This window comes from Rutidosis leptorrhynchoides, chromosome 5 (genome assembly GCF_046630445.1).
Source record: "Rutidosis leptorrhynchoides isolate AG116_Rl617_1_P2 chromosome 5, CSIRO_AGI_Rlap_v1, whole genome shotgun sequence".
In the NCBI taxonomy this organism is placed as follows: Eukaryota; Viridiplantae; Streptophyta; class Magnoliopsida; order Asterales; family Asteraceae; genus Rutidosis; species Rutidosis leptorrhynchoides.
Window position 1 is genome coordinate 73,712,334 of NC_092337.1, and position 72,089 is coordinate 73,784,422.

General features: G+C 34.8%; 3 protein-coding genes across 3 annotated transcripts; 2 read left to right on the forward strand and 1 right to left on the reverse strand.

Annotated features, from left to right (window-relative positions):
* Positions 1-19,120: 19,120 nt before the first annotated feature.
* On the forward strand, positions 19,121-22,082 carry LOC139848757 (uncharacterized). The gene is made up of 6 exons (XM_071838457.1): positions 19,121-19,174; positions 19,557-20,081; positions 20,171-20,222; positions 20,357-20,778; positions 20,857-21,180; positions 21,609-22,082. Exons 1-6 carry the CDS (start codon positions 19,121-19,123, stop codon positions 22,080-22,082), a joined length of 1,851 nt encoding a protein of 616 aa, XP_071694558.1.
* A 26-nt stretch (positions 22,083-22,108) lies between these two features.
* On the reverse strand, positions 22,109-37,568 carry LOC139848759 (uncharacterized). Its single transcript, XM_071838458.1, has 3 exons — positions 37,165-37,568; positions 36,472-36,989; positions 22,109-22,346 (listed from the first exon to the last, which is right to left on the reverse strand). The coding sequence occupies exons 1-3, from the start codon at positions 37,531-37,533 to the stop codon at positions 22,109-22,111; spliced, it is 1,125 nt and encodes a 374-aa protein (XP_071694559.1). The 5' UTR covers positions 37,534-37,568.
* A 25,254-nt stretch (positions 37,569-62,822) lies between these two features.
* On the forward strand, positions 62,823-64,080 carry LOC139848760 (uncharacterized). The gene is made up of 6 exons (XM_071838459.1): positions 62,823-62,840; positions 62,882-62,980; positions 63,357-63,393; positions 63,477-63,649; positions 63,741-63,807; positions 63,950-64,080. Exons 1-6 carry the CDS (start codon positions 62,823-62,825, stop codon positions 64,078-64,080), a joined length of 525 nt encoding a protein of 174 aa, XP_071694560.1.
* Positions 64,081-72,089: the final 8,009 nt, after the last annotated feature.

A 72,089-nucleotide genomic window follows, 5' to 3' on the forward strand; every position in this document is an offset into this window, starting at 1 on the left:
TATTATTATTAATTGTTGTTAACATGTTAATAGAAATAATAGGATTAGTATTATTATTGAAATTAACATTTTTATTAAAAATTATCATTTTTATTAATAATTATCATTATTATTATTATTATTAGAATTATCATGATATTTATCATAATTATTATCAGTTTTATTATTATTACTATTAGTATTATTAATATATCAAATATAGAATTTTATATAAAAAATATATATATTTATGACATAAAACATAACTACATTAATATCAATATTACATATTATATTAAATAATGTTTTAATGAGTAATTACTACATTAACATTTAATATGATAAGTATTAGTTATATAGAATATATAGATTAAATGGAAATTTATTTATATAACATATAATATAACTGGCATATTATTAATAACAATATATATGAACTTGTTCGATTACTATTTGGTGTTAATATATATATAAATGATATAGGTTCGTGAATTCGAAGCCAACCCTGCATTGTTCAGTTGTTCAATGTCGTCATATGTATTTTTACTACAAAATACAATATAGTGAGTTCATTTGATTCCCTTTTACTCTTTACATTTTTGGGACTGAGAATACATGCGCTGTTTTTATAACTTTTTCCTAAATGCTTTTGAGTTATATTTTTGAACTGAGAATACATGAACTGCTTTTATAAATGATTGACGAAATAGACACAAATATTCAAAACTACATTCTATGATAGAATTATTTGGAATCAGAGGTTCGATTTAGTAGTTAACGGAGAGATGATTTTGCATTGCGTACGCATTAGCTCCCGTTTTAACTACCATCGGCGGGATGATTTTGCATTGCACGCACGCACTAGCCCCCGATGTATTGTATTGTATTATAGTCGACTTTGTAGTTGGTAACAGATGGATGATTTTGCATTGCGTACGCATTAGCCCCCGTTTCAGCTACCCTCGGGAGATGATTTTGCATTGCTTATGCATTAGCTCTCGTTGTATAAATTATATTGTATTAACTAACACGGTGAGATGATTTTGTCATTGCACTACGCATTAGCTACCGTTGATGAGTTGTTTGAAAGGTTCCGGTGTTCTTCATATGAATGATTTTACAGCAGGAATAGACCTGCACAGATTGTTTTCTAATTATGAGTATCTTGTGGTCTATTATATTATTGAAAATGATTGATTATGAAAAACTAATGAACTCACCAGCCTTTTGGTTAACACTTGAAAGCATGTTTATTCTCAGGTATTAAAGAAATCTTCCACTGTGCATTTGCTCATTTTAGAGATATTACTTGGAATCATACATGACATATTTCAAAAGACGTTGCATTCAAGTCATTGAGTTCATCAGGATTATTATTGAGTCAATTATAGTTGGATATATTATGAAGTGGTATGCATGCTGTCAACTTTCGATGTAATGAAACTTGGTATTTTAAAAACGAATGCAATGTTTGTAAAATGTATCATATAGAGGTCAAGTACCTCGTGATGTAACCAAATGTAATGTATTCGTCCAGATGGATTAGGACGGGTCTCTACAAACGAAGGATGTACATCATAGCATATTAGTGATATGAATTAACCAAGTAGTACATATTAGTTAAGATTCACACGTAATAGCTTAGTACGAAAAGATTTATTATTGTTCCAAAGCATATATATATATATATATATATATATATATATATATATATATATATATATATATATATATATATATATATATATATATATATATATAAGGTATCCATACATAATTCTTCAGGAAGAATGAGTCAATACATCTTAACTCATTATTAATAATATTCTTTGGTGGCTGTGGTGTTGCTGTTGCTGATACTGGTGGTGCTGTCGGTGCTCGTTATGCTGCTGATGCTCTTAGATTTTGCACCATATTCTCTAGAGCCACCACTCGAGCGCGGAGCTTGTTGACTTCTGTTATTATTCCGGGATGATTGGCAGTTCGGACAAGCGGATGAATAAGATCTAGAATTCTAGATATTATATACTCGTGGCGGGATATCCTGGAAATAAGAGAGAAAATGGTGTTCCGAACGGGTTCGCTGGTAAGTGCTTCAGGTTCTTCGCCAATAGGGCAATGTGGTGGGTGAAAAGGATCACCTTCTTCACTTCTGCATTGATTGAGTCGGCTACGAACCCATCCCCAATTCATCCAGAATAGATGATGGCTGATTGGTTCGTTCGTTCCGGTTACACTGCCGTTGAAGCTCGAGGAGTTCTAGGAATCCATATTGTGTGTTTGGAATAGGGTTTGATATGAAATGGATGTTGGATAATGAATGCTATATTCGTCTCCTTGAATACGTATATATAGCAAAAAGATTTCCGTAATTTACGGAGGAAATTTAGGAAAAGTGTTAGACAAAGTCTATTGGGATAAAAATGATAAGTATATAATCAGATAAACTTTTGATTAAAGACTTTTAATTCGTAATGGCCTATTCAGGTCTAGGGGCTTGAGCTATAGGATCCTTTAAATTGGTAATCCAAACCCTTCCATTCTAGAGTTTCGTAGACGCCATCCGTCAAGAAAATTCAATGATCAAAAATAACGAGAAAGCAAAGATTTTGAAAGTAATGAATATGAATAGTAGAGATTTCAAGAATCATGGATAACATTTCATGTAATACATATGTAATACATATGTAATACACAAAACTATGATAGATGACAAAGGAATTGTCGAGAACGGTGTCGCATTTAAATGTGGTGGCGGAATTGAATAGTACTTAGGAGAGAGAATAGAATTCTTAGATTGGCTTGGCATTCTAAGGAAGATTAAAAAATTTAATAAGCATAGTTTCTAAGGTATAGTGTAGCATTTATCAATTAAATGCAACAATTAAAGGCACTATGGTCAAGGAAAGTTGTAATCCTACATTGCTAAGGTACCTAATCGTATAGGGCACACATAAAATGCAATCCTGGTTCTCTACAACAACACTGCTCTGATACCAATCTGTCACACCCCCAAATAGGGCCTGGGGTATTTGTGACTAATTATATCAAATCACAGTTGTATAAATGAGAACGACTCTATATGAGACATTTTATTGAGTTTTACAGCGAAAGATAAATAGATTACATTGTATTTAGAGCATTAAATGTTTTTAAATGAATTGGTAAGTAATGCATGAAGACTCCAAGCATGGCAAGCAATCATCATCAAAGCAGCAGATATAAGCAATATTTAAATACCTGAGAATAAACATGCTTAAAAAGTCAACACGAGGTTGAGTGAGTTCATAGGTTTATCATAAATCAATAGTTCAATATAGCATTAGACCACAAGATTTCAGTTTAAAGTTGATTAATACCAAATATATCAATCGAAAGAGTTGATGTTTGTAATATCACGACTAAACAAAATTATCCAGTGACACTTGTTATTCATGTCGTTGAATCATTATTATGTAACCAAAGACCAGAGGTCAAATGATTAGAGGCGTTACTCTCAATAGATCTATTCACAATAATTAAGTTTGCATCTTATACCTCATCAATTAACGATATTACGGCAGGGATTTAGCATGACAAAGCACGTATATAGCATAAAAGTTTGAGTACTTGTGTCTAACGTGTAAAACAGTTATAAAAGTTGCGCATGTATTCTCAGCCCAAAAATATAGATAAAAAGGGAACTATGAAAACTCACGATACGATACGATAGTTTATAGTAAATATGCATAGGATGGCACTGAACAAGTACATAGTTGACCTCGGATTCACGAACCTATATCAAGTATATATATTAACACATATACTCATAATCAAATAAGTTTGTATATATTATTTCGATTTTTATATATTTCTATATTTATACTTTTATATATATTCTATATATAAGTATTTATTTGATAAAATGACATTAATAATGATAATGAATAAAGAGTTGTATTATTTTGTAATAATAATAATAATATTCATAATGATAATGATACTAGTAATAAAAATGTTAATAGTAATAATGATATAGTTTTAATGATAGTAAAAATGATAATTTTTGTAAAAATGATAATAATATTTAAAATGATAAAATTTGTAATACTTTTAATAATACTAATGATAATATTAATAATAATAATAATACTTACTAATAATACTAGTAATAATAATAATTTTTGTAGTAACAATAATAATAATAATAGTAATTATAATTTTAATTTTAATTATGTTAATAATACTTGGTAACTTTTATTAGTAATAATAATAGTTAAAATCATAATAATAATAATGATAATAATTATAATGCTAATAATAATAATAATAATAATAATAATAATTAAAATAAAAACTTTGATAAAGAAAACTACCTTGAAAAGCTTTTCTAAAAAAATGCCCAGAACCTGTCTCGAACCCGAGACCTCTCGATAACACAAACACTCCTACCACTGCTTATCTTTTCTATTTTAATTAACTCCAAAAATCCTTTTTTCTTATTATGTATCTGTCTTCTTCATAGCCCAACAGAAAAACTGAAGCTGGGTCACGGCCCATTAACACGGCCCAAGTTTTCACAGCATATTCTATTTAAAAAGAAAATAATTGTATTAGCCTAGTTTTGAACCCACGACCTCTCGGTTAAACGCAAACACCCTAACCATTAAACCGCTGCTTCTTTTCTGATTTAATTATCAACTTAAATTTATTTAACTAATATTTCTGATTCATCTTCTTCATCATAACCATCATCATCATCAACTTAAACATCATCATCATTATATACCCCGTATACATAAACATTAACTTTTTCGATCATCACCATACATCATAGCGTCATAGTCCATCATTATCGAGCATCGTCACCATCATTAACATCATCATTGTCTTTTACTGACCCATCATTCTTGTGACAACCCGGAAATTTTTGACCAAATTTAAACTTTATCTTTAAATGATTTAACGTTTCCGACACGATAAGCAAAGTCTGTAAAACCGAATCTCAAAATTTTTGACCTATTCAAGTACCCTTCGGTTGTTCTCAACGATTCGCGAACCATTATATGTAAATAGATACATATATATGCTATAACTTGAAAACGTAACAAAGTTTTAATTGCATGATACCGTACATTAAACTTATTGGTTTATATATCTATTTGAATATATATGATTTCAAGTTATTTAGTAAACGATAGTAACATTCGATTATTGATTCGATTGATATTTAGATAAGTTAACTAAAACATTTAAAATGAACCAGTAAAACACTAATTTGCTACAGTATTTTCGAATTACTACAGTACCCGAAAAGCTACAGTGTTTTCGAAAATCACTATTTGTTACAGTAAAAAAAATGTATATATGTATATGTATATACTACGAGACGATGATTTATAAAAGTAAATGACCAAAACACTCGAAAGTTTAAGATACACTTTGAGTGATATAGTTTATTGATAATTTAAGACTATATTTTAACAAAGGTACGAGTCACGAAACGTAAAATGCAAGTTTTCTAAATGTACGAAAGAATGTTCGAAAAACCAGAATCGGGACATAAGTCGAGTGATGATGTACGACTTATCGGAACAAAAATTACAAGTCAACTATGCACGTGAATTTAATATAATATATAATTAATTATATAAATTATATATTATAAATATAATTAATAAATATGTCGACAAGCGTAGGACAAAAACATTTGTGAGCTGTCATACCTTCCCATGCGATCGCATGGGAAATGGCTTGGGAAGCCATGCGATCGCATGGCACCCTTTTGCTGGCCACATCTATAAATTCGCGATTTCTGTTTCTGATTCATTCATATATCTATCTCTCGACTCTCTCTAAATATATATATATATATATATATTATCATTATTATTATTATTATTATTATTATTATTAATATTAAGATTATTATTATTAATCTTATTATTAATAGTATTAGTATTATTATTTTTAAGATACAAAAATAATAATATACATAAAATATTACGACGGAGTGATGTCCAAATGATTTCAAAACGAGTTTTCGAGCAAGCTAGAGCTAAGAAAATTATGGGCTATTGCCATGGAGGTTATGGGTAATGTTCATGGGTAATATTCGCAAGTCAAATCTAGTGTTTATCATCTCCGTTACGTCTACGTACTTTCCTGCAATATTGAATCACAATATTGATACGTGAGCATTCATATCTTATCTTTTATATATTAATTGTGTATCCATGTCTAGTGCTCGAGTATATATATTTATGCATGCATGTATGCTAAATTTCGTCGTTAAACAGTTTATAATGAATCACGAATTAAATACATATATTACTGGTAAAAGGTATATGATATACATATTTTTGGAAAGCTGGCGAAAAATCAATGACTTTTCATTTAGATATCGAATAGTTTCGATGAACGGATTAAGAGATATGATCAACTGAATTATGATTGATGTTAAGTGAAATTGCTTTTGAATATGCAATTAAGATTTAAACAACTTATTTACGAGATTGATAAAATGGATTTTTGAATATTACCAACCGAGTAAATGACTCCTTATATAAGGTATGTCTCGTTTTGTTGAACTATTGTCAAAATTGACTTTTTGAAACGACTTTGGATAACTTTTGTATGTCGATCTCGAGCATTAGGATTGTGATACACTATGATCTGACCTAGCTTGATAGACAATTATTGACCAACATATGTTCTCTAGGTTGAGATCTACGGTTATTTGGTATTCCAAGTTTCGGTCACATTTCGGTGAACGACTTTATGTACTGCTAAGGTGAGTTTCATTTGCTCCCTTTTTAATTGCTTTTACAATCTATATTTTTGGGCTGAGAATACATGCACTTTATTTTAAACACAATGGATACAAGTACATACAAAATTCTATACTGAGTTTGAACTGAAAATCCCTCAGCTTTGGTAACTAGTAACTGCCAGTTATAAGAACTGGTAGGCGCGAGTAGTTGTATATGGATCCATAGGGCTTGACATCCCCGTCTGTTCCAGGTATAGAAACCCTAGCCTGAACTATAAAACAGACGTATGCTATTTGAGTTAATATACGTTGGATTGCGTGTATTGTACATGTTGGTTGCATGTATGTTAAAACATGGGTACTTATTATAACGTTAAAGCTTAGTTACCAGGGTGCTCAATCTTGTAGAATCTTTTGATAAACGTTTTGGATAAAACAACTGAAAAATCTTGTGATCCACCTTTATATACAGATTATGCGAAACATTAAAACTATGAACTCACCAATCTTTGTGTTGACACTTGTTAGCATGTTTATTCTCAGGTTCCCTAGAAGTCTTCCGCTGTTTGCTTATATGTTAGACAAGCTATGTGCATGGAGTCTTACATGGCATATTTTTCAAGAAAACGTTGCATTCACCAAATCATCACCATGTATCTTATTTTGACTGCATTGTCAACGAAAGTACTGTTATAAACTATTATTTATGATGATTGTCTATATGTAGAAATCATCAGATGTCTAAAACCTTTGATTTAAATATTCATTTATGGTGTGCCTTTTCAAAAGAATGCAATGTTTAAAAAAGGTATCATATAGAGGTCAAATACCTCGCAATGAAATCGATGAATGACGTGTTCGTCCATATGGATTTGGAGCGATCGTCACAATTCTCATCTTTTTATCATCATCTTTATTTCGTTTATAACCCGAACAGTGAACAGAAAATAATAATTAGCAGCAGCATTTTGATCAGGTTTTGTAGCAGGTGGTGATTGCATGATGGTGGCCGGTGATTTCTATAAAGATGGAGGCCTGAAGTGGCAGTGGGGCGGTGATGGGTGTGGTGATTAAGGTTGACGGAGTGGAATTAGGGTGATGGTGTATGTGGTGATGGTGTATGTGGTTTTGTTGTGGTCTTGAGGGTTGAAGTGGGTTTAATTGATTGAAGAGACAGAGAACAATAAAACACAAGTGGTTCACATAATGCAGTTTACTTTATTTATAATATAGATAGATGATTCGTTTTTAAAGCATGTATTAATATTTATATATATGATTAAAAGTTGGCAAGTGTTGGTGATTGGTTGAATAAGATGGAAAACATAAAAGTGTTTTATTATTGCAAATGGAAGAAAAGAATCTTACAAGTTGTGGTGGTGGTTGATCTAAACCTGTATCACATGTATCTATAGATATATATTTGATGATCTCAATTAATGACAATTAACTTCTATTGATCATATGTTAAAGTTGTGACGACCTGGAAAATTTCGACTAAATTTTAAACCAAACTCACGAGACGATTTCATAATTCTGACATATTAAGCAAAATCTGTAGGTTGAGTCTCAAATTTTTTTTGAACTGTTTTCATATATGCAATTGACCTTCGACTGTTCTTGACGATTCACGAACAACTATTTGTAAATAGATACATATATATTTAAATATATATATATATATATATATATATATATATATATATATATATATATATATATATATATATATATATATATATATATATATATATATATATATATATATATTAATTCGAAATATAATTTGAAATATTATATTATTTAGTTATTAGAATTAATTTTATAAAATAAAATAAAATAAGATATAATAATGTTGTATCTTAAAATGAATCTATATCTATAAAGTATATTAAAAAAAAATATTAAAGGATTATAATACTCGTTTGATATTCCGATTAATATTAAGCACGTTAAATTCAAACTCATGTGATTTTAAAATATACGGTGATTTGAAAATGAGATTTTTATTGAGATATTTAACCAATACTGATTATCAACGGAGCACGAAATTTAGTCCATGTCATAAGAATATAAAAACGTCGGTAGGATATAGACAAATATTGCACGTTGTAAAAGAAATTGTATTATATATTTTACTGTTTTCTTTTTGACAAACTTTTGAAACTTATATATATCACTTTTGTTGTTATGCTTTCTTGAGTACCAATCACACCAAACCTATATCCCCACCACCTTTTCTTTTCTATTGCTAATCGTTTCATCTTTGCACTGGTAAATGTTATTATGGTAATAAATTAATATGTAATATGTGGCAGACAACACAAACACATGTATATATATCACCCGTATGTTTTCATTTGATTCCACATCAAAAACCTTTGGTTTTCCCTTGTAGCCAAGAACACCACCACCTTTGTTCTCTTTTCCATCGACTACCAACTTAACCCACTTGTTGCTCGGTTTCGATCACCACCCAAGAACATCCTTTCGATTGCTGTTGATAAGTTATGAACCCAACCTAATACCACCATGAAAGACAACCATCGTGAACAAACTTCAACCCAACTTGAAACCCATTTAAACAACCCAACATAACTCACCATCGAACCATAGTCATCAAACACAACCATCAACTTCACACCTTCGGTTTACCACCTTCATCAACCATCATCATCATACGAACAACTACTAAAAAGCATAACTCCATTTGAACGAAGGTCTGCTACAACTCAAACCCAAACACCTTTGTGGTTGTATTGCTTTCGGTTACTGTAACACCCGAGAAGTCACACCACTTCACCATCACCCAATTTATACGTTGATAAAACCTGCTACTCGAATGTTTGTGCTACTTCTGTTACTCGATTTTTCTGTTTCTATACAGCTGCAACTGCAGCTGCTATACATCGTTTATGTTAACGTTCCTGAACACCACCCCAAATGCCACCAACCACAGCCATAGTGAACCACTTACAAACCATCACCTTTCTTAGTTGTTTCCAACTCGACAAACCACAAACAACACCATCGAGACTCATCTCCAACAAATATTCGATTTCCTTCTGTTTCTATTACTACCAACACCGAACCTTTTTGCTGTTATAAAGGTTGTTACAGCTCACTATTTGAGTTACAAATTGAATGATTGATAGTTGTTATTTTACGAATTAAAAAATAAATAGAGGGGTCACGATGGGGACTACTACAACTTGCCTTTCTTTTTCTGTTTATCTTTTTATTTTTCTCCCTACTACAGCCGGTTCCCAGTTGTGTTATAGATCGAGATTTATACAAGACAAGGTGTGGGATTTAATTAAGTTATTTCTTTGGGCCTTCTATTTATATTGGACTGCTTTTGGGCCATAGCAAACCCAGCTGTTATTTGCTTTTAATCGAAGCCCAAGACCCTACTACAATAAACGACTTTCTACTGCTGCATGTTATTCATACTCGCTGAAATTCATTTTTTTGTCTTGGCTCTGTTAATCGAAGGGAGTTGGTGAATCACGATAATAGGGATGATTGATGATGTTGTTTGATGATAAGATGATGATATTAAGATAATGATAACGATGAGATGAGATGATAAAAGACTACGAATATGATGATGATGTTAAATGAATAGCGAATAATGACGATGAGGAACCATGATAACAATAATGGTGAAAGAGAGGGAAATTATGAGTTAAGATTATGATTATGATAACGATTAGAATAGTTTAATGATGGTGATGTTGCTGTGAAGAATCATGATGATAATAAGGTGATATAGAGATGGTGATTGGATGTTAATATCTCGGTTATAATGATTTTGATGATGATGATTTAGCAAACGAATGATGATTATGATTATGATCAGGTTTGATTTGTAGAAGATGAAGTAGACACAGATAGAGATATATATATATATATATATATATATATTTGTATTAGATCAGAAAAGCACAATTGGAGCCATGGTTTGGAGTGGGTGCTATTATCCGAGAGGTCCTAGGTTCGAAACAGGCCACGGTGGTTTGTTTTTAACAACAGAAACTGTTGGGCCGGAATACTTGTTGGGCTGAGTTATATTAAGTAATTATTCTTGGGCCGAATTATTGTTGGGTCGAGATATGAGTTATATGAATTTGTTGCGGTATTAAAACAGAAAGACATAAGCAGAGTAGATGGTTTGAGGGTGTTAGCGGGTTAGTGAGAGCTCGTGGGTTCGAGCCTAGTCTAAGGCATTTTATTTTTAGAAAAAGCTTGAAGGTAGTTTACTCATTTTAATTATTTTTATTATTATTAAAATTACAATTATTATTATTATTATTATTATTATTATTTATTATTATTATTATTATTATTATTATTATTATTTTTATCATTATTAAAATTCTCATTTTATTAAGATTATCATTATTATTAAAACTATCATACTTATTAAAATCATTATTATTACTATCATTATTTTTACTACAACAAATATTATTTATATAAATATATTTATTACACATCTATACTAATATTACATACTTATATAATCTTAAAGAAAATGTTACTCTTATATAACAAAAATTAAGTGTTACACAAAATATAAAAATACTATACATTACAGAATATTCTAAACATTAATATGTAAGAATTATAATAAATAATATATGAATTATTAATATAAAAAGTATATTAATATTAATACATAAACTTGTTTGAATATTATTACATGTTTTAATATATGTAACTGATATAGGTTCGTGAATCCGAGGCACCCTGCATTGTTCAGTTTCGTCGTATGCATATTTTTACTACAAAATATCGTATCGTGAGTTCATTTGATTCCCTTTTACTCTTTACGTTTTTGGGACTGAGAATACATGCGCTGTTTTTACAACTGCTTTATTAAATGCTTTTGAAATATATTTTTGAACTGTGAATACATGAAATGCTTTTATAAATGTTTGACGAGATAGACACAAGCAAAATATTTCTCGAATGAATTATTATGCAGACAGAAGTTCTGTGGAATATTATTGAATTATGTGGACATGATAATTGCCACCAATTGATGAATATATTTTCCCCTGATTATTATTGCTTGGTAACCTAAGAATTAGAATCGGGTATGACCCTAATTCACGCGAATCCTAAAGGTAGTTACCGGGTTTAACACCTCCACCCAAAATGTTCACTAGACGGAAGGGCTAGTGGGCGTGGTGTTTAGTACATCGAAGTTTATATATTTTACAGACGAGATGTTCTGTTTTGGGGATATTATTTATGCGCATTATATGTTAAGGTCGGTTACCAAGCCAAGCAATGAAAGCAAAGTGAATGTTATGTATCGAGAGAATGATTTTATACACAGGTTATGTGTATGTTATTTTTGTGCACGAGATATGTGTACGGTTATTTAAAAATTATGAGGCAACCTACGGGGGAGAAAAGGATACGAACCTACTCTGCCAAGCATTATGAAAAATGGTTTAGTACACGAGATAGTGTACTGTATTTAAATCTTGTGGTCTATCAAAATGATGAATTTTATTGTTTATAAACTTATGAACTCGCCAACCTTTTGGTTGACACTTGAAAGCATGTTTATTCTCAGGTATGAAAGAAATCTTCCGCTGTGCATTTGCACATTTTAGAGATATTACATGGAGTCATTCATGACATATAGATGTCAGTACCTCGCAATGGGACCAGCTGTTGAAGACTTCGTCCAGGTGGATTAGGACGGGTATCTACAAAAGTCAACAAAGTAGTACACTAACACAATTAAATATTGTATGATAAAGTTTACATATTCTCAATCATATGCAGTGGAAGACTAATAATACAAGTTGAGTGTTTGTTTATTTTTTATTTTTTATGTATATATATTTTATATAAAAAGAAAAAGAGACAAGTTGCATATCACTTCTCAATTATGCCAACTTTAAATTTGTCTACTACTCAAATTATGAGTCATACCAACGTGGGTTGGATTGGAACAAAAAAAAAAGAAACAGTAAGTTGGTTTATGTACTGTACTAGAAATTCAAATTTGAATATGGAAACAAACTTAGATGGTGTTGATGCATGTATATAAAGTTAAATTAATAGTAATTAAATATAATATAGTTTGTAAGTGGTTTGAGTTAGAAAAATAATAATATCCCATGAAATTTGCATCTTATATGATTTGATTTTGTTTTTGGCCGAGCATGATATTGGTGTGGCCACAATTTGTGGAATTTGTTCACAAGAAGTTAAATATCATAGTGAAACAATTAAATTAATATAAATATATTAATATTTATATATTATTAAATAATATAACACACATATTATAATTATAATTTCTCTCTCTATATATAAATTCATGTTAAGAATAAGTTTTATTATATCGTAAAATATTTTACATAATTAGTTTAACAACTAAATCATATAATATTTTATTAATGTATTTCAAGTTATAATATCCCTACATATCTATTTACAAATAGTTGTTCGTGAATCCTTGAGAATAGTCAAAGGTTAACTGAATCCATAAAAACAGTTCAAAAAATTTGTGACTCAGGATAACAGACTTTGTTTACCGTGTCTGAATTATGAAATCATTTATAGATTTAAGCAAAAAAACAAGTCGAAATTTTCCGGGTTATCACATGCTGACCAAAAAACAGGTTAGGATTTCTGCAATGGAAGTTAAAAAAACACAAACATGATCACCAAAAAAAGGATCAATAGGAGTTAAGTACAACAAACTATTTCACACACCATAATATAATGGTGTTATTTTTAATTGATGTTGTTCAGGATTTCTACAATGGAAGTTAAAAAAAACACAAACATGCTGACCAAAAACAGGTTACGATTTCTGCGATGGAAGTTAAAAAAATACAAACATGATTACCAAAAAAAGGATCAATGGGAGTTAAGCACAACAAACTATTTCACACACCATAATTCTAAAGGTTCAAAAAAATTAACATAAGCGTAGCAAGTTGAAGAGGTTGTAAATCATGTGATGGAAGTTAAAAAAACACAAACATGATCACCAAAAAGAGGATCAATGGGAGTTAAGTACATCAAACTATTTCACACACCATAATTCAAAAGGTTCAAAACAATTAACATAAACATAGCAAGTTGAAGAGGTTGTAAATCATGTGCATTCGAATCATACAAATTGAACCTATTATCAACATGAAATAGAATACCAAATACCTGTGCTGGTAAACCGAAGAGAGAAAATAGAGCTTGCCTTGCGATAGGAAAACTGGAATCAGAGTTCAAATTGGAGAAGAAAATAGAGTTGTAAACAAAGAAGCATGCTACTCATTAATGCCGGGGTGTCCAAGGTATGGAGAGTATGGGGCAACAATACCTATTTGTACAGATGATGAAGCAACCCCTCGTTTTCTCTTTTTTAAATAATATTTTCGGCTTGGACCGTTCAGCACTACCCTCCCGGTTCGCATATTTGGCCGGTCGAAAAATGGTGCAAATCGTGAGCAGTAACAATCTGCACACGTGGACGAATGGGAAGGCGTAGATTTCGGCTGTTATTAGTATGTGGGTAATTTCTCGATTAGTTTACATAATAAATAAATAATACGGTATTAAGAACACATAAGCAATCTTGGTTCAGTGGCTAGATGCACCTTTAATAACCTATAGGTCTGCAGTTCGAATCCCGGCCCAGACATCTTTACTTTTTTTAATTAAAGATTATGACGTTGCCTAAAAATTACTAATTTTAAAAATAAAATGAGTTTTTTTATTTGAATTCACATTTTATTGCTTTGATGTTTATCCGATTTATTTTAATCATAAATTTAGTCATATTTAGAACACAATAACATTAATGGATGGATGGTTAGGCGTCTCACATGGTTACCGGATGGTCATGGATTTGAGTCACGAGAGTTTTTTTTTCAAATTCTTTTCTTTTTTTTCTTTATAAAAATAGCCGAACTCTTATATGGTTAACCGCACTTCGACTGCAGCGAAGCGCGGTTGACCTTAAAACTTGTTAACAATATCTGATATTTGATTCTAATTTTTTATTGTTTCTTCTCGATAAATCAGGTATGTACAAGTCGGATAACACATTACATTTCTTCATTTGATAAATTTTCCACTACAGCCTACAGGTATGTAATTGCTTACACAAAAAAGGCAGTAAAATTTTGGTAAATAAATTATTATATAAATAAGGATGGAATAGAATTACATAAACCTATACTGTGTAATGACAACAAGATAAAAATTCAATATCAATAATGGTTTATGTTCAATAAGATTTGATAATGATTGTTGGTTTTTTGAAGTTTTATTGGATATTGGATTTTGAAGTATTATATAAATCTAAACTAATTAGATATGGTCTACTTTCAGTTTGTGTTTTTTTCCTAATATGCTTACTTTGACACCGTTATGACGTATAGAAGTTTATTTTTCATATGTGACTCATAATATATAATTAAAACAAGTTATTATACTCCTTTTATTTTCATCTTAGCTCGATGACATAGCAACATGATTGCAACTTGGAACTCAGGAAGCACTTGGATTGTTGGAAGGTGCCGGCCAAAAGGTTATACCAATAAATCATCAACGGGCATCTTTAGATGTCTAGCTTATGGTTTCCTAGATTAGATCAATTATCAAGTTATTGAATAATATGAATCTATGTTATTCCATTATTTTGAGAGAAGGATCGATGAACATTTATCATTATTCTGCAGTAATATTCATGTATTATTCGCTTATTTTGCCATTTGCTAATGTTGCTATTTAGTGAATAATATTGTTGCAAGGTCGCCGTGTAATGTCATTGGTTTATCATATCTAGGAACAATACATACAATTTACTTTCATATAGCACTAACAATACATATTCAATTGGATACTGTCGTCATTCATATGTTTATTGTTACCGAATTCAAAGGTCCTTATAAAATCCCAAAACTATATTGAATCCAACTTTTATGCATTTCGTAATCGTGGTATACTTACCATAAATATTGCTTTAGAAAATATACGAGAAGACTCTTTTTCACCATCTCATTGACACGTAGTTGTTTTATTTAAAATCTATTCATTTTTTTTAGTATCACGGAGCTTACGGTTCAGGAAACTTGGTGACAATGATTATAAACAATTGATTTTGTATTCATTATTAGCGCTTTTGATACTAATATTTTCAAAATATTTACTTTCAATACGAATACTATCAATAATCAAGAGTTTCGTTATTGTTTTCGTATCATATAGGCACAGCTAATCGATATCAATATTAACATTTTCGAATACTATTTTGTACAACTGTCATGCAATGCACGAGCACATAAAAATCTAGTATGATGTTTACAACGGATTGTTGATGTAATCAATACCAAGATTAGATTGATTCCAGAACTTTCTTGAACTTGGGAAATGAGGATTGACCACAAAAACACGTATGTCACTTCTATGAGTCTAGAGTTTGGCAAACGACTAACTTTTGTTTATAGGGAAGTTCTTGATATTTATACCTCATACAAGCCTGTTTACATTTTGGGCTTAAATAATAATTTACATAAACTAATGACACTACTCGATCTCTTAAATCAATACGATTTCATTCTATCAATGGTAAAATGTAAAGAATATACTTATAGGGTGTTTGGCTTAGCGATTTGGTGTTGATTTTTTAATTATTACGTTTACAAGTTGCAATTAATCTACTTAATAGTGTTTGGCAAATAAACGTCAAAACTTGATTTTTTGCGGTATGTGAACTCCAAAACGCGGTATCCCAACAGTAAGGGGAGGGTTACTGCACAGCAAACGCAATTCCCGATAATATTTCCCACCAAGTTACTTTACCTTTATGCCCCTATAAATAGTTATATGGTGTAATTGTTTTTTTACTAAAAAGTAAAAACCAAAAGAACCTGACATACTTTCTTCAAAGTGAAGCTATTATTTCACTTTTGTCAATCGTCACACAAAAGAGTTTTGGTTTTTCCATTAAGTTACTCTTACATGTATAGTGATTGATGGTGACAAGTCTTTTTGTATGGAAGCTTGAACCTTGTTAATGGAATAACAAATAATACTCTATAATGCATAAGAAATTAAGAATGCACACAATTATTTTAGGATTTTTGTGTGTGTTTATATATAAATTAGATTAGATGAATAACGAATGAAAATCTATATGTTGATACTTTGCCTATATTTGATTATGGATTTTATAACTTATTAAAATATATATATATATATATATATATATATATATATATATATATATATATATATATATATATATATATATATATATATATATATATATATATATATATATATATATTATTACATATATAATTTATTTCTTAACAAAGAATGTCCATTTTAGTAATTTTACATGTTAAGTTATTAAATAATTTGATTTTCCCTAACACTTATAAAATTGATTATTTATTTATTACGATATCAAACAACATAATCAAATCCAAACACTATTAAATTAAATCGCGTTTTGATACAGGAGATTATTTGATTTTGATTATTTAAAACGCATAATCAATATTCAAATCGGTAATCCAAAGGGCCAATCACCAAAATACCCATTTTTTTGGTCTTTTCTGAGCTGGTACCCAAAAAAAAAAAAACCATGACAAAATGCCCGCGCAAGGCGCAAGAGACCTTGCGACCTTGCGACTTGCGTCCTTGCGCCTTGCGTCCTTGCGCCTTGCGTCCTTGTGTTAAAAAATTAGGTCAAATATAGAAATCAGACACCACATACACACACACACCCCGACACTCAGCTCTTGCGACCACTTTGCGACCGACGGGGATTACAAAGAACCTTGCACTTGCGACCCCCTTGCGACCCGTCTACCCTTGCGACCTTTCTTCTGAGACTCACCACATCACCACCACCACCACCACCATCGCCAGCACTACCGCCATCAGTACATCTCACCACCATTACCATCACCGCCTCCATTAGCATCACCATCACCACCACGATTGAGAAAAAGGAAGAGAAAAAAACCGACAAAAAACGTGATCAATATGTCACAAGAACAGGTAAGTGTTTCCTTTCAACTATCTCCGTTCGATTACTCCATTTCTATGTCGAAAATGATATATAATTTTTGTTGCACACCAAGTGTTCGATGAAATGCTTCAACGAGCTTGGTGATGCAAAACTCACTTATAGTGTTGCTAGATTTGTTAAAGTTACAGTATTTGGAAGCTAACATTTTATAAAAACTGGAACACGATTGTTTTAGGGCTTAAAACTAGAATCTGGTATAGGCGCAAGGAAAGTCTTGCGTCCTTGCGTTTTGTCCCTAGTATCTGGCGCAAGGCACGTCTTGCGTCCTTGCGCCTGTGTGATACACGAGACGCAAGGTGCGACTTGCGTCCTTGCGCCTGTATTTTTCTTCTGAAAAACTGTCTGTTTCAGGGATATGTTGAGGCGAAGTTGACGATGAAGAATATGCTTAATGTTATACCTCAACTAAAGGCATCAATGACTGAGAATCAACAAAATTTTTTTAGGGGAACTTGTTTTGGTCTTTGGCTAGATCTTTCTTACACCGGCAATGATCCGGGCCTTGTACATGCAATGCTCCAAAGAAAGAGTGAGCGACCGATAGGAATAGATGAAAAGTACCCTGCTGATGATGAGGAAATATGGTTTAGTTTCCGTCCGAATTTCAAAATTAGATTTAGTAGGCGGGAATTTTGTCTCATCACGGGGTTTAAGTTTAGTCGTCGCACGGACATGGCACATTACATTCCCAGAAGTTATGATGTAGAAATACCACCGATTAGACGACGTTGTTTCCCAAATCGTAAAGTTAATTCAAACATTACAATTACCGATATCCAAAAGCTTTTATATGATGGTGCTGATTTTGTGGTTAGTGATGATGATGTCGTGCGACTAGCCATTATTTTGATTGTGGAGAGAGCGTTTATGGGTAAGCAAGGGATTCATGTGGTGAGCAAAAAATACCTATGGCTAGTCGAAGACTTTGCTAAATTGAATGACTACCCGTGGGGTAATCGTATTTGGGATGCCACTTACCCCGTAGTTAAAGATGGATTTCAAGCTCGGGAAAGTCAGTTAGAGGTGGGAAAGGGTTATACTTTGGTCGGTTTTATGTGGTCATTTAAGGTAAAAATAAACAAGTTTGGTAGATTTGGTTAATACCTCTACATTTGAATCGTATATTATTTTTTTATGCGTCCTTATTTATTTAACTAATTTTGTAGATTTGGATTCTCGAGGCATATCGACGAACAATTAAAAGTTTTGCCCACAAGACAGACAAAAATGGAGTACCGAGGGCCTTATTTTGGAAACGTTCATCGGCTGAGACTTTTTCAGTCACTGATTACCTGCATATACTAAACGTTATGGTAAGTGTTGTTTTTAACATAAAAGTTTTGTTGGTGCTGGAAGAATACAGAGTAAGGATTTAGGATAAAATGGGTTCTGTGATGGGCGCAAGATATATCTTGCGTCCTTGCGTGACCAAGGCGCAAGGTTCGTTCTTGCGACCTTGCGCCTGCACCTTACGTCATATCGCCAACGCAAGAGTAGTCTTGCGTCATCAGTAATTAGGCGCAAGGACGCAAGACCAACCTTGCGCTTGGTTACTGATGACGTAACACGCAAGGTTCACGGCTTGCGTGTTTGTTTCCGGGACGCAAGGTTTGTCCTTGGGTCCTTGCGCCTTCAGCTAACGTCTTATGGTCAACGCAAGAGTAGTCTTGCGTCATCATTTACGAGGCGCAAGGTTGGTCTTGCGTCCTTGCGCCTTTGGATTTAACTTTTGCTGCTGTTGTACAGGATGATTGTCCGAAGAATAAACGACCTTTTCGTACTCTGCATCCCACTGATGTTGAGAGTGGATGTCAATGGTGGTTAAAAAGTTGCCAATACTTTGATGGGACGGAAGTGGATGAGGAAGTTGAAGAACCTGTTGAAGATGAACCTGTCAATGAGGAACATGGTGGTGGAGAACAGTCTCAATCTCAATCTCAATCTCAGTCTCAATCTCAGACTCAATCAAACTTATCTACTGATGCAAAGGAATTATACATGTCTTTGGTGAAACGGATGGATAGGCAAGAGAAGGAGCTGCAAGAGTGTAGAACGCAAATAAATGATCACGAGAGACATATATCTGAACAAGAGAAACGAATATCAGAACAAGAGCAAAATCAAGATGAGGAGTTACTTGGTCGATCCTTCTCAGACAATGAAAACGACAAATCAGCTCAACGGATTAGACGTGGAATGAGAGATCGACGACCAACGCGTGTACTAAGCTCCCCTTTCACAACACCGGGATACAGAAAACCAATCGAGAAGGTATATCTTTAATTACATTTTTTTTACCTTAAACTTGCAGTTTTGTCATTAATTATCGAGAATAAACAGGCTGTGTTTGTTAAAAGTAGGCGCAAGGTCATGTCTTGCGTCCTTGCGCTTGTTTTGACAAACAGGCGCAAGGTATGGTCTTGCGACCTTGCGCCTATGTTACATAAATGGCGCAAGGTCATACCTTGCGTCCTTGCGTGTGTCGCAAGGGTTATCTTGCTCCCTTGCGCCTTTTTTCCTGACTTTCTATAATTCACAACTGTCAGATGATGTTGCTCGCAAAGTGAAAAGGCTGAGGGTGTCTGAGGCTGAGGAGGTTGTTAATCTCGATACTGAAGAACAGGGTGTTGTTGAAGAAGAACCCCACCCTATTGTTGAAGAAGATGTTGTTGCTCCGATTGTGAAAAAGCGTAAACGGTCGCAAAAGGATTGGGTTAATGACGAGGAAATTTGGTCGATGGTAGACAGGCTAGTGAATGATCAAGGAACTCTACTACCACCACCACCCAATGCTTGGAGAGACGGTAGAAAGCACGTTGGGCCTGCAAAAGATCCGAAGAGTATGGTGGATAGTAAGCAAGAAACGCGGTGCATGTTCATTTTTCAGAACGAAAATTTTATATACCTCACACCTGAGTTTTGGATCAGGTTACTTGGTCTTGGATATTCCGGATACTTGGAAAACTTAGTAAGTTGCTCGATTATTTGTTTCCATTCTTGGAAAACTAAGTAAGTTTCATGCTTATTTGTTTTATCACAATTGTAGCATATTGATGGATGGGCTACACTTATGTTGAGATATCGTCAGAGGGTTCTCCCCCGAGCAAGCCAGTATTCCACTCCTATTATCCCGACCGACTCGTTTGCGTGTAGTTCTCGATGGACTGTCATGCCATTGGGTTTCCTTTCTAGCCTTGCAGCGTTTCAGTCCTATTATGATGATACACAAAGGGAGGAAGAGAAACGGAAAGAAGCGGAGAAAAGAGGAGAAGTAGCAATCACAGGGGAGAATCCACCTGATTATATGTATTTGATTGGATTAGGGGATGGTAGTGATGAGCTATATCCATCCTGGGCCTATTGTGATAAGGTATGTTTTAGTTCCCAATACAAATTTTAGGTTTTGAAGTGTTCTGGAACAGGCGCAAGGTTAAGTCTTGCGTTCTTGCGCCTGGTGTTTTAGGTTGGACGCAAGGTTGTCCTTGCGTCTTTGCGTCTGGTGTTTTGAGGTGTTCTGGCACAGGCGCAAGGTTCAGTCTTGCGTCTTTGCGCCTGGTCTTTTTAGGTGTTCTGGCACAGGCGCAAGGTGTGACTTGCGTCTTTGCGCCTGGTGTTTTAGGTTTGACGCAAGGTTGTCCCTGCGTCCTTGCGCCTGTTGTTTTTGGTTGACGCAAGGTTGTCCTTGCGTCCTTGCGCCCTTTAGTCTTGCGTCCTTGCTTCCATTCTGCAGGCGCAAGGTATGGTCTTGCGTCCTTGCGCCTATTACAGTTTAGCTAATATTGTGTATGTTTTTTGCAGATTTTGATCCCCGTTCACTTTTACGATGCTCAACACTTTATTCTGATTGTGTTGAACTTGGAGGAACAGAAGATATTGGTGTACGATAGTTTGCCCGGTCATGTTGATCAAGAAATTGTCAAGCTCACCAAAGATCTGGGAGATCAATTGCCTGTATACTTAAGAGCAATTGATTACTTTAACCAAAAGCAAGACTCCCAGATTGTTGACTACTTGGAAAACAAGGAGAGCATCGAGTTCATGACCGTGGCAGCACCAGTCGTGCCGGTGCAAGGTGGAAGTAATGGGGACTGTGGTGTTTGGGTCTGCATCCATATGGAGAGGGTGATCTTTGGGTGGGATGAAATCCCAAACATTGGAGATCCTAAAAAGGCCGCAGAAGACTACAGAGTGAGAATGGCCAAGACCTTCTTTCGTGCACGCTTTGATACCCAAGAACCCCCACCAAAAGAGAAAGCAAAAGTTGGTAACTGAGGTTTTATTTTGAAAACTGTAGTTAATTATGTAATTTGTGTATAAAACTGTAAATGTTGTAAACTGTGAACAGGTCCGTAACTGTATTTTTGAAGGCGCAAAGGTGTGTAATCTGACCTTGCGACCTTGCGTCCCGTAATAGCCGTAGACGCAAGGTCCTTCTTGCGGCCTTGCGCCTCGTATTTAGAAGCAGGCGCAAGGTGATTCTTGCGTCTTTGCGCCTTTTTATTAAGCAGGCGCAAGGTTCTTCTTGCGTCCTTGCGCCTATTTTTGAAACATACGCAAGGTTCATCTTGCGACCTTGCGCCACAAAATTTTTATTATTCTTGTAACACTAGCTTGTGCATTCAATATTATAACATATGAAGTAACACACGAAACCACATCATAAAATACTAATTAAAAAATATTACAACAATGGAAGACATCACACCTTAATTTGTTCCTGAAAATAAACGTATTCTAGGAACTAATTACTACCTAAATTGTACGTTGGATAAAACTGAGATTGATAAGCTTGAGATGGTTCGACTGTCTCTTTCGCCTTCGAGGTTGTGTTTCTTGCCCGTTGAGAAGTTGATTCACCTGTTCGGTCATAAGCAGCTGGGCATGTTGATCGAGAATGACCTGGTTCTTTGCAACGACTACAAGTTCTTACTTTTTTTGAAGTTTCTTCACCTTTTGAAGGAATGCGTTTTTTACCTTTAGGACGTCCAGGTTGTCTTTTCTTTAGAACTGGGGGGTGTACTGTAGTGACCCGAACTTTTCCATGTTTATATATATTAATTGAGATTGATATTTACATGATTAAATGTTTCCAACATATTAAGCAATCAAACTTGTTAAGACTTGATTAATTAAAATATGTTTCATATAGACAATTGACCACCCAAGTTGACCGGTGATTCACGAACGTTAAAACTTGTAAAAACTATATGATGACATATATATATGGATATATATATAGTTAACATGATACTATGATAAGTAAACATATCATTAAGTATATTAACAATGAACTACATATGTAAAAACAAGACTACTAACTTAATGATTTTTAAACGAGACATATATGTAACGATTATCGTTGTAAAGACATTTAATGTATATATATCATATTAAGAGATATTCATACATAATAATATCATGATAATATAATAATTTAAAATCTCATTTGATATTATAAACATTGGGTTAACAACATTTAACAAGATCGTTAACCTAAAGGTTTCAAAACAACACTTACATGTAACGACTAACGATGACTTAACGACTCAGTTAAAATGTATATACATGTAGTGTTTTAATATGTATTTATACACTTTTGAAAGACTTCAATACACTCATCAAAATACTTCTACTTAACAAAAATGCTTACAATTACATCCTCGTTCAGTTTCATCAACAATTCTACTCGTATGCACCCGTATTCGTACTCGTACAATACACAGCTTTTAGATGTATGTACTATTGGTATATACACTCCAATGATCAGCTCTTAGCAGCCCATGTGAGTCACCTAACACATGTGGGAACCATCATTTGGCAACTAGCATGAAATATCTCATAAAATTACAAAAATATGAGTAATCATTCATGACTTATTTACATGAAAACAAAATTACATATCCTTTATATCTAATCCATACACCAACGACCAAAAACACCTACAAACACTTTCATTCTTCAATTTTCTTCATCTAATTGATCTCTCTCAAGTTCTATCTTCAAGTTCTAAGTGTTCTTCATAAATTCCAAAAGTTCTAGTTTCATAAAATCAAGAATACTTTCAAGTTTGCTAGCTCACTTCCAATCTTGTAAGGTGATCATCCAACCTCAAGAAATCTTTGTTTCTTACAGTAGGTTATCATTCTAATACAAGGTAATAATCATATTCAAACTTTGGTTCAATTTCTATAACTATAGCAATCTTATTTCAAGTGATGATCTTACTTGAACTTGTTTTCGTGTCATGATTCTGCTTCAAGAACTTCGAGCCATCCAAGGATCCGTTGAAGCTAGATCCATTTTTCTCTTTTCCAGTAGGTTTATCCAAGGAACTTAAGGTAGTAATGATGTTCATAACATCATTCAATTCATACATATAAAGCTATCTTATTCGAAGGTTTAAACTTGTAATCACTAGAACATAGTTTAGTTAATTCTAAACTTGTTCGCAAACAAAAGTTAATCCTTCTAACTTGACTTTTAAAATCAACTAAACACATATTATATATCTATATGATATGCTAACTTAATGATTTAAAACCTGGAAACACGAAAAACACCGTAAAACCGGATTTACGCCGTCGTAGTAACACCGCGGGCTGTTTTGGGTTAGTTAATTAAAAAGTATGATAAACTTTGATTTTAAAGTTGTTATTCTGAGAAAATGATTTTTATTATGAACATGAAACTATATCCAAAAATTATGATTAAACTCAAAGTGGAAGTATGTTTTCTAAAATGGTCATCTAGACGTCGTTCTTTCGACTGAAATGACTACCTTTACAAAAACGACTTGTAACTTATTTTTCCGACTATAAACCTATAATTTTCTGTTTAGATTCATAAAATAGAGTTCAATATGAAACCATAGCAATTTGATTCACTCAAAACGGATTTAAAATGAAGAAGTTATGGGTAAAACAAGATTGGATAATTTTTCTCATTTTAGCTACGTGAAAATTGGTAACAAATCTATTCCAACCATAACTTAATCAACTTGTATTGTATATTATGTAATCTTGAGATACCATAGACACGTATACAATGTTTCGACCTATCATGTCGACACATCTATATATATTTCGGAACAACCATAGACACTCTATATGTGAATGTTGGAGTTAGCTATACAGGGTTGAGGTTGATTCCAAAATATATATAGTTTGAGTTGTGATCAATACTGAGATACGTATACACTGGGTCGTGGATTGATTCAAGATAATATTTATCGATTTATTTCTGTACATCTAACTGTGGACAACTAGTTGTAGGTTACTAACGAGGACAGCTGACTTAATAAACTTAAAACATCAAAATATATTAAAAGTGTTGTAAATATATTTTGAACATACTTTGATATATATGTATATATTGTTATAGGTTCGTGAATCAACCAGTGGCCAAGTCTTACTTCCCGACGAAGTAAAAATCTGTGAAAGTGAGTTATAGTCCCACTTTTAAAATCTAATATTTTTGGGATGAGAATACATGCAGGTTTTATAAATGATTTACAAAATAGACACAAGTACGTGAAACTACATTCTATGGTTGAATTATCGAAATCAAATATGCCCCTTTTTATTAAGTCTGGTAATCTAAGAATTAGGGAACAGACACCCTAATTGACGCGAATCCTAAAGATAGATCTATTGGGCCTAACAAACCCCATCCAAAGTACCGGATGCTTTAGTACTTCGAAATTTATATCATATCCGAAGGGTGTCCCGGAATGATGGGGATATTCTTATATATGCATCTTGTTAATGTCGGTTACCAGGTGTTCACCATATGAATGATTTTTATCTCTATGTATGGGATGTGTATTGAAATATGAAATCTTGTGGTCTATTATTATGATTTGATATATATAGGTTAAACCTATAACTCACCAACATTTTTGTTGACGTTTTAAGCATGTTTATTCTCAGGTGATTATTAAGAGCTTCCGCTGTCGCATACTTAAATAAGGACGAGATTTGGAGTCCATGCTTGTATGATATTGTGTAAAAACTGCATTCAAGAAACTTATTTTGTTGTAATATATTTGTATTGTAAACCATTATGTAATGGTCGTGTGTAAACAGGATATTTTAGATTATCATTATTTGATAATCTACGTAAAGCTTTTTAAAACCTTTATCTATGAAATAAAGGTTATGGTTTGTTTTAAAAATGAATGCAGTCTTTGAAAAACGTCTCATATAGAGGTCAAAACCTCGCAACGAAATCAATTAATATGGAACGTTTTTAGTCAATAAGAACGGGACATTTCAGTTGGTATCCGAGCGTTGGTCTTAGAGAACCAGAAAATTTGCATTAGTGTGTCTTATCGAGTTTGTTAGGATGCATTAGTGAGTCTGGACTTCGACCGTGTTTTCTTTAAAAATGATTGCTTAACATTTTAGTTGGAAACTATATATTTTTAACATATGAATATTATGTGATATATTAATCTCTTAACGTGTTTGATATTATGTGATAGATGTCTACCTCTAGAACAAGTCCCATTGACTCACCTAATAATAATGAAGAGTCAAATGTAAATTGGAATGATTTGTGGACTGATTCACAAGTTCCCGAGTCGGAACCGGAAGAAGAGTCGGAACCGGAAGAAGAGTCGGAACCGGAAGAAGAATCGGAATCGGAAAAAGAATCGGAACCGAATAAAGAAATAGAACCGGTGGGGGAAATAATAAAACGGTTAAGTAAAAGAAAATCCTCAACCAACCGACCAAGGTTAATTATGGTCAATGGTGTTTCCGCTAAGGAAGCAAAATATTGGGAGGATTACCAATTCTCCGATGAATCGGATTCCGACGAGAATTCCGATGATGTTATAGAAATTACCCCAACTGAATTTAAAAAGGCAAAAGAAAATAATAAGGGAAAGGGCATAAAAATAGAGAAATCTAATTCCAACCCCGATGAACTTTATATGTATCGTCAACCCCCGAAGTCCTTAAGTTGTAACAATGACCCGGGAACCTCTAAACCACCAGGTTTTTCTAAACCAATGTGGACAACGATGGCTCGTATTAGGGGAACATCATATATCCCTAGAAACTTGGCAAAACGAACCAAAACCGAAGAAGAAGAAACGAGCGAGTCGGAATAAGATAGTTGTATTCGTGTGGTGTAATATATGTAATATAGTGTTCTTATGCTTTATGTTATATGTAAAAATTGCTTGTATTAATAAGTATTTTTTTATGAATCTAACTCTTGTCTATTTTACAGTATAAAAACACAAAATGGATAGACAACCCAATATTTTAAGAGACCTACCCGGAGACATGATTGATGAAATCTTGTCTAGAGTCGGTCAGAATTCTTCGGCACAACTATTTAAGGCGAGATCAGTTTGTAAGACATTCGAAGAACGTTCCAAGAATGTCTTGGTTTATAAGAGACTTTCGTTTGAAAGATGGGGGATATCACATTGGGAAACTCATAAGTTACGATGTGTTTACTTTGACGCATATATTGCGGGGAACCCAAATTCTATTTTACGCAACGGGTTAAGAAATTATTTTGACTCAATATATCCGAATATTGGACTTCGTGATTTAGAAAAAGCGGCTAACATGCAACATAAAGAAGCATGTTATGCTTACGGATTAGTAATGTTCGCTTCTCACCAAAGTGAGAACAAGAACATCGGGCTACAACTATTAAACAAAACGTTTCCACAAGTGACGGAGTCGGTAGTTGGGGTAAGAAATGAGGTTTTTAGATTATTACGGGACTGTTGGACATTACGTAACCCTCGTCCCTTTGATGACGTTACAACACGCTGTCTTATCAACGGCCATAACGGTTATGTTGCACAAGACCAAGGATGGGAAGTAGTCTTAGTAAAACCAGAATGCATGACTTGTTTCTGGACGTATGAATTACGTGTCTTTATTGCCTTTGCCGAACGACTTGTGTACTAGCTAGAATTGTCTTCACAACTATCTTGTATCAAAGTTATTGTGTGCTATATTTCATGCTTTATGTAAAATAAGCGGTATTGTAAGTTTGTAAAATATTGTATAAAAGTTTGAACGCGAAATATTATTACAATCAGTTTTTCATATAGAATTGTAGTAGTTGAATTGTATATTAGCTACTAAGTATGAACTTAACGGGTAGGTACTACCCGAATTTAAACTTATAAAACGCTAATATGAAGAAAAAGCTTTTATAAATGAGTTCATATTATGCTACGAAATACTATTAACTACTCTTAATATTCTGTATGATTAACTTGTTCCATTTAACTATTTTGAAGGAAATGGCACCGACTACTCGACACACCGTGAATATGAATGAAGAGGAATTCCGTACTTTTCTAGCTTCAAACATAGCCGCAGTACAGGCTGCGCTACATACCAACAATAACCTTGGATCTAGCAGTACAGGAAATCGTGTAGGATGCACCTACAAAGAATTCACTGCCTGCAAACCATTGGAATTTGATGGAACCGAAGGACCGATCGGATTGAAACGGTGGACCGAGAAGGTTGAATCGGTGTTTGCCATAAGTAAGTGTACTGAAGAGGACAAAGTGAAGTACGCTACGCATACCTTCACAGGTTCTGCGTTAACATGGTGGAATACCTATCTAGAGCAAGTGGGACAAGATGATGCGTACGCACTACCGTGGTCAGCATTCAAGCACTTGATGAACGAGAAGTACCGTCCCAGAACCGAGGTCAATAAGCTCAAGACAGAACTTAGAGGGTTACGAACCCAAGGATTTGATATTACCACGTACGAAAGACGATTCACAGAATTGTGCCTATTGTGTCCGGGAGCATTCGAAGATGAGGAAGAGAAGATCGACGCGTTTATGAAAGGATTACCGGAAATAATCCAAGAAGATATAAGTTCACACGAGCCCGCCTCCATACAACAGGCATGTAGAATGGCTCACAAACTAGTGAACCAGATTGAAGAAAGAATTAAAGAACAGACTGCTGAAGAGGCCAATGTGAAGCAAGTCAAAAGAAAGTGGGAGGAAAACGGTGATAAGAATCACCAATACAACAACAACAGCAATTACAACAATAATCGCAACAATTATCCCAACAATCGCAACATCAATCGCAACTACAACAAACGGCCCAACAACAACAACAACAACAACAACAACAACAACAACAACAACAGCAACTACAACAATCATCCCAACAACAATAATAACCGCAACAACAACAACAATCAGAAGCAGCTATGCCAAAGGTGTGAAAAGAATCACTCGGGGTTCTGCACCAAATTTTGCAACAAGTGTAAAAGAAATGGTCATAGCACGGCGAAGTGTGAGGTCTACGGACCAGGGGTTAATAGAACGAAAGGAACAAATGGTGTCGGAACGAGTAATGGTGGAGCAAGTAGTGTCGGAGCAAGTTATGCCAATGTAGTTTGTTATAAATGTGGAAAACCAGGCCACATTATTAGAAATTGCCCGAACCAGGAGAACATGAATGGACAAGGCCGTGGAAGAGTTTTCAATATTAATGCGGTAGAGGCACAGGAAGACCCGGAGCTTGTTACGGGTACGTTTCTTATTGACAATAAATCTGCTTACGTTTTATTTGATTCGGGTGCGGATAGAAGCTATATGAGTAGAGATTTTTGTGCTAAATTAAGTTGTCCATTGACGCCTTTAGATAGTAAATTTTTACTCGAATTAGCAAATGGTAAATTAATTTCAGCAGATAATATATGTCGGAATCGAGAAATTAAACTGGTTAGCGAAACATTTAAGATTGATTTGATACCAGTAGAGTTAGGGAGTTTTGATGTGATAATCGGTATGGACTGGTTGAAAGAAGTGAAAGCGGAGATCGTTTGTTACAAAAATGCAATTCGCATTATACGAGAAAAAGGAAAACCCTTAATGGTGTACGGAGAAAAGGGCAACACGAAGCTACATCTTATTAGTAATTTGAAGGCACAAAAACTAATAAGAAAAGGTTGCTATGCTGTTCTAGCACACGTCGAGAAAGTACAAACTGAAGAAAAGAGCATCAATGATGTTCCCATTGCAAAAGAATTTCCCGATGTATTTCCGAAAGAATTACCGGGATTACCCCCACATCGATCCGTTGAATTTCAAATAGATCTTGTACCAGGAGCTGCACCAATAGCTCGTGCTCCTTACAGACTCGCACCCAGCGAGATGAAAGAACTACAAAGCCAATTACAAGAACTTTTAGAGCGTGGTTTCATTCGACCAAGCACATCACCGTGGGGAGCTCCTGTTTTGTTTGTCAAGAAGAAAGATGGTACATTCAGGTTGTGTATCGACTACCGAGAGTTGAACAAACTTACCATCAAGAACCGCTACCCACTACCGAGAATCGACGACTTATTTGATCAACTACAAGGCTCGTCTGTTTATTCAAAGATTGACTTACGTTCCGGGTACCATCAAATGCGGGTGAAAGAAGATGATATTCCAAAGACTGCTTTCAGAACACGTTACGGTCATTACGAGTTTATGGTCATGCTGTTTGGTTTAACTAATGCACCAGCTGTGTTCATGGACCTTATGAACCGAGTGTGTGGACCATACCTTGACAAGTTTGTCATTGTTTTCATTGATGACATACTTATTTACTCAAAGAATGACCAAGAACACGGTGAACATTTGAGAAAGGTGTTAGAAGTATTGAGGAAGGAAGAATTGTACGCTAAGTTTTCAAAGTGTGCATTTTGGTTGGAAGAAGTTCAATTCCTCGGTCACATAGTGAACAAAGAAGGTATTAAGGTGGATCCGGCAAAGATAGAAACTGTTGAAAAGTGGGAAACCCCGAAAACTCCGAAACACATACGCCAGTTTTTAGGACTAGCTGGTTACTACAGAAGGTTCATCCAAGACTTTTCCAGAATAGCAAAACCCTTAACTGCATTAACGCATAAAGGGAAGAAATTTGAATGGAATGATGAACAAGAGAAAGCGTTTCAGTTATTGAAGAAAAAGCTAACTACGGCACCTATATTGTCATTGCCTGAAGGGAATGATGATTTTGTGATTTATTGTGACGCATCAAAGCAAGGTCTCGGTTGTGTATTAATGCAACGAACGAAGGTGATTGCTTATGCGTCTAGACAATTGAAGATTCACGAACAAAATTATACGACGCATGATTTGGAATTAGGCGCGGTTGTTTTTGCATTAAAGACTTGGAGGCACTACTTATATGGGGTCAAAAGTATTATATATACTGACCACAAAAGTCTTCAACACATATTTAATCAGAAACAACTGAATATGAGGCAGCGTAGGTGGATTGAATTATTGAATGATTACGACTTTGAGATTCGTTACCACCCGGGGAAGGCAAATGTGGTAGCCGATGCCTTGAGCAGGAAGGACAGAGAACCCATTCGAGTAAAATCTATGAATATAATGATTCATAATAACATTACTACTCAAATAAAGGAGGCGCAACAAGGAGTTTTAAAAGAGGGAAATTTAAAGGATGAAATACCCAAAGGATCGGAGAAGCATCTTAATATTCGGAAAGACGGAACCCGGTATAGGGCTGAAAGGATTTGGGTACCAAAATTTGGAGATATGAGAGAAATGGTACTTAGAGAAGCTCATAAAACCAGATACTCAATACATCCTGGAACGGGGAAGATGTACAAGGATCTCAAGAAACATTTTTGGTGGCCGGGTATGAAAGCCGATGTTGCTAAATACGTAGGAGAATGTTTGACGTGTTTTAAGGTCAAAGCTGAGCATCAGAAACCATCAGGTCTACTTCAACAACCCGAAATCCCAGAATGGAAATGGGAAAACATTACCATGGATTTCATCACTAAATTGCCAAGGACTGCAAGTGGTTTTGATACTATTTGGGTAATAGTTGATCGTCTCACCAAATCAGCACACTTCCTACCAATAAGAGAAGATGACAAGATGGAGAAGTTAGCACGACTGTATTTGAAGGAAGTCGTCTCCAGACATGGAATACCAATCTCTATTATCTCTGATAGGGATGGCAGATTTATTTCAAGATTCTGGCAGACATTACAGCAAGCATTAGGAACTCGTCTAGATATGAGTACTGCCTATCATCCACAAACTGATGGGCAGAGCGAAAGGACGATACAAACGCTTGAAGACATGCTACGAGCATGTGTTATTGATTTCGGAAACAGTTGGGATCGACATCTACCGTTAGCAGAATTTTCCTACAACAACAGCTACCATTCAAGCATTGAGATGGCGCCGTTTGAAGCACTTTATGGTAGAAAGTGCAGGTCTCCGATTTGTTGGAGTGAAGTGGGGGATAGACAGATTACGGGTCCGGAGATTATACAAGAAACTACCGAGAAGATCATCCAAATTCAACAACGGTTGAAAACCGCCCAAAGTCGACAAAAGAGCTACGCTGACATTAAAAGAAAAGATATAGAATTTGAAATTGGAGAGATGGTCATGCTTAAAGTTGCACCTTGGAAAGGCGTTGTTCGATTTGGTAAACGAGGGAAATTAAATCCAAGGTATATTGGACCATTCAAGATTATTGATCGTGTCGGACCAGTAGCTTACCGACTAGAGTTACCTCAACAACTCGCGGCTGTACATAACACTTTCCACGTCTCGAATTTAAAGAAATGTTTTGCTAAAGAAGATCTCACTATTCCGTTAGATGAAATCCAAATCAACGAAAAACTTCAATTCATCGAAGAACCCGTCGAAATAATGGATCGTGAGGTTAAAAGACTTAAGCAAAACAAGATACCAATTGTTAAGGTTCGATGGAATGCTCGTAGAGGACCCGAGTTCACCTGGGAGCGTGAAGATCAGATGAAGAAGAAATACCCGCATCTATTTCCAGAAGATTCGTCAACACCTTCAACAGCTTAAAATTTCGGGACGAAATTTATTTAACGGGTAGGTACTGTAGTGACCCGAACTTTTCCATGTTTATATATATTAATTGAGATTGATATTTACATGATTAAATGTTTCCAACATATTAAGCAATCAAACTTGTTAAGACTTGATTAATTAAAATATGTTTCATATAGACAATTGACCACCCAAGTTGACCGGTGATTCACGAACGTTAAAACTTGTAAAAACTATATGATGACATATATATATGGATATATATATAGTTAACATGATACTATGATAAGTAAACATATCATTAAGTATATTAACAATGAACTACATATGTAAAAACAAGACTACTAACTTAATGATTTTTAAACGAGACATATATGTAACGATTATCGTTGTAAAGACATTTAATGTATATATATCATATTAAGAGATATTCATACATAATAATATCATGATAATATAATAATTTAAAATCTCATTTGATATTATAAACATTGGGTTAACAACATTTAACAAGATCGTTAACCTAAAGGTTTCAAAACAACACTTACATGTAACGACTAACGATGACTTAACGACTCAGTTAAAATGTATATACATGTAGTGTTTTAATATGTATTTATACACTTTTGAAAGACTTCAATACACTCATCAAAATACTTCTACTTAACAAAAATGCTTACAATTACATCCTCGTTCAGTTTCATCAACAATTCTACTCGTATGCACCCGTATTCGTACTCGTACAATACACAGCTTTTAGATGTATGTACTATTGGTATATACACTCCAATGATCAGCTCTTAGCAGCCCATGTGAGTCACCTAACACATGTGGGAACCATCATTTGGCAACTAGCATGAAATATCTCATAAAATTACAAAAATATGAGTAATCATTCATGACTTATTTACATGAAAACAAAATTACATATCCTTTATATCTAATCCATACACCAACGACCAAAAACACCTACAAACACTTTCATTCTTCAATTTTCTTCATCTAATTGATCTCTCTCAAGTTCTATCTTCAAGTTCTAAGTGTTCTTCATAAATTCCAAAAGTTCTAGTTTCATAAAATCAAGAATACTTTCAAGTTTGCTAGCTCACTTCCAATCTTGTAAGGTGATCATCCAACCTCAAGAAATCTTTGTTTCTTACAGTAGGTTATCATTCTAATACAAGGTAATAATCATATTCAAACTTTGGTTCAATTTCTATAACTATAACAATCTTATTTCAAGTGATGATCTTACTTGAACTTGTTTTCGTGTCATGATTCTGCTTCAAGAACTTCGAGCCATCCAAGGATCCGTTGAAGCTAGATCCATTTTTCTCTTTTCCAGTAGGTTTATCCAAGGAACTTAAGGTAGTAATGATGTTCATAACATCATTCAATTCATACATATAAAGCTATCTTATTCGAAGGTTTAAACTTGTAATCACTAGAACATAGTTTAGTTAATTCTAAACTTGTTCGCAAACAAAAGTTAATCCTTCTAACTTGACTTTTAAAATCAACTAAACACATATTCTATATCTATATGATATGCTAACTTAATGATTTAAAACCTGGAAACACGAAAAACACCGTAAAACCGGATTTACGCCGTCGTAGTATCACCGCGGGCTGTTTTGGGTTAGTTAATTAAAAAGTATGATAAACTTTGATTTTAAAGTTGTTATTCTGAGAAAATGATTTTTATTATGAACATGAAACTATATCCAAAAATTATGATTAAACTCAAAGTGGAAGTATGTTTTCTAAAATGGTCATCTAGACGTCGTTCTTTCGACTGAAATGACTACCTTTACAAAAACGACTTGTAACTTATTTTTACGACTATAAACCTATAATTTTCTGTTTAGATTCATAAAATAGAGTTCAATATGAAACCATAGCAATTTGATTCACTCAAAACGGATTTAAAATGAAGAAGTTATGGGTAAAACAAGATTGGATAATTTTTCTCATTTTAGCTACGTGAAAATTGGTAACAAATCTATTCCAACCATAACTTAATCAACTTGTATTGTATATTATGTAATCTTGAGATACCATAGACACGTATACAATGTTTCGACCTATCATGTCGACACATCTATATATATTTCGGAACAACCATAGACACTCTATATGTGAATGTTGGAGTTAGCTATACAGGGTTGAGGTTGATTCCAAAATATATATAGTTTGAGTTGTGATCAATACTGAGATACGTATACACTGGGTCGTGGATTGATTCAAGATAATATTTATCGATTTATTTCTGTACATCTAACTGTGGACAACTAGTTGTAGGTTACTAACGAGGACAGCTGACTTAATAAACTTAAAACATCAAAATATATTAAAAGTGTTGTAAATATATTTTGAACATACTTTGATATATATGTATATATTGTTATAGGTTCGTGAATCAACCAGTGGCCAAGTCTTACTTCCCGACGAAGTAAAAATCTGTGAAAGTGAGTTATAGTCCCACTTTTAAAATCTAATATTTTTGGGATGAGAATACATGCAGGTTTTATAAATGATTTACAAAATAGACACAAGTACGTGAAACTACATTCTATGGTTGAATTATCGAAATCAAATATGCCCCTTTTTATTAAGTCTGGTAATCTAAGAATTAGGGAACAGACACCCTAATTGACGCGAATCCTAAAGATAGATCTATTGGGCCTAACAAACCCCATCCAAAGTACCGGATGCTTTAGTACTTCGAAATTTATATCATATCCGAAGGGTGTCCCGGAATGATGGGGATATTCTTATATATGCATCTTGTTAATGTCGGTTACCAGGTGTTCACCATATGAATGATTTTTATCTCTATGTATGGGATGTGTATTGAAATATGAAATCTTGTGGTCTATTATTATGATTTGATATATATAGGTTAAACCTATAACTCACCAACATTTTTGTTGACGTTTTAAGCATGTTTATTCTCAGGTGATTATTAAGAGCTTCCGCTGTCGCATACTTAAATAAGGACGAGATTTGGAGTCCATGCTTGTATGATATTGTGTAAAAACTGCATTCAAGAAACTTATTTTGTTGTAACATATTTGTATTGTAAACCATTATGTAATGGTCGTGTGTAAACAGGATATTTTAGATTATCATTATTTGATAATCTACGTAAAGCTTTTTAAAACCTTTATCTATGAAATAAAGGTTATGGTTTGTTTTAAAAATGAATGCAGTCTTTGAAAAACGTCTCATATAGAGGTCAAAACCTCGCAACGAAATCAATTAATATGGAACGTTTTTAGTCAATAAGAACGGGACATTTCATGTACAAGTTGCAAAATCCCGGGAACCGGATCCGACCATTCAGACCGATGGGGGAGAGGAAGAATGTGTTCGGAATACGTATTTATGTATGTTTGAGTGCTGAACCAATGTGATACATAACAACTAATATCCTCCACTCCGAAGTGTCGTGCTGATGCAATCACATGACCACAGGGTATGCCTGATAATTTCCATTGACCACATGAACAAGTTCTATCTTGTAGATTAACCAACCCATTTTTTCGTCCATCATGTACCTCTATTAGATCATTTGTCGATGGAAATGCTCGCCATCTTCTTGATTTGTCCGTCCTCTTAGCTAGCTTACGTTCAACATATGGAGTAACCGGTGAAGTAAGACTAACTGATTTGTTGCGATGTTTGAAATACCAATCCTGTATTGAACAACGAAAAAATTCGAACAACATGCAAACGGGTAGTTTACGAGCATGTCTTGATAGAGAGTTTATAGACTCTACACTGTTGCTTGTAAGGTATGAATACCTAATATGAGTAGATTGACTTCTGGACCATCTATTGATACCATCCTCACATAGAACTTTATAAGACGCTTTCAATCTCCTTCGAAATACATCCAGATGATCATGAAAATCCGACGCACGGTACGCCTTAACCATTTTCCAAAAGTGCCATTCGAAGAATTTCATCTTGTTGGATTTAGTTTTGATGTTCATGAATAAATGACGTGCACAATGAGCGTGAAACGCTTCCGGAAACACATTTGCAATGCCGTGTGCTATTGAAGCAGCACGATCAGAAATAAAAGTAATCTCTGACATATGATCAACCATACCATAACTCATTAAATGATCTCTTAGGTTACCAAAAAACCATGACCAAACACTGTTTGTCTCGCCTTCACCAATTCCATAAGCCAATGGCAAAATTCCATTATTGCCATCCATCGCAACAGCAACTAAATTAGTACCCAGGTACCCACCCTTTAAATGTGCAGCATCGACGATGATTATCGGGCGGACATGTTGCACAAATGATCGAATCTGCATGAAATTTTCACAGTAAATCAAATATTATTAATAAAGACCTCATACACCATACGCAAGGCGCAAGGTTTTTATTGCGTCATTGCGTATTAGTTGGCGCAAGGTGACCCTTGCGCCTTTGCGTATGGTGTACATATTAAAAGGTGGTTTTTGCTAAAATATATTTACTTACAACTACTCCAATGGACATGTAACACATCACAAATTTATTTTCTTTATCGGTAACCAAATTGGTGATGGTCCCCGGGTTGTGGATCTTAAGGTTATGAAGGTAAATGGGAAGCATTCTAAAGGAGTCATCACTACTGCCACGTAACATCTCTATTGCTTGACACTTGGCCCTCCATGCTTGATTGTATGATACACTCACTCTAAACCGATTAGCTACATCATCACGTATATCTTTTGGTTTATACTCTCGATTAGCAGCCTTGAACGAATCCATAAGAATACTACCCAACACCTTTTTAGTAGCATGTTTATTGTTTCCCATAATTTGTGTGCGTGAGCAAGTGTGTACGTCATGCAACTTTTTAACCATAAAGTTTTCAGTGTGTCTTATTTTGTATGCACTACATTTCCACTCACAATTTGGCAACACACATTTAGTGGTGTACCGAGATTTGTCTGACTTTACAGGCTTTATTTGAAAGTTTTCTTCAAGGCATTTTGTAAATAGCTGGTTTAGGAATTCTTCCTTGTTCGAAAACGTTTGACGAACTTTGACCAAATCAGATACCTGATACGTGGTTGGAATTGGGGTCGTAAATTCTGGGTTTTCTTCATCTTGCTGACTGTGTAGAGTTGGCATATTCCAGAATACATCTTGTTTTTCTTCATCTTCTTCATCTTCATCTTCCTCGTCACTTGCTTCATCCGATTTGTAGCGACCCGACCAAATCGTCATTGACGGCGCCGTCTACTTAGGTCCCGTTACGTGGTCATAAGTCTTTAAGACAAGTTTGACCAAAATATGTCGCCTTCATTTCAAAATAAAGATTGTTCCCAAAGTTTACAAGAATTGTTCAACCAATAGTTAAGTTACAACGTTATAATACGAATGAAATCTGGGCGACACGGTTTAAAGTAAAGTCAAAAGACGCTCCATGAAATGCACATATACTCGACATCCAATGCAAGTATCAAATAATGAGCGGAAGCATGTATCATGTATCGTTCAAGGACCTGAGAAAAACATAGAAATCTGTCAACAAAAACGTTGGTGAAATCATAGGTTTAAGTAAGTAAGTACAAGTGAACCACAAGATTTGCATCAATGAAATAATAGTAATACATTCCAAAAGTTTGTTTCACGAGCACCCAATTATCAAAGCTTAACATTCCTTCCATTGTATACCCCATCACTTAGTGCTAGAACTAACACTGATTCTCGAAAATATATTTCATCCGTAGACGGTAGCGAACCGTCAAAGATGAGGGTTGTCAACCCATATGGCCATATAACATAAGTTCTCGCTTACACCCGGCAAGTGTAACTAATGATAATCGAATTGAGTATTTTTGTTCTAAACTCGTATGTAGAATGTTTGTTTTCCCGTTCTTGTGTTCACTTAGTTCAAAAGAATCGTTTATGTTTTCTCATCCCAATATAAGTTCAAAAAGAGTAAAAGTGGGACTATGATCTCACCTTGAGTGCACGAGTAGTAAAGTACTTCGACAAGTAAACGTGTGCAAAGAACAATGCTAGTCTTGACCTAAACAAATAGGTCGTATCAATAACGGTAAACACGATAGGTCAAAGATGTTCAATTAGTCCTATGGCTCGTTACGACTCGATTATTTAGCATGTGAAATCAAATTGTCAATTTTCATGCAAGATACAAGTATATAAACAAGTTAGGAAGGTTGCAAAATCATTTGGTTAAGTTTGACAAAAAGTCAAACTTTGGTCGGTCAAAGTCAACGAAAAAGTCAACACGTTCGGGTCGTGTCCCGAACTATTTTTCTGAGGTTTTTAATCATGTATGAGCATGTTAGGACAAGTTACATGTGAATCGGAGGTGCGTAGCATAGCAAACATTATTCGAAAATTGACCAAGTTGGACAGACCCAAACGGCGCGCCGCGCGGGTATATGGCGCGCCGCGCGGGTACCTGTGCAGAGAATTCTGGCAGTTTTTAAGTTTTATGCACGAACCTAACTTCAAACAATCACCATTTATGATCCGCAAACAATCAAGACAAGTATCTTATACCGTTGGGAAGGTAATTTGACGAGGAAAACAACTAAACACATTTCATCAATCAATCTACCTATTACAACAACCAAAACCGCATCTAATGCTTAACATTAACCGTATACAAGTTCATAAATGCAATTCAATGATTCGGGCAACCAATTTACATGAATGATATGCCGTTTCGAAGGTAATCAAGCATACAATCCAACTAAACACTTACCAATAATAATCCATGGCATTCAATGCATCAAAAGTCCATTTCAAGTTCATCAACCCTAACTCAAATTCACCAAAATCAATAATCAAGTTCATGAAGTTTTCTAAGGCAACCTACACATCAAATTGAAGCTAGTGATGCTAGTAACACAATTAAAACACCAACTTTTAACATCTAACAACATATGATCATCCAAAATTCAAGAACAACACACCAAAATTCAAGTTCATGTTAGTTACACTAAAACAACGAGATCGAGCATATAAATCATATATTCATGTTAGACTTGAGCCATAGACACTAATTAACACTTTTATAAGTTAAAAACATCAAGAACACAAAATCTAGTGATTTTAGAAAGTTACCCAAATGAGATGAAGTTGGTACCAAAATGAAGAGGATGAAGAGAGGATCACGAATATGTAATTTATTTGGTTGCTAGCTCCTTAATCCGGATTTAGATGATGAATGAATGAATTTGGATAATTGGGTGTGTGTTCTTGCTAGAGAGAAAGAGAGAGATGGAGATGAAAGTGAATGGGTGAAAGGGGTTTGACCCTTTGACCTAGTCAAGGGTTTGATCCCTTGTCAAGTTTAGTCCCTCAACTTTCGCTCGGGTGCGGGAATTACCTAAACGAGATAATTTAAAACGCGTATCAACGGGAGATGTTATAAACATATAACGGACTTTATATTAGTATAACGGAAAAGTAAACGGAAAAAGGTGGGATGTTACATTACCTACTCCTTAAAAGAAATTTCGTCCCGAAATTTAAGTAGGCGTAGTAGTCGTTGTTTCTTCCTCGAGATCTTGCGTTTCTGAATTCACAAATAGATGAGGATACTTCCTTTGCATTTGATCTTGTCTTTCCCAAGTAAACTCGGGTCCTCTTTTGGCATTCCAACGAACCTTGACAATCGGGATTCGGCTTTGTTTCAATGCCTTGACGGAGGTGTCCACAATTTCAACCGGTTCCTCCACAAAATGAAGTTTGTCATCAATAGTAAGTTCTTCGTGAGGGATGACGATATCGGGTTCGGCAAGACACTTTTTCAAGTTAGATACATGGAAGGTAGGATGAACGGAGTTCAATTGAGGCGGAAGATCTAAACGATAAGCAACGGTTCCAATACGCTCCAAGATTTCGAAAGGACCAATATACCGCGGATTTAGCTTCCCGCGTTTCCCAAAACGGATTACACCCTTCCAAGGTGCGACTTTTAACATTACTCGGTCACCGACTTGAAATTCAAGATCGTTGCGTCGTTTGTCGGTATAGCTCTTTTGACGACTTCGGGCCGTCCTAAGCCTATCTCGGATTTGAACGATTTTCTCGGTGGTTTCGTAAATGAGTTCGGGTCCGGTAATTTGCACGTCGCCTACCTCGGCCCAACAAAGAGGTGAACGACATTTGCGGCCATATAGCGCTTCAAAAGGTGCGGCTTTAATACTCGCGTGATAACTATTGTTGTAAGAGAACTCGGCGAGAGGTAAGTGCTTGTCCCAAGCTTTTCCGAAATCAACTACGCAAGCTCGTAACATGTCCTCTAAGGTTTGAATTGTACGTTCGCTTTGTCCATCGGTTTGAGGATGATATGCGGTGCTCATGTCTAAACGCGTTCCCAACGCTTCTTGCAATGTACGCCAAAATCTAGAAACAAAACGGCCATCTCGGTCGGAGATAATCGATAAAGGTACACCGTGTCGGGCTACGATCTCCTTAATGTAAAGTTGTGCAAGTTTCTCCATTTTGTCCGTTTCTTTCATGGCCAGGAAGTGTGCGGATTTGGTGAGACGTGAAATGTCCCGTTCTTATTGATTAAAAACGTTCCATATTAGTTGATTTCGTTGCGAGGTTTTGACCTCTATATGAGACGTTTTTCAAAGACTGCATTCATTTTTAAACAAACCATAACCTTCATTTCATCAATAAAGGTTTAAAAAGCTTTACGTAGATTATCAAATAATGATAATCTAAAATATCCTGTTTACACGCGACCATTACATAATGGTTTACAATACAAATATGTTACAACAAAATAAGTTTCTTGAATGCAGTTTTTACACAATATCATATAAGCATGGACTCCAAATCTTGTCCTTATTTAAGTATGCGACAGCGGAAGCTCTTAATAATCACCTGAGAATAAACATGCTTAAAACGTCAACAAAAATGTTGGTGAGTTATAGGTTTAACCTATATATATCAAATCGTAACAATAGACCACAAGATTTCATATTTCAATACACATCCCATACATAGAGATAAAAATCATTCATATGGTGAACACCTGGTAACCGACAATAACAAGATGCATATATAAGAATATCCCCATCATTCCGGGACACCCTTCGGATATGATATAAATTTCGAAGTACTAAAGCATCCGGTACTTTGGATGGGGTTTGTTAGGCCCAATAGATCTATCTTTAGGATTCGCGTCAATTAGGGTGTCTGTTCCCTAATTCTTAGATTACCAGACTTAATAAAAAGGGGCATATTCGATTTCGATAATTCAACCATAGAATGTAGTTTCACGTACTTGTGTCTATTTTGTAAATCATTTATAAAACCTGCATGTATTCTCATCCCAAAAATATTAGATTTTAAAAGTGGGACTATAACTCACTTTCACAGATTTTTACTTCGTCGGGAAGTAAGACTTGGCCACTGGTTGATTCACGAACCTATAACAATATATACATATATATCAAAGTATGTTCAAAATATATTTACAACACTTTTAATATATTTTGATGTTTTAAGTTTATTAAGTCAGCTGTCCTCGTTAGTAACCTACAACTAGTTATCCACAGTTAGATGTACAGAAATAAATCGATAAATATTATCTTGAATCAATCCACGACCCAGTGTATACGTATCTCAGTATTGATCACAACTCAAACTATATATATTTTGGAATCAACCTCAACCCTGTATAGCTAACTCCAACATTCACATATAGAGTGTCTATGGTTGTTCCGAAATATATATAGATGTGTCGACATGATAGGTCGAAACATTGTATACGTGTCTATGGTATCTCAAGATTACATAATATATAATACAAGTTGATTAAGTTATGGTTGGAATAGATTTGTTACCAATTTTCACGTAGCTAAAATGAGAAAAATTATCCAATCTTGTTTTACCCATAACTTCTTCATTTTAAATCCGTTTTGAGTGAATCAAATTGCTATGGTTTCATATTGAACTCTATTTTATGAATCTAAACAAAAAAAGTATAGGTTTCTAGTCGGAAAAATAAGTTACAAGTCGTTTTTGTAAAGGTAGTCATTTCAGTCGAAAGAACGACGTCTAGATGACCATTTTAGAAAACATACTTCCACTTTGAGTTTAACCATAATTTTTGGATATAGTTTCATGTTCATAATAAAAATCATTTTCTCAGAATAACAACTTTTAAATCAAAGTTTATCATAGTTTTTAATTAACTAACCCAAAACAGCCCGCGGTGTTACTACGACGGCGTAAATCCGGTTTTACGGTGTTTTTCGTGTTTCCAGGTTTTAAATCATTAAGTTAGCATATCATATAGATATAGAACATGTGTTTAGTTGATTTTAAAAGTCAAGTTAGAAGGATTAACTTTTGTTTGCGAACAAGTTTAGAATTAACTAAACTATGTTCTAGTGATTACAAGTTTAAACCTTCGAATAAGATAGCTTTATATGTATGAATCGAATGATGTTATGAACATCATTACTACCTTAAGTTCCTTGGATGAACCTACTGGAAAAGAGAAAAATGGATCTAGCTTCAATGGATCCTTAGATGGCTCAAAGTTCTTGAAGCAAAATCATGACACGAAAACAAGTTCAAGTAAGATCATCACTTGAAATAAGATTGTTATAGTTATAGAAATTGAACCAAAGTTTGAATATGATTATTACCTTGTATTAGAATGATAACCTACTGTAAGAAACAAAGATTTCTTGAGGTTGGATGATCACCTTACAAGATTGGAAGTGAGCTAGCAAACTTGAAAGTATTCTTGATTTTATGAAACTAGAACTTTTGGAATTTATGAAGAACACTTAGAACTTGAAGATAGAACTTGAGAGAGTTCAATTAGATGAAGAAAATTGAAGAATGAAAGTGTTTGTAGGTGTTTTTGGTCGTTGGTGTATGGATTAGATATAAAGGATATGTAATTTTGTTTTCATGTAAATAAGTCATGAATGATTACTCATATTTTTGTAATCTTATGAGATATTTCATGCTAGTTGCCAAATGATGGTTCCCACATGTGTTAGGTGACTCACATGGGCTGCTAAGAGCTGATCATTGGAGTGTATATACCAATAGTACATACATCTAAAAGCTGTGTATTGTACGAGTACGAATACGGGTGCATACGAGTAGAATTTTTGATGAAACTGAACGAGAATGTAATTGTAAGCATTTTTGTTAAGTAGAAGTATTTTGATAAGTGTATTGAAGTCTTTCAAAAGTGTATAAATACATATTAAAACACTACATGTATATACATTTTAACTGAGTCGTTAAGTCATCGTTAGTCGTTACATGTAAGTGTTGTTTTGAAACCTTTAGGTTAACGATCTTGTTAAATGTTGTTAACCCAATGTTTATAATAACAAAAGAGATTTTAAATTATTATATTATCATGATATTATGATGTACGAATATCTCTTAATATGATATATATACATTAAATGTCGTTACAACGATAAACTTACATATATGTCTCGTTTCAAAATCATTAAGTTAGTAGTCTTGTTTTTACATATGTAGTTCATTGTTAATATAATTAATGATATGTTTACTTATCATAATATCATGTTAACTATATATATAACCATATATATGTCATCATATAGTTTTTTACAAGTTTTAACGTTCGTGAATCACCGGTCAACTTGGGTGGTCAATTGTCTATATGAAATCTATTTCAATTAATCAAGTCTTAACAAGTTTGATTGCTTAACATGTTGGAAACATTTAATCATGTAAACATCAATCTCAATTAATATATATAAACATGGAAAAGTTCGGGTCACTACAGTACCTACCCGTTAAATAAATTTCGTCCCGAAATTTTAAGCTGTTGAAGGTGTTGACGAATCTTCTGGAAATAGATGCGGGTATTTCTTCTTCATCTGATCTTCACGCTCCCAGGTGAACTCGGGTCCTCTACGAGCATTCCATCGAACCTTAACAATTGGTATCTTGTTTTGCTTAAGTCTTTTAACCTCACGATCCATTATTTCGACGGGTTCTTCGATGAATTGGAGTTTTTCGTTGATTTGGATTTCATCTAACGGAATAGTGAGATCTTCTTTAGCAAAACATTTCTTCAAATTCGAGACGTGGAATGTGTTATGTACAGCCGCGAGTTGTTGAGGTAACTCAAGTCGGTAAGCTACTGGTCCGACACGATCAATAATCTTGAATGGTCCAATATACCTTGGATTTAATTTCCCTCGTTTACCAAATCGAACAACGCCTTTCCAAGGTGAAACTTTAAGCATGACCATCTCTCCAATTTCAAATTCTATATCTTTTCTTTTAATGTCAGCGTAGCTCTTTTGTCGACTTTGGGCGGTTTTCAACCGTTGTTGAATTTGGATGATCTTCTCGGTAGTTTCTTGTATAATCTCCGGACCCGTAATCTGTCTATCCCCTACCTCACTCCAACAAATCGGAGACCTGCACTTTCTACCATAAAGTGCTTCAAACGGCGCCATCTCAATGCTTGAATGGTAGCTGTTGTTGTAGGAAAATTCTGCTAACGGTAGATGTCGATCCCAACTGTTTCCGAAATCAATAACACATGCTCGTAGCATGTCTTCAAGTGTTTGTATCGTCCTTTCGCTCTGCCCATCAGTTTGTGGATGATAGGCAGTACTCATGTCTAGACGAGTTCCTAATGCTTGCTGTAATGTCTGCCAGAATCTTGAAATAAATCTGCCATCCCTATCAGAGATAATAGAGATTGGTATTCCATGTCTGGAGACGACTTCCTTCAAATACAGTCGTGCTAACTTCTCCATCTTGTCATCTTCTCTTATTGGTAGGAAGTGTGCTGATTTGGTGAGACGATCAACTATTACCCAAATAGTATCAAAACCACTTGCAGTCCTTGGCAATTTAGTGATGAAATCCATGGTAATGTTTTCCCATTTCCATTCCGGGATTTCGGGTTGTTGAAGTAGACCTGATGGTTTCTGATGCTCAGCTTTGACCTTAGAACACGTCAAACATTCTCCTACGTATTTAGCAACATCGGCTTTCATACCCGGCCACCAAAAATGTTTCTTGAGATCCTTGTACATCTTCCCCGTTCCAGGATGTATTGAGTATCTGGTTTTATGAGCTTCTCTAAGTACCATTTCTCTCATATCTCCAAATTTTGGTACCCAAATCCTTTCAGCCCTATACCGGGTTCCGTCTTCCCGAATATTAAGATGCTTCTCCGATCTTTTGGGTATTTCATCCTTTAAATTTCCCTCTTTTAAAACTCCTTGTTGCGCCTCCTTTATTTGAGTAGTAATGTTATTATGAATCATTATATTCATAGATTTTACTCGAATGGGTTCTCTATCCTTCCTGCTCAAGGCATCGGCTACCACATTTGCCTTCCCCGGGTGGTAACGAATCTCAAAATCGTAATCATTCAATAATTCAATCCACCTACGCTGCCTCATATTCAGTTGTTTCTGATTAAATATGTGTTGAAGACTTTTGTGGTCGGTATATATAATACTTTTGACCCCATATAAGTAGTGCCTCCAAGTCTTTAATGCAAAAACAACCGCGCCTAATTCCAAATCATGCGTCGTATAATTTTGTTCGTGAATCTTCAATTGTCTAGACGCATAAGCAATCACCTTCGTTCGTTGCATTAATACACAACCGAGACCTTGCTTTGATGCGTCACAATAAATCACAAAATCATCATTCCCTTCAGGCAATGACAATATAGGTGCCGTAGTTAGCTTTTTCTTCAATAACTGAAACGCTTTCTCTTGTTCATCATTCCATTCAAATTTCTTCCCTTTATGCGTTAATGCAGTCAAGGGTTTTGCTATTCTGGAAAAGTCTTGGATGAACCTTCTGTAGTAACCAGCTAGTCCTAAAAACTGGCGTATGTGTTTCGGAGTTTTCGGGGTTTCCCACTTTTCAACAGTTTCTATCTTTGCCGGATCCACCTTAATACCTTCTTTGTTCACTATGTGACCGAGGAATTGAACTTCTTCCAACCAAAATGCACACTTTGAAAACTTAGCGTACAATTCTTCCTTTCTCAATACTTCTAACACCTTTCTCAAATGTTCACCGTGTTCTTGGTCATTCTTTGAGTAAATAAGTATGTCATCAATGAAAACAATGACAAACTTGTCCAGGTATGGTCCACACACTCGGTTCATAAGGTCCATGAACACAGCTGGTGCATTAGTTAAACCAAACGGCATGACCATAAACTCGTAATGACCGTAACGTGTTCTGAAAGCAGTCTTTGGAATATCATCTTCTTTCACCCGCATTTGATGATACCCGGAACGTAAGTCAATCTTTGAATAAACAGACGAGCCTTGTAGTTGATCAAATAAGTCGTCGATTCTCGGTAGTGGGTAGCGGTTCTTGATGGTAAGTTTGTTCAACTCTCGGTAGTCGATACACAACCTGAATGTACCATCTTTCTTCTTGACAAACAAAACAGGAGCTCCCCACGGTGATGTGCTTGGTCGAATGAAACCACGCTCTAAAAGTTCTTGTAATTGGCTTTGCAGTTCTTTCATCTCGCTGGGTGCGAGTCTGTAAGGAGCACGAGCTATTGGTGCAGCTCCTGGTACAAGATCTATTTGAAATTCAACGGATCGATGTGGGGGTAATCCCGGTAATTCTTTCGGAAATACATCGGGAAATTCTTTTGCAATGGGAACATCATTGATGCTCTTTTCTTCAATTTGTACTTTCTCGACGTGTGCTAGAACAGCATAGCAACCTTTTCTTATTAGTTTTTGTGCCTTCAAATTACTAATAAGATGTAGCTTCGTGTTGCCCTTTTCTCCGTACACCATTAAGGGTTTTCCTTTTTCTCGTATAATGCGAATTGCATTTTTGTAACAAACGATCTCCGCTTTCACTTCTTTCAACCAGTCCATACCGATTATCACATCAAAACTCCCTAACTCTACTGGTATCAAATCAATCTTAAATGTTTCGCTAACCAGTTTAATTTCTCTTTTCCGACATATATTATCTGCTGAAATTAATTTACCATTTGCTAATTCGAGTAAAAATTTACTATCCAAAGGCGTCAATGGACAACTTAATTTAGCACAAAAATCTCTACTCATATAGCTTCTATCCGCACCCGAATCAAATAAAACGTAAGCAGATTTATTGTCAATAAGAAACGTACCCGTAACAAGCTCCGGGTCTTCCTGTGCCTCTACCGCATTAATATTGAAAACTCTTCCACGGCCTTGTCCATTCGTGTTCTCCTGGTTCGGGCAATTTCTAATAATGTGGCCTGGTTTTCCACATTTATAACAAACTACATTGGCATAACTTGCTCCGACACTACTTGCTCCTCCATTACTCGTTCCGACACCATTTGTTCCTTTCGTTCTATTAACCCCTGGTCCGTAGACCTCACACTTCGCCGCGCTATGACCATTTCTTTTACACTTGTTGCAAAATTTGGTGCAGAACCCCGAGTGATTCTTTTCACACCTTTGGCATAGTTGCTTCTGATTGTTGTTGTTGTTGTTGCGGTTATTATTGTTGTTGGGATGATTGTTGTAGTTGCTGTTGTTGTTGTTGTTGTTGTTGTTGTTGTTGTTGGGCCGTTTGTTGTAGTTGCGATTGATGTTGCGATTGTTGGGATAATTGTTGCGATTATTGTTGTAATTGCTGTTGTTGTTGTATTGGTGATTCTTATCACCGTTTTCCTCCCACTTTCTTTTGACTTGCTTCACATTGGCCTCTTCAGCAGTCTGTTCTTTAATTCTTTCTTCAATCTGGTTCACTAGTTTGTGAGCCATTCTACATGCCTGTTGTATTGAGGCGGGCTCGTGTGAACTTATATCTTCTTGGATTCTTTCCGGTAATCCTTTCACAAACGCGTCGATCTTCTCTTCCTCATCTTCGAATGCTCCCGGACACAATAGGCACAATTCTGTGAATCGTCTTTCGTACGTGGTAATATCAAATTCTTGGGTTCGTAACCCTCTAAGTTCTGTCTTGAGCTTATTGACCTCGGTTCTGGGACGGTACTTCTCGTTCATCAAGTGCTTGAATGCTGACCACGGTAGTGCGTACGCATCATCTTGTCCCACTTGCTCTAGATAGGTATTCCACCATGTTAACGCAGAACCTGTGAAGGTATGCGTAGCGTACTTCACTTTGTCCTCTTCAGTACACTTACTTATGGCAAACACCGATTCAACCTTCTCGGTCCACCGTTTCAATCCGATCGGTCCTTCGGTTCCATCAAATTCCAAAGGTTTGCAGGCAGTGAATTCTTTGTAGGTGCATCCTACACGATTTCCTGTACTGCTAGATCCAAGGTTATTGTTGGTATGTAGCGCAGCCTGTACTGCGGCTATGTTTGAAGCTAGAAAAGTACGGAATTCCTCTTCATTCATATTCACGGTGTGTCGAGTAGTCGGTGCCATTTCCTTCAAAATAGTTAAATGGAACAAGTTAATCATACAGAATATTAAGAGTAGTTAATAGTATTTCGTAGCATAATATGAACTCATTTATAAAAGCTTTTTCTTCATATTAGCGTTTTATAAGTTTAAATTCGGGTAGTACCTACCCGTTAAGTTCATACTTAGTAGCTAATATACAATTCAACTACTACAATTCTATATGAAAAACTGATTATAATAATATTTCGCGTTCAAACTTTTATACAATATTTTACAAACTTACAATACCGCTTATTTTACATAAAGCATGAAATATAGCACACAATAACTTTGATACAAGATAGTTGTGAAGACAATTCTAGCTAGTACACAAGTCGTTCAGCAAAGGCAATAAAGACACGTAATTCATACGTCCAGAAACAAGTCATGCATTCTGGTTTTACTAGGACTACTTCCCATCCTTGGTCTTGTGCAACATAACCGTTATGGCCGTTAATAAGACAGCGTGTTGTAACGTCATCAAAGGGACGAGGGTTACGTAATGTCCAACAGTCCCGTAATAATCTAAAAACCTCATTTCTTACCCCAATTACCGACTCCGTCACTTGTGGAAACGTTTTGTTTAATAGTTGTAGCCCGATGTTCTTGTTCTCACTTTGGTGAGAAGCGAACATTACTAATCCGTAAGCATAACATGCTTCTTTATGTTGCATGTTAGCCGCTTTTTCTAAATCACGAAGTCCAATATTCGGATATATTGAGTCAAAATAATTTCTTAACCCGTTGCGTAAAATAGCATTTGGGTTCCCCGCAATATATGCGTCAAAGTAAACACATCGTAACTTATGGGTTTCCCAATGTGATATCCCCCATCTTTCAAATGAAAGTCTCTTATAAACCAAGACATTCTTGGAACGTTCTTCGAATGTCTTACAAACTGATCTCGCCTTAAATAGTTGTGCCGAAGAATTCTGGCCGACTCTAGACAAGATTTCATCAATCATGTCTCCGGGTAGGTCTCTTAAAATATTGGGTTGTCTATCCATTTTGTGTTTTTAAACTGTAAAATAGACAAGAGTTAGATTCATAAAAAAAATACTTATTAATACAAGCAATTTTTACATATATCATAAAGCATAAGAACACTATATTCCATATATTACACCACACGAATACAACTATCTTATTCCGACTCGCTCGTTTCTTCTTCTTCGGTTTTGGTTCGTTTTGCCAAGTTTCTAGGGATATATGATGTTCCCCTAATACGAGCCGTCGTTGTCCACATTGGTTTAGAAAAACCTGGTGGTTTAGAGGTTCCCGGGTCATTGTTACAACTTAAGGACTTCGGGGGTTGACGATACATATAAAGTTCATCGGGGTTGGAATTAGATTTCTCTATTTTTATGCCCTTTCCCTTATTATTTTCTTTTGCCTTTTTAAATTCAGTTGGGGTAATTTCTATAACATCATCGGAATTCTCGTCGGAATCCGATTCATCGGAGAATTGGTAATCCTCCCAATATTTTGCTTCCTTGGCGGAAACACCATTGACCATAATTAACTTTGGTCGGTTGGTTGAGGATTTTCTTTTACTTAACCGTTTTATTATTTCCCCCACCGGTTCTATTTCTTCATCCGGTTCCGATTCTTCTTCCGGTTCCGACTCTTCTTCCGGTTCCTCTTCGGGAACTTGTGAATCAGTCCACAAATCATTCCAATTTACATTTGACTCTTCATTATTATTAGGTGAGTCAATGGGACTTGTTCTAGAGGTAGACATCTATCACATAATATCAAACACGTTAAGAGATTAATATATCACATAATATTCATATGTTAAAAATATATAGTTTCCAACAAAAATGTTAAGCAATCATTTTTAAAGAAAACACGGTCGAAGTCCAGACTCACTAATGCATCCTAACAAACTCGATAAGACACACTAATGCAAATTTTCTGGTTCTCTAAGACCAGCGCTCTGATACCAACTGAAATGTCCCGTTCTTATTGATTAAAAACGTTCCATATTAGTTGATTTCGTTGCGAGGTTTTGACCTCTATATGAGACGTTTTTCAAAGACTGCATTCATTTTTAAACAAACCATAACCTTCATTTCATCAATAAAGGTTTAAAAAGCTTTACGTAGATTATCAAATAATGATAATCTAAAATATCCTGTTTACACGCGACCATTACATAATGGTTTACAATACAAATATGTTACAACAAAATAAGTTTCTTGAATGCAGTTTTTACACAATATCATACAAGCATGGACTCCAAATCTTGTCCTTATTTAAGTATGCGACAGCGGAAGCTCTTAATAATCACCTGAGAATAAACATGCTTAAAACGTCAACAAAAATGTTGGTGAGTTATAGGTTTAACCTATATATATCAAATCGTAACAATAGACCACAAGATTTCATATTTCAATACACATCCCATACATAGAGATAAAAATCATTCATATGGTGAACACCTGGTAACCGACAATAACAAGATGCATATATAAGAATATCCCCATCATTCCGGGACACCCTTCGGATATGATATAAATTTCGAAGTACTAAAGCATCCGGTACTTTGGATGGGGTTTGTTAGGCCCAATAGATCTATCTTTAGGATTCGCGTCAATTAGGGTGTCTGTTCCCTAATTCTTAGATTACCAGACTTAATAAAAAGGGGCATATTCGATTTCGATAATTCAACCATAGAATGTAGTTTCACGTACTTGTGTCTATTTTGTAAATCATTTATAAAACCTGCATGTATTCTCATCCCAAAAATATTAGATTTTAAAAGTGGGACTATAACTCACTTTCACAGATTTTTACTTCGTCGGGAAGTAAGACTTGGCCACTGGTTGATTCACGAACCTATAACAATATATACATATATATCAAAGTATGTTCAAAATATATTTACAACACTTTTAATATATTTTGATGTTTTAAGTTTATTAAGTCAGCTGTCCTCGTTAGTAACCTACAACTAGTTATCCACAGTTAGATGTACAGAAATAAATCGATAAATATTATCTTGAATCAATCCACGACCCAGTGTATACGTATCTCAGTATTGATCACAACTCAAACTATATATATTTTGGAATCAACCTCAACCCTGTATAGCTAACTCCAACATTCACATATAGAGTGTCTATGGTTGTTCCGAAATATATATAGATGTGTCGACATGATAGGTCGAAACATTGTATACGTGTCTATGGTATCTCAAGATTACATAATATATAATACAAGTTGATTAAGTTATGGTTGGAATAGATTTGTTACCAATTTTCACGTAGCTAAAATGAGAAAAATTATCCAATCTTGTTTTACCCATAACTTCTTCATTTTAAATCCGTTTTGAGTGAATCAAATTGCTATGGTTTCATATTGAACTCTATTTTATGAATCTAAACAAAAAAAGTATAGGTTTCTAGTCGGAAAAATAAGTTACAAGTCGTTTTTGTAAAGGTAGTCATTTCAGTCGAAAGAACGACGTCTAGATGACCATTTTAGAAAACATACTTCCACTTTGAGTTTAACCATAATTTTTGGATATAGTTTCATGTTCATAATAAAAATCATTTTCTCAGAATAACAACTTTTAAATCAAAGTTTATCATAGTTTTTAATTAACTAACCCAAAACAGCCCGCGGTGTTACTACGACGGCGTAAATCCGGTTTTACGGTGTTTTTCGTGTTTCCAGGTTTTAAATCATTAAGTTAGCATATCATATAGATATAGAACATGTGTTTAGTTGATTTTAAAAGTCAAGTTAGAAGGATTAACTTTTGTTTGCGAACAAGTTTAGAATTAACTAAACTATGTTCTAGTGATTACAAGTTTAAACCTTCGAATAAGATAGCTTTATATGTATGAATCGAATGATGTTATGAACATCATTACTACCTTAAGTTCCTTGGATGAACCTACTGGAAAAGAGAAAAATGGATCTAGCTTCAATGGATCCTTAGATGGCTCAAAGTTCTTGAAGCAAAATCATGACACGAAAACAAGTTCAAGTAAGATCATCACTTGAAATAAGATTGTTATAGTTATAGAAATTGAACCAAAGTTTGAATATGATTATTACCTTGTATTAGAATGATAACCTACTGTAAGAAACAAAGATTTCTTGAGGTTGGATGATCACCTTACAAGATTGGAAGTGAGCTAGCAAACTTGAAAGTATTCTTGATTTTATGAAACTAGAACTTTTGGAATTTATGAAGAACACTTAGAACTTGAAGATAGAACTTGAGAGAGTTCAATTAGATGAAGAAAATTGAAGAATGAAAGTGTTTGTAGGTGTTTTTGGTCGTTGGTGTATGGATTAGATATAAAGGATATGTAATTTTGTTTTCATGTAAATAAGTCATGAATGATTACTCATATTTTTGTAATCTTATGAGATATTTCATGCTAGTTGCCAAATGATGGTTCCCACATGTGTTAGGTGACTCACATGGGCTGCTAAGAGCTGATCATTGGAGTGTATATACCAATAGTACATACATCTAAAAGCTGTGTATTGTACGAGTACGAATACGGGTGCATACGAGTAGAATTGTTGATGAAACTGAACGAGAATGTAATTGTAAGCATTTTTGTTAAGTAGAAGTATTTTGATAAGTGTATTTAAGTCTTTCAAAAGTGTATAAATACATATTAAAACACTACATGTATATACATTTTAACTGAGTCGTTAAGTCATCGTTAGTCGTTACATGTAAGTGTTGTTTTGAAACCTTTAGGTTAACGATCTTGTTAAATGTTGTTAACCCAATGTTTATAATAACAAAAGAGATTTTAAATTATTATATTATCATGATATTATGATGTACGAATATCTCTTAATATGATATATATACATTAAATGTCGTTACAACGATAAACTTACATATATGTCTCGTTTCAAAATCATTAAGTTAGTAGTCTTGTTTTTACATATGTAGTTCATTGTTAATATAATTAATGATATGTTTACTTATCATAATATCATGTTAACTATATATATAACCATATATATGTCATCATATAGTTTTTTACAAGTTTTAACGTTCGTGAATCACCGGTCAACTTGGGTGGTCAATTGTCTATATGAAACCTATTTCAATTAATCAAGTCTTAACAAGTTTGATTGCTTAACATGTTGGAAACATTTAATCATGTAAACATCAATCTCAATTAATATATATAAACATGGAAAAGTTCGGGTCACTACAAGACGGTCAACAATAACCCAAATGGTATCATAACCGCCCGTCGTTTTTGGTAGTTTGGTGATAAAATCCATCGTTATTCTTTCCCACTTCCATTGCGGGATCTCGGGTTGTCGAAGTAGTCCGGACGGTCTTTGGTGTTCGGCTTTGACTTTGGAACATGTCAAACACTTGGAAACATAAGTAGCTACGTCCCTTTTGATGTTCGGCCACCAATATAGCTGTTTAAGGTCGTGGTACATCTTATTGGCACCGGGGTGAATCGAGTATCGTGACTTATGGGCTTCATCTAAAATAAGGCTTCGTAGGTCCCCATAACTAGGCACCCAAATCCTTCCGGCGAAATATCGGAGTCCGGTTTCTTTAACTTCGAATCGAGAGGTGAGGACGTTCAAGTGTTCGAGAGAGATGTTTTCATCCTTGAGAGCCTCATCTTGGGCTACCCGAATTTGGCTATTAAGGTTTGTGTGGATGGTGATGTTTAAGGCTCGGACACGAAGAGGCACCGCTCTTTCTTTTCGACTTAAGGCATCGGCTACTACATTTGCCTTCCCGGGATGGTAACGAAGCTCGCAATCGTAATCGTTTAAGGTTTCAATCCACCTTCGTTGTCTCATGTTTAGTTGCTTTTGATCGAAAATGTGTTGAAGGCTTTTGTGATCGGTGAAGATAGTACTCTTGGTTCCATAAAGATAGTGTCTCCACATTTTAAGTGCAAAGACAACGGCTCCGAGTTCGAGATCATGTGTCGTATAGTTTCGTTCATGAATTTTGAGTTGTCGAGAAGCATAAGCAATGACTTTCGTTCGTTGCATCAATACACACCCAAAACCATGTTTCGAGGCATCACAATATACAACAAAGTCATCATTGCCTTCGGGAAGTGACAAGATAGGAGCGGTGGTTAGCTTCGTTTTCAAGATTTGGAATGCGGATTCATGTTCGGTCGTCCAGATGAATTTCTTTCCCTTGTGAGTCAATGCGGTTAGAGGACGTGCAACCAAAGAAAAATTTTCGATAAATCTACGATAGTACCCGGCGAGACCCAAAAATTGACGAATGTGAGTAGGAGTAGTAGGAGTCTCCCATTTGCTAATGGCTTCAATTTTCGTTGGATCGACTTTAATACCTTGGTTACTTACAACATGACCAAGAAATTGAACTTCCTTCAACCAAAATTCACACTTGGAGAATTTGGCATAAAGTCGTTCTTGTCTCAAGAGTTCAAGCACAAGTCGGAGATGTTGTTCGTGCTCTTCTTCATTTTTAGAATAGATCAATATATCATCGATGAACACAATAACGAATTTATCGAGATACGGTTTGCACACGCGGTTCATAAGATCCATGAACACCGCCGGTGCGTTAGTGAGACCAAATGGCATGACGAGGAATTCATAACTACCATAGCGAGTTCGGAAAGCGGTTTTGGAGACATCTTCCCCCTTAACCCTCAATTGATGATAACCCGAGCGGAGATCGATTTTCGAATATACACAAGACCCTTGTAGTTGATCAAAGAGGTCATCGATGCGAGGAAGAGGATATCGGTTCTTAACCGTCAATTTATTTAGTTCACGATAATCAATGCACATTCGTAGGGATCCGTCTTTCTTTTTAACAAACAAAATCGGAGCGCCCCAAGGTGAATGGCTAGGTTGGATAAAACCACGATCAAGTAGTTCTTGGATTTGACTTTGCAATTCTTGCATTTCAGATGGAGCGAGTCTATATGGTGCACGTGCTACGGGTGCGGCTCCCGGAATAAGATCGATTTGGAATTCAACCGGTCGATGAGGCGGAAGACCCGGCAATTCGTCGGGAAATACATCGGAATAGTCACTAACAATTGGCACATCATCGATGTGCTTCTCATCGGACTCGACTTTCTTAACGTGAGCAAGGATCGCAAAACAACCCTTACGGAGTAGTTTTCTAACTTTAACACACGAAACGAGGTTGAGTCCGGTGCAACTCTTATCGCCATAGACGATCAAAGGTTCACCATTCTCGATAGGAATTCGGATTGCGTTAAGATCACAAAGAATGTGAGATTTCGTTTTGACTAACCAATTCATACCGATTATTACATCAAAGCTTCCTAGTTCCATGGGTATCAAATCAATTTCAAATTCCTTACCCAAAATGTTTATCGTACACCCCCGGTAATATGTGTCGGCACTTAATAGTTTCCCGTTAGCCACTTCAATGGTATAAGGGGTATCTAATGGAAGAGGTGGAGTGCTAAAAGAATGAGTCAAAGTCTTGGATACAAAGCATTTATCGGCACCTGAATCGAATAAGCAAGAGACATAAGAATTGTTGAGGAGAAACGTACCCGTGACTAGTTCAGTGTCATCCCGGGCTTCCTCGGTGTTGATGTTAAAAGCTCGGCCGCGCGTGTTGGGGTTATCTTTCTTCTTTGGGCATGCATTTCTATAATGACCCGTTTGGCCACATTCGTAACAAGTGCCCGTCTTTGGTGCATTGGGCCACTTTCGAGCGACGGGAGTGGCACTTTTACAATCGTTGGCCTTATGACCAACTCCTTGGCACCGGTGGCAAATTAACTTACTACATTCGCCAAAGTGATGTTTGTTGCATTTGTTGCAAAGAGGTAGGTTCCCGGCATAACCTTTCTTGCCGTCGGAGGTGTAAGGCTTCTTAGCAAAGTTGTTGTTGCTTGATTGGGAGGGTTCCCACTTTCTTTTGTTGCCGCCCGATTTATCCTCGGCCTTAGGTGCCGGAACTACGATTTCGTCAACCGTTTCAATTAGTTGGCGAGCCATGTTCATAGCGGCTTGATGAGTAGTGGGTTTGGATGACATCACCCCTTGTTTGATGCTTTTTGGAAGACCGAGCATGTAGAGCTCAATCCTTTGAGATTCGGGGTTAACAAGATTAGGACACATCAAGGATAGTTCGGCGAAGCATTGATTATAAGCTTTAAGATCGTTTCCGACCGCTTTCAAAGCTCTTAGTTCTTCCTCAAGCTTTCGGGTTTCTTCGCGCGGAAAATACTCAACAATCATCTTTTCCTTTAGATCGGCCCAAGAGAGGGCATGAGCTTCATCGGTACCCACCGATTGAACATAGGTGTTCCACCATGTTAGAGCAATTCCGGAGAAAGTGTGAGTGGAGTATTTGACCTTGTCTTGGTCCCGACAACCGCTTATGCTAAAGACGGACTCGGTTTGTTCAAACCAACGAGTAAGCACAACCGGTCCCCCGGTTCCATCATAAGTGTGGGGTTTGCACCCCATGAAAGCTTTGTAGGAGCACCCTTCGCTAGAGTTACCGGCTCCTTGGTTGTTGTTGTTGTTGTTATTATTGTTGTTGGATGAGTGACCGGCCATGGCCGCATCTACGGCGGTAGCTATCATCCGTTCGAGAGCTTGTTCGGGAGTTTCATTGCGGCGTACACGACGAGGAGCCATTGTTCCTTCAAGACACAAGAATATCATTGATTAGTATTCTCAATAATACTAACCGTGATATAGAATAAAGATAAAGAGAAGTTTTTCCTCGACTCGCCTTAAATTCTTTATGCCATAATGTCGGAACGTTCATATGAGTCACCGTAATATAATCCCGGAAATTATATTACCCTGATTCATATGTGCATTCGACATTATTCTATAAAGTCAAGGTGGCGTGTCAATCAAATTAAACAACGTGAGATTAAGATGAACTAAGAGTAGATATGAGTAGAAGCGTTCGAGTATAAATGCACAAGTAGTCAAGTAATTCCTACTTCAAGTCTATATGCCGGTTGTAGTCTAGACTCATCAATGTACCCTATGACTCGAGGTTGACACTAATGAACTCTAAATCCCTACAACCAACGCTCTGATACCATCTGTAGCGACCCGACCAAATCGTCATTGACGGCGCCGTCTACTTAGGTCCCGTTACATGGTCATAAGTCTTTAAGACAAGTTTGACCAAAATATGTCGCCTTCATTTCAAAATAAAGATTGTTCCCAAAGTTTACAAGAATTGTTCAACCAATAGTTAAGTTACAACGTTATAATACGAATGAAATCTGGGCGACACGGTTTAAAGTAAAGTCAAAAGACGCTCCATGAAATGCACATATACTCGACATCTAATGCAAGTATCAAATAATGAGCGGAAGCATGTATCATGTATCGTTCAAGGACCTGAGAAAAACATAGAAATCTGTCAACGAAAACGTTGGTGAAATCATAGGTTTAAGTAAGTAAGTACAAGTGAACCACAAGATTTGCATCAATGAAATAATAGTAATACATTCCAAAAGTTTGTTTCACGAGCACCCAATTATCAAAGCTTAACATTCCTTCCATTGTATACCCCATCACTTAGTGCTAGAACTAACACTGATTCTCGAAAATATATTTCATCCGTAGACGGTAGCGAACCGTCAAAGATGAGGGTTGTCAACCCATATGGCCATATAACATAAGTTCTCGCTTACACCCGGCAAGTGTAACTAATGATAATCGAATTGAGGATTTTTGTTCTAAACTCGTATGTAGAATGTTTGTTTTCCCGTTCTTGTGTTCACTTAGTTCAAAAGAATCGTTTATGTTTTCTCATCCCAATATAAGTTCAAAAAGAGTAAAAGTGGGACTATGATCTCACCTTGAGTGCACGAGTAGTAAAGTACTTCGACAAGTAAACGTGTGCAAAGAACAATGCTAGTCTTGACCTAAACAAATAGGTCGTATCAATAACGGTAAACACGATAGGTCAAAGATGTTCAATTAGTCCTATGGCTCGTTACGACTCGATTATTTAGCATGTGAAATCAAATTGTCAATTTTCATGCAAGATACAAGTATATAAACAAGTTAGGAAGGTTGCAAAATCATTTGGTTAAGTTTGACAAAAAGTCAAACTTTGGTCGGTCAAAGTCAACGAAAAAGTCAACACGTTCGGGTCGTGTCCCGAACTATTTTTCTGAGGTTTTTAATCATGTATGAGCATGTTAGGACAAGTTACATGTGAATCGGAGGTGCGTAGCATAGCAAACAGTATTCGAAAATTGACCAAGTTGGACAGACCCAAACGGCGCGCCGCGCGGGTATATGGCGCGCCGCGCGGGTACCTGTGCAGAGAATTCTGGCAGTTTTTAAGTTTTATGCACGAACCTAACTTCAAACAATCACCATTTATGATCCGCAAACAATCAAGACAAGTATCTTATACCGTTGGGAAGGTAATTTGACGAGGAAAACAACTAAACACATTTCATCAATCAATCTACCTATTACAACAACCAAAACCGCATCTAATGCTTAACATTAACCGTATACAAGTTCATAAATGCAATTCAATGATTCGGGCAACCAATTTACATGAATGATATGCCGTTTCGAAGGTAATCAAGCATACAATCCAACTAAACACTTACCAATAATAATCCATGGCATTCAATGCATCAAAAGTCCATTTCAAGTTCATCAACCCTAACTCAAATTCACCAAAATCAATAATCAAGTTCATGAAGTTTTCTAAGGCAACCTACACATCAAATTGAAGCTAGTGATGCTAGTAACACAATTAAAACACCAACTTTTAACATCTAACAACATATGATCATCCAAAATTCAAGAACAACACACCAAAATTCAAGTTCATGTTAGTTACACTAAAACAACGAGATCGAGCATATAAATCATATATTCATGTTAGACTTGAGCCATAGACACTAATTAACACTTTTATAAGTTAAAAACATCAAGAACACAAAATCTAGTGATTTTAGAAAGTTACCCAAATGAGATGAAGTTGGTACCAAAATGAAGAGGATGAAGAGAGGATCACGAATATGTAATTTATTTGGTTGCTAGCTCCTTAATCCGGATTTAGATGATGAATGAATGAATTTGGATAATTGGGTGTGTGTTCTTGCTAGAGAGAAAGAGAGAGATGGAGATGAAAGTGAATGGGTGAAAGGGGTTTGACCCTTTGACCTAGTCAAGGGTTTGATCCCTTGTCAAGTTTAGTCCCTCAACTTTCGCTCGGGTGCGGGAATTACCTAAACGAGATAATTTAAAACGCGTATCAACGGGAGATGTTATAAACATATAACGGACTTTATATTAGTATAACGGAAAAGTAAACGGAAAAAGGTGGGATGTTACACGATTCACTAGACCCAACAACAGGTATAAACGGGTTCTCTATTTTTTTTATTTTACACACGTTCTCGGCGCCATGGTTGAAGAAGTCAAATTCTTCTGTGTTTGGAGGTGGTATTTCAGCCTGTTTTTCTTCCGAATAGTGTGTTTCGAGGTTTGGTTCGGAATTGTGTATTTCATCCTGTTCTTTTTGCAGATGGTGAGTTTGTTTGTTTGGTTGAGACTCGAGAATCCGGAGGTTTTGTTGGAGATGGTGTGTTTGTGGATTTTGTTGGGGCTGGTGTGTTTGTGAATTTTGTCCGGGTTGAAGCATTCTAACTTTGTCGACAACATAAATATCAATAGGCTCGTTTGTGACAGCGTGTTTTAAAAACTCAAAAAAATCTTCATGATCATCAGTAATATCAAAAATATGATTATTATCAATATATCTTAGCGAAACAGGTGCATTAGGTGGCAATTCAATTTTTTTGAGAATTTTCCTTAACAATACTCTTCGATTTATTGGTTTTTGTAGAGCAAGTGGTAGTTTTAATCTGGTTCTAAAACAGTCAAGAGGCAGATACATAGGTATGTTGTTAACAAATTCAAAATTACCTCCACAACATACATGAACAACAAATGCTTCATCATTACTACAGCTCATTAAGACACAAATTAGTGAAAAAATAGATAAAAGTTGGTACCTTAACGATGCTCTAATGACTTGATCTTTTTGAAAATGAAGTAAAATAAAATTATTAATCTGGAGTTCTAGCCTCATTAAATAGACAGGTACATAATCTTATCCGTAAAGGTACAAAGAATCCAAAAAAATCTTATCCAGAAATCAGGAAAAATCCATTCTGATAAGGCGCAAGGCGCAAGGACGCAAGCCCTTATCCTTGCGCCTTGCGTTTACACGCAAAGGCGCAAGCCGCAAGGTCGCAAGGTCTAAAGATACTTGCGCCTTGCGCGGGCAAATTCTCAAAAAAAAAAAAAAAAAAGGGGGTTCCAGCTCAGAAAAGGCCAAAAAAATGGGTATTTTGGTGATTGACCCTAATCCAAACACCCCCCTTAAAAGAGTTGCAAATTAAATTATCTCAAATAGAACTCTGCCTATATCTTGCTCTAAACCGTAGCCCATTAACACAATCATAGTCCAATAGTACAATCTTAGCCCAATAGCACAATCATAGCCCAAGGCCCAAGTCAATTGTCAGTTTGTCATTGATAATTAGGTCACTACTTGACTTGTCACTTGGAAGATAAAAAGAAACGGCGTTTGTTATTTTGCAATCGAACAAAAATGGCGAATTTGAAGGCGGCTGATTCTCCTCTTTGTCGTCGCATCATCCCCTCTTTTCTCGATTTTCTGAACTCTGGTTCGCACGCTCTCACTCTCACTATAATCTATTATATAATACTGATGTTTTATTTTTTATGTAATTTTAGTTCAAATTTTACCTTGTATGGTTTGCAATTATATTTAATAATCATTAACAGGTTTAATATCTTCTGTTAGTTTGATGATAACCGCTGATGGTTTTATTATTAAGCGTGACTAGTAAAATTAGGGTTTCTATGACAACTGAGACATACATTTTATTTGATACGTTATAATTTAGCTCAATGTTACTTTGTAGAAGCCAAAGCAATGATCGTTATTAGGGCTACTATTTTCTGTTAGAAAATTGACAGCTGCTTATCGCTTCATGTTAAGTAGTGAAATTAGGGAAAGTGGTGAAATTAGGGTTTTTATGACTTATGAGCACTTAGACATACATTATTTTGTGATTATTATTATTATTTTATTATGCAATTCAAAGAGAGTATTGTAAGATAAGTGGAGTAAGAAGGCTATGAAATGCAATATACTTACAAATGTTGAATGTGGTTGAGCTTTTTTTTTTTTTTTATTACACGTGAAAACAAACTTATATTTTCGTGCTTTTATGCTTAAAATTTTTGTATGCTAACAGCTCCTTCTTCATAATCTGTTTTTCAGTTGAACCTAGTTCTGTTAGTGATAAAGACAGTCTTCAAGTCGCAATAGACTGCTTATCTGAGGCTTTTAAGTTTGATTCCTCGTCTACTCACAATGTGCCAAAGTCTGATTCTCTGCTCCAGATTTTCAGTTCAAAACCAGATCAGGTTCGTGAGAAGTTTCAAGCCATATTATGTTCTAACAATGATCGTAGTCCCAAAATAATAGTTGTATTTTATTTTTATGTTCTTATCATAGTTTATTATTTATCAGTGAGTAATGTGTTTAGTGTGTGTCTTGTATCTAAAATAAAATGCTTTTACTTTAAACAAAAAGTAAGTTATATACTCTGCATATAAGAATAACCTTTCTTTCAGTTTGACTTGTTACATATAAAATACAAACCATCTTGATTCTTTACTTTGTGTACTTATATGACATCTGCTCTGCTGGTATCATAATAATTAATTATTTCTTATTTTGTATATTACAGAATGCTGTGATCAACGAAGAGAAGGGGGTTTCTGATGTATCTTCCACTGTTAATGATTCGGTGGTCAATTCCAAAAATCCCGAGGCCTCACAAACTTTGGTACTAATGTTCTGTAGTCCTTCCTATGTTTTGTTTTTGTTTTTAATTAGTTGAGATGGCAATTTGGACTGGTTGGGTAACGTGCGAAAACATGTTTGGTGGGGCTCATCCAAAACAGTTTTCATTATGTTTGTATTATAGTTTATCATTCATCAGTAAGTAATGTGTTAAGTATGTCTTGTGTCAAAAATAAAATGCATATATATATATTTTTTAAAGTGAGTTATACTCGTACATATAAGAATAACATTTCATTTTGTCCTGTTACAGATAAAATACAAACCAACCAACGTGATTCTTTGTGTACTTGTATCAATCACTTATGTTGGTATCATAATTAATGAATTAATTAATTCTTATTGTATGTATATCACAGAATGCTGCTGGGATGAAAGAGAAGGGTGTTGATAAAGGTAAGGTATATATGTCTCTCAGTATAGTTGTTTGTGACATGAAAATAGTTTGTACTAATCGATTGACTTTCTGCTACTTTTAGACCCCGTGGTTGTTAATTCATCATCCAAGAAGAAGAAGAAAAAGAAAAATAAAAGTGCTAGGAGAAAGAATCGGTCTGAGAAACTTTTGAAGAAGACTGATGATAGTGGAGGCTCTTCTTCCCAAAATAGCGGGAATTATCCTAAGTTTGAACTTGATGGTTATCCATTGGCAGTAATGTTCTCTCCCTTCTATGCTTTTTTCAAAAAAAAAAATTGATATATTCAGTATGTTTTATTTCTGATTATTTACTTGCTATGTGTAGAGGGAGGAAGACCGAGACATGATGAAAATGATGAATGAGTATAATCGTCGCAATCATGCCATTATCGGTAAGTTCTGATTCTTGTATTCATATGTTATCCTCCCATGTCAGCACATGAATAATCTCGTGGTATGCTTTTATTATTATAATTTGAATTGAATGTATTTATTAAGTATGAGATTACAAAATCTTTCATAATTAATTGGCAGCTGAACAAGGATTCGAAGGTGTTTCGGATCGACAGATAGGGAACCTATGGGAAATTGTGAGATCTATAGGTCAGATGGTTGGTGCTGATAGTGTTCGAATATCAACAACACAAGACAACAATATCAGTTGACCCGTAGATGCCGCTGCCCTTGAACTTCTGAGATTTGCATTTTGGTGGTGTTTGTTTGTAATGAAGACAACTGGTGTAATAAGTGGTTTGTGATCCAATATTTAAGTGTTGTGAACTAGTTGTTGGCAACTAGGTTTCTCTAGATAATTGAACTTGATGCTTTTGGTATTTGGTATTAAAGTTTGTGACTTTGTATGCAAATGTTTGCTAAACAATTTTATCCATGATATTTTGGTGTTTTACTGAATTATTTACATATTTGTGAGATAGAACTAGTATTTAAAAAAAGCTTATTTCACTAGTATAATTTATGTAATGAATTCACCAAAAGTATATTCATTTTTAAGTAAGGAAATAAATAATTGTAAATTGCTTATTGAAAACATCTCATTTTGCCCTAAAATGAGCAGATACACATCATCAACCTTATTCTATGTTCAGACACTTAAAATGATCTGTATATGGATCGTACCCGGCTCCGAGAAGAAAAGGGAAATGGACGAAGCCCACTAGCATGAAGCCCACTATCCTATTCTATGTTCAGACACTCAACGTTGTTATTTTGCCATGAAGCCCACTATCCTATTTTTCTAGCATGAACATGGGATGTGTGGAGAATGGAGCCTCATGTACTTATTGATATAAGTATTGCAGTAGATGATATAGTTATGGAGCCTCATTTACTTATTGGTATAAGTATGACCGTAGATGATATAATTATGGAGCCTCATTTACCTAATGTTTTCGAGCCTCGGTCGTGGATGTTGGTTATGTTCTTTTGTTTTCTTGTCTATCTTCGAGATCAAGATTTGTTATAAATTTTTTTGTTTCTTTGCCAAAAAATAAAATAAAAAAATGGGAGTACAAAAGAATGCCTCTATTTTACTTCATTGGTTCGCTTGCAAACGTAGTATCTCGGTGAAAGATTATCTTATCCGAAGGCATATTATAGCTCAACATAGTTCGGCTATGTGTGTTTGGTGTGAATCCGAGTCCGAATCCATCGAACATTTTCTCATTCATTGCCCTTGAACTTTCAATATTTGGTCCGCCTTATTTCAATGGTAGAACATTAGATGGGTCTTTCCGAACTCTATTTTGAATTTCTTGGCCGATTGATACCATAGAGTGGGAATTGAGGACAAAAAGTTTTGGAGGTTGATAGGACCGGCTACTCTTTGGGTCATTTGTGTAGCGACCCGACAAAATCGTCATTGACGGCGCCGTCTACTTAGGTCCCGTTACGTGGTCATAAGTCTTTTAAAACAACGTTTGACCAAAATATGTCGCATTCATTTCAAAAGTGAGGATGTTTCAAGGTTTACAAAGTAGTTCAACAACTAGTTACATTACAATGTTTAAAGTACAATTGAAACATATACGACACAATTTAAAGTAAGTCTGATAATGCTAAAAACGAACACATATTTCATAGCATTATCCCTCAAGAAAGACAAGCTTTTAGTTGCAATTGTTCTATTTACAAGTGATATTCGTTTAAATAATAAAAGGTGAAGACAAAAGACAGATTCAACGAATTGAAGACGCAAACGACCAAAAAGCTCAAAAGTACAAAATACAATCCAAGTGGTTCAATTTATTGATGAGAAACGTCTAAAAGTTACAAGAGTACGAGCTGCAAAACGCAAAGTACAAGATATTAAATTGTACGCAAGGACGTTCGAAAATCCGGAATCGGGACATGAACCAACTATCAACGCGCGATGCAACGGAGCTAAAATTACAAGTCAACTATGCACAAGAATATAATATAATATATATATATAATTATATAAAAATTATATATATTATATTATATAGTAAATAAATACGAGCAGCCCACGTTTTAATCACTTTGTGACCAGGAGAAGGCGGCCATGCGATCGCATGGCCTGGAAGAACAAAAGCCATGCGGTCGCATGGTTTACTGTAGCAGGCCACATTCTATAAAATGCACGAGTTCTGGCCGAAATAAAACACAATATAATTCAATCTACTCTCTATCTCTCGAATATATATATATATATTTATATTTATAATTTTAATTTTAATTTAAGATTAATAATAATAAGGTTATGGTAACGAATGTTGTAAGCTTGTAAGTCGAAATTCTGTCCGTGTAACACTACGCGATTAATACTCATTGTAAGTTATGTTCAACCTTTTTAAATTAATGTCTCGTAGCTAAGTTATTATTATGATTATTTAAATCGAAGTAATCGTGATGTTGGGATAAATATTAAAGACGGGGTTATTGGGCTTTATACCATAATTGGGGTTTGGACAAAAGAACGACACTTGTGAAAATTAGACAATGGGCTATTAATGGGCTTTATATTAACTAAATGATACCTCGTTAATTTAATATAAAGGTTACAATTTGACATATCTATATATAACCACATACGCTTAATCGGGTACGGTGGGCGGGATATCTATAAATACGAATAATTGTTCATTTTACCGGACACGGGAATGGATTAATAGTTAATGGACTCATTAAAACAGGGGTGGATTACATTCAAGGGTAATTGGTGTAATTATTAACAAAGTAGTAAAACCTTGGATTACACGCAGTCGATAACCTGGTGTATTCATTAAACAAAGTATTAAGACCTTGTTACAGTTCGAATCCCCAATTAGTTGGAATATTTGACTTCGGGTATAAGGATAATTTGACGAAGATCCTCGCACTTTATAATTATGACCGATGGACTATTATGGACAAAACCGTATGGACATATCGAATAATCCAGGACAAAGGACAATTAACCCATGGTTATAAATTTAAAATCAACACGTCGAACATCATGATTACGGAAGTTTAAATAAGCATAATTCCTTTATTTTATATCTCATCGCACTTTTATTTACTGTCATTTTATTTATTGCACTTTTAATTTTCGTAATTTTAATTACCGCATTTTTATTTATCGTCATTTACTTTATGCTTTAAATTAAGTTATTTTTATTTTTAATATTTTACATTAGGTTTTAATTGTGACTTAAGATATAAAATTGACAAATCGGTCATTAAACGGTAAAAATCCCCTTTTATAATAATAATAATAATATTACTTTTATATATATATATTTATACAAATATAGTTTTAAAAATATAGCGTTAACTTGGCTAGCTCCCTGCGGAACGAACCAGACTTACTAAAAACTACACTACTGTACGATTAGGTACACTGCCTATAGTGTTGTAGCAAGGTTTAGGTATATCCACTCTATAAATAAATAAATAACTTGTGTAAAATTGTATCGTATTCAATAGTATTTCGTAGTAAAAATATAATTATTTCGTATACACCTCGCATAACATCAAGTATTTTTGGCGCCGCTGCCGGGGATCATCGTAACCGCCGAAGCGAAACGCTATTAAAAAAAATATTTTTTTATTTATTTTTGTAAAAATACGTTTTAAATTTTAAAAACACAAATATATATATATATATATAAGAGTTTGTTTTAAATATATAAAATTATAAAGTATTCGTATTTCTATTTTAGTTTTTAAAATATAAGTTTTTATTTATATAAATATTTTATATAAGTTAAAAACATAAATAAAATAAAAAATAAAAAAACAAAAAGTAATCGGGCCGAACACTGTAGCAGCCCAATTTCTTTCCTGGATCCACAGTCCATGCGATCGCATGACCATATCAAAGAAACCTCATGCGACCGCATGAGGTGACTTGACAGGTCTGAATCCTCGTCTGTGAGAATTAGGGTTTGATTTATATATAATAAATATTAATTAATATTAATTAATAATAATTAGGGTTTTATTTAAATATTAATTAGTTTAAGTTTTGTTTAATTTAAGTGTTAATTAGTTTTATTAATATATAAAGTAATACTTTTATAAAATAATAATATAAAAATAATATATTTATAAAAATTGTATTTTTTAAAAACTTAAGTTTTATTTTTATATTTTGTATCTTTTTATTCGTAAATTGTATATTTTATCATTCGTAAGTAGTTTAAATTTAGTTTTTGCCGTAGTTAATTTTTAGCTCTAGATTTTTAGACTTTGCCGTAAAATCCCTTAAGTGCTTTTTCTTCAGATTAAGATTTAGACGCTTTAGAAATTTACGACATCACTTATCGCTTTATTTTTTATAGATTTTAGTGCCTTTTAAGTTATTGCCGTTTTGGATATAGAATTCCTTTAAGCTTTAATACCTTTAGACGCAACTTTTAATATTTAGTTTTTAGACTTTTAAGTTTTGACGTTTTTCTTTCTTATTTTTATTTTTCGACCTTTTATTTTTCGACGTTTTACGACGCACTCTTTTTCTTTCTTATTTCTCGACGCTCTAGTGTGACGACCCGGAAATTTTCGACCAAATTTAAACTTTAATCTTTATATTATTCTGACACGATAAGCAAAGTTTGTTAAGTTAAATCTCAAGAATTTTAAACTGTGTTCATACATTCATTATAACTTCGACCAAATTCCGACGATTCACGAACCGTTATATATAAATAGATATGTATATGTATATATATATATATTATAACTTGAGAATATTAATAAAGTATTAAACGTATAATACTTTACACGAACGTATTTGTTTCAATATGATTTTCGACGAAAAAAAAAAATATTAAATGATTGAATTATCAGAAACATTGAATTATGATTACAAGTCTCTGTTGAGAGGTCCACTATGATTTGAGAAAATCTATTCCTCTTAACGGTATTCAGAATAATTTGTAAAGCTATTTATAAATAAAAACAAAAAGTGTCATTTACGAAAGTTAGACAAAAGTTAGTGGAGAATTGGTTTCCATAATATTCTATTAATCTATTTTCAAACGTAAAAAGACGTTTTCAGTTTAAAAAGAACTTTATTATTAAAACGTATATAACTTTTATAAATATCTAGAATCACTTTTGACAACTCATTACTTAACCAGTATAATAAATATAACGATATTTATATTTTATTTCATTAAATATATATAACGATTTAAATTAATATTATATATATTTATACGTGTATTATACATACATAGTTTTTTATACTTTTACTATACTTTAACTTTACCTTTACTTTACTTCTACTTTACTTTAACTTTAATAATTCATTTTAATAATTCATACTTTAATAATTCACTTTAATAATTCATACTTTAATAATTCATACTTTAATAATTCACTTTAATAATTCATACTTTAATAATTCATACTTTAATAATTCACTTTAATAATTCATACTTTAATAATTCACTTTAATAATTCATACTTTAATAATTCACTTTTATAATTCAAAAATCTATTATAAATAGAATTCAATAGGTTTCATTATTTCATAGAAACTTGAAAATATATTTCTCTAAACTCTCTCAATTGATATATATATATATATATATATATATATATATATATATATATATATATATATATATATATATATATATATATATATATATATATTTGCTCTGTATTATTTCAAGATATTATTAGTATACATAAAATATTACGACGGAGTGCTGTCCGAGTGATTTCAAAATAGTTTATTTGAATGAGTCGAAGCTAAGGAAATTATGGGTTATAGCTATGGAGGTGATGGGTATGGTTCATGGGTATGCTTGTGAGGTCAATCTAGTGTTTATCATCTCCGTTGCGTCTATGTACTTTCCTGCAATATTGAATCTCAATATTGATACGTTCGTGAATCCGAGGCCAACCTTGCACTTATTAAATGACGTTATATGTATTTTTACTACGAAATACAGTATTGTGAGTTTCATTTACTCCCTTTTTACATATATTTTTGGGACTGAGAATACATGCGCAACTTTTATAAATGTTTTACGAAATAGGCACAAGTACCAAAACTAATTCTACGTGGGTTTAAACCAGAAATATACCCTTAGCTTGGTAACATTAAACTACTTGTCTATGTACGGTAGGCGCGGATCCTAAAGATAGATCTATTGGGCCTGACAAACCCCATCCTGACTATGGGATGCTTTAGTACTTCGAGGTTATTTTAAACACACCTGATCTGGTGTACTTCAGAGGGTAAAACATGAACGTTAAGGCTTGTTACCGGGTGCCTACAACTTATAGAATACTTTTATACACTTGCGAGTGTACATATATTTATAAATGGAAATCTTGTGGTCTATTAATATATTGAAATGATTGTTATGATAAACCTATGAACTCACCAACCTTTTGGTTGACACTTTAAAGCATGTTTATTCTCAGGTATTAAAGAAATCTTCCGCTGTGCATTAGCTCATTTTAAGGATATTACTTGGAGTCATTCATGGCATATTTTGAAAGACGTTGCATTCGAGTCATTGAGTTCATCAAGATTATTATAAAGCCAATTATAGTTGGATGTATTATGAAATGGTGTGCGTGCCGTCAACTTTCGTTGTAAAGAAAGTTTGTCTTTTAAAAACGAATGCAATGTTTGTAAAATGTATCATATAGAGGTCAAATACCTCGCGATGTAATCAACTATTGTGAATCGTTTATAATGTATATGAACGGGTCCTTTCAGTTGGTATCAGAGCTGGTTTAATGCCGTTTATTAGCGGGTTAATCGTAGAGGGGGTTCTCACAGTGTTACCTGTGACGAAGCATTGGCTCTTACTCCTCGCGGTCCCTATTAGGGTTGGCTGTACTGCCGAGAGGCGGGCCGTAAAATCAGTGTCTGAGGTACGCTCAGTGGTCACAGGGGTTAGCTGAGAAGGCACTGAGTGGGATGCGTCCCCAACTTTCAGTTGGTATCAGAGCGGTGGTCTTAGCGAACCAGGTCTGCATTAGTGTGTCTAACTGATAGTCGTTAGGATGCATTAGTGAGTCTGGACTTCGACCGTGTCTGCATTTCAAAAGTTTTGCTCATCATTCTTGTCGGAAATTACCTGCTTATCATTCTTAGTCTAGACACATCTTATTGCATTGATTGCATGAATAGTGTATAGACAAAATTCTTATCTTAGCGTATCTGCTAATTCATATCTTAGCGTATCTGTTACTGTAAACTTTGCCTGACATATTCCGTAAATTCCTCCGTAATCTACGAAACCTTTTGCTCTATATAATTAGAATACCACCCGATAGCCGGAAAATCATTTCATATCGAAAAATTCTTTATTCAATCGTACGAAATGGAATTCGTCATTAGTTCAAGTCCCTCGGATTCCAAAATGGAATCCCACTCAAGTTCCGAAAGCAGTGTGACCGGAATGGATCAACCAATTAGTCATAATCTATTCTGGATGAATTGGGGATGGGTTCGTAGCCTCCTTAATCATTGGAGACAAGAAGAAGGTGATCCCTTCCATCCACCACATTGCCCTCTTGGCGAAGAACCTGAAGCACTTACCGGCGAACCTATCCGAAACACCATTTTCTCTCTTATTTCTAGAGTATCTCATCACGATTACATACTACACCAAATTCTAGATTTTATTTATCCGCTCGTCCGAACCGATAATCACCCCGGTGTAATAGAAGAAGTCAACGAGCTTCGCGCTCGGGTAGTGGCTTTGGAGAATATGGTGCAAAGGTTACAAACACCAGCAGCAGCACCAGCAGCATAAACAGTACCACCATCAGCAACACCAACAGTACCATCACCACCACCAAAAACAACATCCACATCCCACACCGCAACATCACAATATGTATCTCAAACATCAACGTCATACGCCCTGTAAATATCCAGGAATATCAACAACAACAAACGATGAAGTATTAATTCATAAACTTCATTGAAGAGATATCTCTGCGGCAGTTATGTAATCTCCAAAATCTTAGAGATTATTTAATTCTGACCATAAATCGGATGAGTGAATGGAGATGGTAGAGTAGAAACTTTGATCGAAAATGGTGTACGATTTACAAGCTAGAATTGTTTTACCAACAGCATCAACAGGACCGTAGCATCATCAACACAGTCAGTGCCGTCAGTATCGTCAGAATCAACAGCACCTGTAACATCACAAACTCTTTCAGTTCAAGAATCATT

What these genes read in the sequence shown, in the direction of transcription:
- LOC139848757 (XM_071838457.1), top strand. Translation starts at nt 19,121, where the DNA reads ATGGTAAGTGTTGTTTTTAACATAAAAGTTTTGTTGGTGCTGGAAGAA. An exon ending in TGGTGCTGGAAGAATACAGA is followed by an intron (nt 19,175 to 19,556) that starts GTAAGGATTTAG and finishes GCTGTTGTACAG; the next exon opens with GATGATTGTCCGAAGAATAA. An exon ending in TTTTGACAAACAGGCGCAAG is followed by an intron (nt 20,223 to 20,356) that starts GTATGGTCTTGC and finishes CACAACTGTCAG; the next exon opens with ATGATGTTGCTCGCAAAGTG.
- LOC139848759 (XM_071838458.1), bottom strand. Translation starts at nt 37,533, where the DNA reads ATGGTTAAAAAGTTGCATGACGTACACACTTGCTCACGCACACAAATT. An exon ending in ACATGTCCATTGGAGTAGTT is followed by an intron (nt 36,990 to 37,164) that starts GTAAGTAAATAT and finishes AATTTCATGCAG; the next exon opens with ATTCGATCATTTGTGCAACA. An exon ending in AGTCAATCTACTCATATTAG is followed by an intron (nt 22,347 to 36,471) that starts GTATTCATACCT and finishes TTTCAAAAATAG; the next exon opens with GCGCAAGGACGCAAGAAGAA.
- LOC139848760 (XM_071838459.1), top strand. An exon ending in TTGATGGTTATCCATTGGCA is followed by an intron (nt 63,650 to 63,740) that starts GTAATGTTCTCT and finishes TGCTATGTGTAG; the next exon opens with AGGGAGGAAGACCGAGACAT. An exon ending in TCGCAATCATGCCATTATCG is followed by an intron (nt 63,808 to 63,949) that starts GTAAGTTCTGAT and finishes ATTAATTGGCAG; the next exon opens with CTGAACAAGGATTCGAAGGT.